This window comes from Monodon monoceros, unplaced genomic scaffold, assembly GCF_005190385.1.
Source record: "Monodon monoceros isolate NGI ecotype Baffin Bay Population unplaced genomic scaffold, NGI_Narwhal_1 Super_Scaffold_21, whole genome shotgun sequence".
NCBI lineage: Eukaryota > Metazoa > Chordata > Mammalia > Artiodactyla > Monodontidae > Monodon > Monodon monoceros.
Window position 1 is genome coordinate 71,385,184 of NW_021703778.1, and position 72,089 is coordinate 71,457,272.

Here is a 72,089-nt window from a genome sequence, read left to right on the forward strand (position 1 = left end):
GGCTTTCTTTTGATTTCCATTTTTGTAAAATACCTTTTTCCATCCCCTCACTTTCAGCCCGTGTGTATCTCTAGATCTGAAGTGAGTCTCTTGTAGGCAGCATATATATGAGTCTTTGTTTTGTATCCATTTAACCAGTCTGTGTCTTTTGGTTGGAGCATTTAGTCCATTTATGGACTAAATTTAAGGTAATTATCAATATATATGTTCTTATTGCCATTTTGTTAATTGTTTTTGATTTGTTTTTGTAGGCCTTTTTTTTTTTTTTCCTTTTGTTCTCCTCTCGTATGATTTGATGAGCTTCTTTAGTGTGGCTTCCTTTTTCTTTTCTGTGTGTCTATCTATTATAGGTTTTTGGGTTGCAGTTACCATGAGGTTTCTGTGTAGTAGTCTCTATATATACATGATTGTTTTAAGTTGCTGACCTTTTAATTTCAAATACATTTTAAATACCCTGCTTTTGTACTACCTTCCCCCTCATGATTACTGGTTTTTTGTTGTTGTTGTTGTTGTTGTTGTTTTTGCGGTACGCGGGCCTCTCACTGTTGTGGCCTCTCCCGTTGCGGAGCACAGGCTCCGGACGCGCAGGCTCAGCGGCCATGGCTCGCTGGCCCAGCCGCTCCGCGGCATGTGGGATCTTCCCGGACCGGGGCACGAACCCGTGTCCCCTGCATTGGCAGGCGGACTCTCAACCACTGCACCACCAGGGAAGCCCTGATTACTGTTTTTGATATCATATTTTACAACTCACTGTTTTGTGTATCCCTTAACTGCTTATTGTGGATACAAATGATTTTACTACTTTTGTCTTTTAATCTCCCTGCTAGCTTTGTTTTGAATGATTTCCTACCTTTACTGTATGTTTGTCTTTACTGGTAAGCTTTTCTATTTTGTAATCTTCTTGTTTCTAATGTGGCCTTTTCTTTTTTGCCTAGAGAAGTTCCTTCAACATTTGTTGGAAACCTGGCTTGGTGGTGCTGAATTCTTTTAGTTTCTGCTTGTCTGTAAAGCTTATGATTTCTCCATCAAATCTGACTGAGAGCCTTGCTGGGTAGAGTATTCTTGGTTGTAGGCTTTTTTCTTTCGTGATTTTAAACATATCATGGCATTCTCTTTTGGCCTGCAGAGTTTCTGCTGAAAAATCAGCTGATAGCCTTATGGGAGTTCCCTTGTATGTTATTTGTTGCTTTTCCCTTGCTGTTTTTAGTATTCTCTCTTTGTCTTTAATTTTTCTCATTTTGATTACGGTGTGTCTTGGTGTGTTCCTCTTTCAGTGAATCCTGTATGGGACTCTCTGTGCCCAGGCAGCTCTTTCTACACAGTCCTTAGGGCTTATAAATTACAGCTGGAGCCCCCACAGCCAGACGAATGAAGCAGGGGTTGGTGTCCAGGCCAGAACCTGACCAATAAGTGAGGTTCCCTACTGCCCATGACTAAGCAGCTCAGGCAGCTTATTTTTGCCTGGGGAGAGGAACGTGGGGTGTGCAGAGAGCAGCAGAATCTACTGAATGACTGAGGCCCCAGAGCTGCCATTATATCTGAGTGACAAAGGAGCCTTTGCTGCAATTCTCCAATATGCCTGTTGTATACTCTGTGAGGGGCTAGGACCCAGAGGGGCAGGCCATGGTGGTGTTTCCTGCTTTCCTCCCTACCATCTGAACCCCACTGATAAAGTTGGAACACTGGCCAAAGGTGTGCAAGTAAGAGGGGACATCTGGCTTAGACATTTGGCCAATGGATTGCATATCTGGATGCTCAATCAGCCAGCATCTTGCCAGGGTGGGTGGGGCTAAGTCAACAGACAGAGATCACCACCTCTATCCGGCTAGAACAGAGATGTCAGGGGTGTGGGGTCACAGGGAGTTGGCAGCCCCTGAGAGGAGAAGCCAGCGAGCTCCAAAGAATCTGAGACAACGAACAACACAAGACAGCCAGCTCCTCTGTGGACTCCCACAAGCACCAGAATGGAAAAGACCCAGCCTTCTCTCCTGCCTTAGCCCTGCCCCCCCCACCAACCTGAAAGTACGTGGAGGTTGTGTCAGGGAGAGCCAGGGCTGTTTCCCACGCTCTTCCCCTCCTCAGTCTTTCTGGAAGCGTGTATGGTCCGTCAGAAAGCAGCTGATGGGCCTCGTCTCTTATCCTAACTGAAGCCTAATGACGCCACTTCCCCTGCAGTCTTCTCAGGAGGAGGCCACAGGGCAGGCTGGCCCCCTCCTCATGGAACTGGAGAATTATTCTCGTTCCCCATCACCGCTTCCATTTCTCCTCCTGCCTCTTTTAGAGTCACGTCCACCTCTTTGTTGCTGTCATCTGCCTCCTCATTAGTGAGGGCTCTAGCAGTTGGTTTATCATCTTTTTTCCTATTATTGTTCCTGTTGTCATTCTTGGCAACTTCAATAACCTCCCTGGTGGTCCAGTGGTTAGAAGTCTGCGCTTCCACTGCAGGGGGCACAGGTTTGATCCCTGGTCAGGGAATTACGATCCCGCATGCCTCGTGGTGTGGCAGAAAAAACAAAAAACAAACAAAAAAAAAGCTAACAGTTAAAAAAATAAAAAAGAGCCATCTAATACCTTGGGCTCTCAGTTCTGCAGACTCCTCACTTCCACACCTCCAATGAAGACATGCTTCTCCATCCTACCTACATGGTCATTTCTTTGACCTTCTCACCAATAAGTGCACCACCTTGGACACCTCCACTCTCTGACCACTGCCTCTTCTTCTTGCCACTCACCTACCTTGGTGCTCCCATCCCAACAATCCTTCAGCTCCAGCCATTCTCCAATCTACCGACCGTCTCCTGATTTCTCACTCACTCTCCGTCATGACTCACTTCCCTCTTTAGCCAATTTAGGACACACGGTCCACTCTTACAACTTTCTAAACACCCCGTCTTCTTTGCCTCACGCTGTGTGCCTTACAATCGTCTGGCTAGTTAAACACAACTGTCTGCCACCTTGATGCCTGCACTCTAGCAGCTGAGCCATGCTGACAGGTCCTCCTTTAAAGTCGGGGTCATCTGTTGCAGGTAAATAGGCGTTCACCCACCCCCCCCACCAGGCTTCCCAGGGGTGGTGGTTTACCTAGCCCCCAGAACAACGTCTCATACCTTCTTGTCTCTCTTCAAACAACTACTCCCTTTCTGCCCCTCTCTGACCCCATACCCCACTGGTGACCTTGGCTCGTATGTCCTTCAAAAGCCGATGGAACTCTACCTTCGTCCCTACACCAAAGCTACCCACCCACCTGCACCCATAACCTTTCTCTCCCTTCTTTCCTGTCGCAAAGGAAGAAGTGTCCTTTCCTCTACCAAAGGCTAAGCTTCTGTTACAGGATCCCAGGCCTCTGATTTTCTCCCAGATTCTGTCTCTTCTACATCATTGATGCCTCCCTCTCCACTGGACCAGTTCTATCATCTCTGTATCTCCTTACACTTCTGGGAGGTACACACTCCAGGGAGGTGGCTCGTCCCCAGTCACACAGGCCTCCCAGCTCTAGCCCAGGATGGTACCACCAGCCTTGCTGTCTCTTCCATTTTTCAAGCATTAGAAGGAGGTGCTGTTGATCCTTCAAAACATCTAGGGTCCCTCTCTCCAGAGGTAGCGATCCATCCTCCTTGTTCCTGAGGTTCAGATCATTCTTGTCGTAAGACATCTGTTCCCAGGGACCATGGCGAGGCTGATTTTGTCAGATGTAGAAGTCTGGAGAACTGCAGAGATGAGTGGGAGGAGTGTGCTAGGCCTGACAGCTAGATTCTTGAGAAAAGGTATGAAATTAGTCCACCAAGATCTGGAGGAGATGAATCTCCCTGCACTTCATTGTAGGCTTCACAGGACCTGAGGATTGAGGAAACACTTCCGTATTTCGGGCCAGGAAGCTAGGGGTTCTGATGCAGCTCATGCCTTCCTGGGCTGTATATGTTTAGCAGATGACGTAATGTCTCTGAACCTCAGCGTATTCATCTGGAAAGTGGGGAGAATAATAAATACCTCAAGGGAGATTCTACAACAAGAATGAAATGAGAGCACCCGTGTCGAGCTCTGGGCACCCAGTTCAGATTAGTTTTCTCTCTGCTTCCTTATTGGCCGAGCTGGATGACCCAGGCAATTGTGGGTGGGTATAGACTGGGCTGTCTACTCGTTGGGACCTTAGAAAGTCATCAGAGAGCTCCTGCCTCAGCAGGAAGGCTGTTTCTCCCACATTAACCCTTCTGTCACCTCGAAGTTTTTACCAGGGAATGCCTTTCCTAAACTGCACATTCAACAAAGCCCTAAGTAGAGCCTCAGGGCAGGGAGGGAAAGAATGTAACAAACTATCGACTGAGGCTGTCAGAGTCATGCAGTCTGCATCACTCTTCTCACAGGATGTAAAGGTGGCCTGTCTGCAATTACCCAGCTGTTAGTCTCAGAGCAAAGATGAGAGTCTAGGTCTTGCGAGCCTTGGCCAAAACTTGTAACACCTTCAAAAGGCCATCAGCGAGACTTAGGATACCCCCCGGAGTGCAAATCCATTTCTTTTTACAACTAAGATATTCTACAAACTAAGATCTAGCATGACTGTGGTGGTTGATACAAAGAGTGAATCTTCTTACCATGTAAATTTTAAAGGGAGGGAAAAGAACTTCCACGTAGATTATCTTAATTACCAAGTGGCTTTTAGGACTTCTGTTTTTCCCTGGATAGAGAAAATATTTGAGTTGCTTGGGCTTCTTTTTCATAAACAGCCATTTCTCTCTCTCCGTAGTGGTTTTCACTTTCCACTTTGCCATGTTCTTTCAACCTTTTGCATCATCTCACAATCTGTGAGATACACAGGCAGTCATTATCATCCCTTTTCCCCAAGGAGTGTGAACGTCACGTAGACCCAGGTTCAAACCCCAGCTCTGTCACTCACCACCTGTGTCAGCTTGGGCAGGTTATAAACCTCTCTTGAGCCTCACTTTCCTCAACTTTAAATAAAAATGGCTGTAATACCTTCCTCAGTAGGCTGTGGTGGGGGTTGAGTGGAATACATTTCCCAGATGTCCTCGATGATGAGAATCCTCTGGGCACTTGTTAAAACACAGATTCCTGGGCACCGCCTCAGAGCCACTGAAGCAGAATTCCCAGGAGTGAGACCTGGCAGTCTGACAAGCCCCAGGGATTCTTATCAGGGAAATTTGGGAAACACTAGGCTGATTTTTATAAAGTGTTTATTGTGTGCCTGTCACCGAGCAGCTAATATTTATCAAGTACTTATATATGTGCTCAATCTTCGAAATGGGGATAATAATGACTACCAGATAGGACATTATGAGAAACGAGCAAAATAATGTACAATGCCCAGCAAACAATAAGTTCTAAATGTGTGCTGATGTCCTCACTTCACTGTGTTAGTCAGGACTCTCTCAGGCTGAAATGGAAACATCTAGAGGTTCTCTCCAAGGGATGTGCCTCCATCCTCCCAGCCCCGTACCCCCAGTAGGAGGTTTCTCATTTTCCAAATCCCAGGGACCAAGCCTCATTTAACCAGTTTGGGTTCCAGGCTCCTCCTTGTACCAGTCACTATGGTCAAAGTTTGGGAATATCCTGACTGGCCAGGACAGTGTCACCTGCTCACCCCAAGAGCCAGAGCGGTGGGTAAGCCCCATCTGAGCTTCAGGAACGGGAGTGGTCCATATCCATGTGAGTCCTTCCAGCGGCCCCTGTAGTGTTGTTGCCAGACCAAGAGCAACTGACGCTTGGCCGGCAACTACACTGATGTCTCCTTCATCAGCTCCTAAAGTCAGAGACAGTTAGCAGTCTACAGATGCCCCATCAGGTTTGAATCTTTCTCCAGTCTCTCCCCTTGCTGGCATATTCGTGGCTATCTTGAGGGCCTCAGGCCGATTCAGCCTCAGACCTGCCCTCATCTGTCCCACCATCTCTAGCCCTCTCCTTGGCCCCGCTCACCCCTGGGTCCAGCCGGCCACAGGGGCCTGTCCAAGGGCTGGTCCAGGGACTCAGGTCAGCCATTATCCAAAGCCGCTTTATTAGGGATCCACTGGGAATCCTTCCAACCAAGAACAATGAGTTTCTGAATCAGGATAAAAACAGCCTTTTCAAGTCAGCAAATGAGACAAACTGAATTGCTCATCCCCTCTTCCCTCATCTGCCTGGCTCTTTCAACACAGTGGATGAGAACAAGGTCTCTTGCATCAGAAAGACATAGGTTTGAGGCTAGTTGTCTCATCTCTCTGAGCCTTGGTTACATCTATGAAATCTGTACGAGGATGAGGGAGGCAATGGATATAGCACATGACACAGAGTAGGAACTCATGATCAAGAATCATCGCATTACCAAGAAATGCACACCCTTTTCAGGGATTATCAATCTCAGATACTACCCACTGTGAATAGTTAAAAACATAGGATGCACTCCAAAGCCACATGAGACAGAGAGATGTGCCATGCATTCACTACACCCTGTCCCCCCAAGGCTTGGTTGTTTTCTGGAAGACACTACACTGTGTGCCTTCTGCATCTCATGACAGCTGGCTTCCCTGCAGCCACACGGTGCAGCTGCGAGAGATGTGGTGCTTCAGAAGCCCAGGAATGGGAGTCCTGGGCTCCAGCTGGGCTCTGGCACTGCCTTGCGGGGTGACCTTGGGCACGTCACTTACGCTCCCTGGGTTTTGGTTTCCTCTTTCATCAAATGAGAGGGCTGGTTGATGACTAGGTGGTTTCTAAGGGCCCTTCCATTTCAGGGGTCCATCCTATGGCATTCGCTAGACCCGGTGGGGAAACCTGTCACCGGGGCTGTGCTGGGCAGGGGGTGAGGAACTGCTTCAACACAGCTGGCCCACACAGGTGGTTGCAGCTGGGGGAGGAGTCGACAGGAGGCACTCTAGTAGAAGGCAAGAGGGCTGGTGCTGGAACCACACACCCCTAGTTTATTACTGATGCTGCTCTTTTCGGGCTGCAGGACCTTGGGCCAATCACATTCTGAGCCACCTGTATAACAAGGGCGATGGCACCCACCTAAGGAGGTTGTGAGGATTCATCTCAAATGAATGAGATGCTGCACGTAAAGCATGATACCCGGCACACAACAAGAACTCAATAAAGGTCAGCTCTTACTGCCTCTCCTCCTCTGGATGAGCTTCCCCCTCCTCCTTGCCATTCGTGACTAAGTTCGATGAAATGGAAATAGCCCAAACAGGTTTAACCCTGCCTCCCCCTCTTCTTACCTCCAAGTCACTGGACCTAGGTTTTCCTCCTCAGTAAAATGGGCACAAGACCGTATCTCAGGTGCTGATGTAACTGCTTGATATGACTGACATAGATAGGGTTTTCCTCCCTTGGTCCCATCAGCATGAACCCATCCCTCATCACCCATTTTACCTTACATTTTATAGCATTTATCTCCATATCTACGTGAAGTTAACCAATCCTTAAAGTCCCCATGGAGTCAGGGCCAGAAAACCTGAGTCCAGGCTTGAGTGCCTCTGGATTTCACTCCACTGCCATGTTCCTTCACCAGCTCTGGGAGGGTCAGAGCATGCCTGGCCAGTTCGTCCTCATAGTCCTGATGCCTAGCATAGGACCTGGCCTCAAGGCCACCTCCCAAGCCTACACCTGGAGCCAGAGGGTGTCTGTCTGCTCCAAAGAAGAGGGCAGTAGGTGTCAGGGTGCCACCCAGGGGGTGGGGTGGGTCAGTCTCTCCTGAGAACACTTCATTCTGCTGGAATTACACAGGATCTAGGGCTTGCTGTCGGGTTCAAGGCCATACGGCTGAGAATGAATATATGGGTATAAATTACCACGGTATATTGGTATAACCCTTCTGGAAAACATGGAACCTTGCACATGAGCCTTATAAATGTCACCTTTTGGTGTAGTGACTCTGCAAAGTATAACAGAATGTCTAGTGGTAAGTTGGAAATAACCCAAACATCTTACCGTTTGGTTAGAATTAAGCAAATCAGAATAGTTAATGGACTACTACATAGCCATTTCAGATACATGCTTGTGAAGACTCTTTAGAGGTAGAGAAATTATAATTAACGTTAAGTGAAAAAAGGAACAAATTTGTTTTGTACATTCCTCAGGTTTTCCTGTATTCTTTTTAGTCTGAACAACAAAACGATGGAAGATATTCAAAGTACGGTCCCAAGGCTGGCCTTCCTGGTGAGTGTTTTTTAATAACTCTTTTTATATCTTTCTCTCTTTACATCACCACCCCCACTTCCCCACCCAAATGAAGTTTTTAATGAAGATAGCACACCACTGAGTCTCAAGTTGAGACCCGAAGTATCCAAACTTAGTGTATCAGGTTATATATCCTGTAAGAAAGACGATTTTGTCAGGTAACCAATGTGAAGCTCACCCCTCCACCCCCATCAGCTAGCAGGTTATCTGGAATTCATCCTAGATCAGTGACCTGTTGGACTCAAAGAAGCCACCCCCAAAAAAATTGTATAAAAAGATTTATTGAAATTTATCAATGACAAACAGACATAAAACTCAAAGTTTGGCTCTTCTGAGGGGGAGGAAAACCGGTGCAGATGTTCTTTTATACAGATGAAACACGGGCTAAGGAATCACACGTCACTTCAAAAGCAATCCAGAAGAGGGACAGGAAAGCAAACCTGTACATTCGCTAGGAATTTGCAGTCATTTCAGATTTCCACTAGGTAAGAAAATACAATTTTGCGTTAGTTTTTCCGTGCTCGGGTGTATGAAAAAAAAACCCAGCCGACATGCAGCAGCGTCTCCTGTGCTTAGGTTTGTAAAAATGGTCTAAGCACAGAAGGACATGTAGAAGAATTCTCTTGTCATTTTGTAAAACAAAGCGTTCTAATATTTTACAGAACAAGATAGGACAGTTTTGTTTTTAATCTTTGAAAGAGGTTGAAGTTTGAGGGTTTGCTTCTTCTCTTTTAATTAGAATTACCAAATCCATTTTACTCCTAACTCAGAAGCCTGCTGCTCTCAGCTCTCTGGCTCATCACAAGAGCGACACCAGAGTCTTCTTCGGACAGTGGAGCCCACCGCCATCTGTGAAGAGGGAAAGGGGACGGGAGACGGGGAAGATCCCCCGACCAGTGCCAAAATACGCCTTTAGGTTGCTATTTACAAACCAGGGCGCTGGCTGCCTCTAGCAGGCCCAAGAAATGCGGAAATCACGAGAACCAGAACAAGAGGTAAGATGCGGCTGGTGCTCAGCCCCTCCTGGGCTTTGAGAAACCAAACTGAGGCCAGCCATGGCCTTCCAACCAACTCAAGAGACTCGGGAAATACCAGGAAATGTCAGAGATCTCCAAACCGTCCTCTTTGAGGGTAAGGAACAAACGCTCACTTGTGTGTGTACTCAGCTATCGCAAATTTATCAGGGACAAAACAGACACAAAGAAAAAGTAGGGGAAAAAAATAAAGAGTGGCAGTAAAAATAGTATTTTATTCCACCCCCTCCCCCCTCCCTCCCCCCACAACCCCAAGTACACTTTTCCCCTCTCGTTCCCACAGCAACGTTACAATCAGAAAAAAATAAGTTTCGGGGAGCGGGATTTGGGGGGGTACGGGTAAAAACAGTCAAATCACAATAGGAATTTTTCAAAATAGGTTATTCCACTTAGTCATCGTCTTCTCCCTCATCTTCAGGTTCTCGTTTTCGCTTCTGACCCCTTTCTTCTTCTGGAAGAGTAAGGAAAAGGCATTCAGATTAAACACGGATCCCGCCTCCTACTCAACCCCCCCCCCCCCCCCGCTGGGAAAGCAGGGGACCGTATGTCTAGGACACTTTGCCAACCCTGGCAAACCAAGGCCAGGTCCTCAGGACCCAGGCCATCTACTGTCAACTGAGGGGGCCAGCCTGCTACCCGCGGAGAGTAAAAACGCTGCCGTACCACCAAGCTCCTCTTCATCTTCCTCATCGTCTACTTCCCCATCGTTATAACCTTCCTCATCCTCCTAGGAGAGAAGATGGACACCGGACATTAGGAACGCCCCGACCGTGGGACACGTGGAGGATGCCACTTTCCCTGACACCGAGCTCAGAAAGGTAGGGGCCGCCCCCAGCCCCTCAGAGCTCCCACGGACCGGCTTCGCACCGGTGAACCTAAAGCAGAAGTTCTTTTGTATCAAGGACCCCCCTCTTTAGGAATCTGTAGAAAGTTCTGAACCCCTTCCCTAGAAAATACCCACATTACACACCATATCTGCACACAATGTCAGCAGAGGGGGGTGGATTCTATCCCCCGTTAAGAATTCCTGACCTGAAGTCCCTATAACTCAGGCAGCTCCGCAGTGTGCCCTCCTAGGGGAACAAGTTTCCCAGCCGACTCTCCATCGTGTGAAGTAGGCCGAGCTTTCATCTGTCCTCACTCTAGTTTTGGCTTCAAGAGAAGACCCCAGTCCAGACCCCAGTCTGTGGGTGAGTGCAGCCCCTTCACCGTCTTGCAAACTTGGGTCACTTGGAGGGAGGAAAAATACAATTCTCACCCCCTGCCCAGGACATCACTCCCAGCTCCGTGAGATTCAGCAAGGGGTGTGAATTCACCCTCAACACAGGACCACGCTTCACGCTGGTCCGGTAGATCCAGGCTAGTTGAATCTCTGCATGAACACTGTTCCTAAAGTACCAGGCAGCCCACTGTTTAATAAGAACTTGGCAATAGACTTCTTTTTGTCAAGGGAAATATCCTTTCATAATGTCACCAAATAGTTCCTTAATCAGTCTGTTTGCTAAGAGTGTGTGTGTGTGCGTGTGTGTGTGTGTGTGTGCGTGTGCGAGCGCTCCTTTACTGGAAGCTGGAAATTTGCAGATACTCAGTGAGATTACTAAAACCACCACCACAACAAAAAACCAACCCCAAACCAAAAACAACCTCTACATGTTGGCGGCTCCTGACAGGAAGAGCAAGACGAAAAATCCATTAGCCAGCATGACTTACTTGCCCTGTCCTAGGGGGGGCCTATTCTGCTAGGTCTCTATTTTTAAAACACACAATATTCTTCAGAGGTGAGCCTAGCAGCCTACACCTGGGTAGAAGAGACACCCAGCAGCACAACTTGACGGGAACCAAGCCTATCTCACCAGTTTTCTCACTAACCCCGACCTGCCTCTCCCCAGCTTGTGGGGGGCTGGCTGGGAGATCCCGCCTGAGCAGGTCTGTGTGGCAGACAGGTATCTGTGCCCTTGATGGAGGGAGACAGGGAACTGGGGGAGAAGGCAGGTACCTTGTCCATGCTGTCATCATTTTAAACCTCTCTCGGTCTAAGTTTTGCAATTAGCAAGAGTTGATTTAGAAATCTGAAAAGCCAGGGAAAATGACTCTGCTATAGAAAGACTCAGAACGTCCAAACACAAAACCCAGCACACAGAGCCAGGACCTGGGAGAAGGGTGTGAAAGCCTAAAATAGTAAGTGGGCAAACACTCCCTTGTCCTTAAACATTTTACTTACAAATTACTTTATCCTCTTAAGCCAGTGAGTTGATCCCTATTTACAACCCAGCTGTAAAATGACACCTATTGTACAGATGAGGAAATAGGTTCAGAAGGTCAAGGAACTTGTCCAGGGACACCCAGCTAGCAAGTGGTAGAAGCTGGGATCCACCCCGTCACAGACACATCCCAGACCTTGTTAAAAAATGATGCCAGACAGTGTTTGGATAATGGCACTATCCACTGTGTACAGGGGACCCTTGTCACCCTCTGATGTGGAATCCAGCAGTGTCTTATCCTATTACCCACCAGTTCAAGGCAGTCTTTGATTTTCCCTAGCACACTGTCAGTGCTCACTGAATATCTGAATTAACATACTAATGCAAAGAGGTAGAAAAAGGGGATGTGGATTCTACAGGAACTAATTTTCATGTGGAAACAAGTGCCAGGCTTGCCCCAGCAGATGAATCCCCTCCCTCTTTCTTTTCCAGGGCCAGCTGCAAGGCTTGCCTCTCCCAGACCAACCCAGTAACAGGCCCTGAAGTGGGTTCAATTCCCAGCCAGGGCTCCCGGCTGCCGAGGCGGATCACTGAGGCAGTTAGTGGGACTGACTCAGAGGCAGCAGGGTAAGTGAGGGGGGCTCTGAGAGACGGTTCCCTGCCCAGCCCAACCTCTCACCTCTTCCTCTCCACTCACATCCTCCTCTTCACCTTCCTCCTCCTCCTCCTCGTCCTCCTCATCTTCCACTACCTGAGCATCTTCATCGTACTCTTCCTCTGTGCAGTGGGAATGGGGACAAGAACAAACTGGTGGTGAGCTGGCCCTTCCCTCCCACAGCACAGGCCCAGGGCCTGGCACCAGAGGTGTGGGGCCCACGACTCTCCCACGCCCGTCCAGGCCCACAGCCTGGATGCTCTAATGTGACTGAACGCATCCTAAAGTAAGCCCTCCTCCCAAGTATTACGAAAGCAAAAGATCTCTCGTGGAGGCTGAGATGGGAGAGAAAATGCCGGATCAGAGAACCAAGTTACAGGCCTGGGACAGCGAGAAGTCAATTCATTCACAAAGAGCATCTAGCCAAACGCGCTGCCCTGAAGGTGAGGAAACTGAGTCCCAGAGGGGGAGAAGTGAGTTGTTCAAGGTCACACCTGGAGTTAGCGGCAGATCTGGGCCTAGAAGCCTGGTCTCAGGGCTCCAGTCCTGGGACCTTTCTGTCCCATCACAAGATGGAACAAACTAAGGCAAACAGGGTGTCTGAATCCCTTGTAAAATACTCCCACCTAACAAGGGAAAAGCACTCTTACATCTGAATTATTCAGGCAAGGTCTCAACCCTCAACTTTACTCTGGCCACAAAGACCTGCAGGGAAGCCACACTGAGCTGGCAGTGTGGGAAGGAAATGCGAGGCTCTCCTTCCTTTTCCTTCTTTCCTTCCTGTGGTCCCTGACTGCTCACCACACCACCAGGGAGCCCAACGTGCTGCCTGCAGCCTCCTCTGCTTCCTGGGCCCCTGGGGCTCCTGAGTCCTCATCCCCCAGGTCCTACCATGTGGTCCCGTGGGCGGCAGTCAGCTGGGGGCCCCACGACCTCTCCAGCCGTGACCTCATCTCCACTACCGGACCCTAGATGGAGAGAGGGGACCCTCAGGCCACACCCCACCTTCCTCCATCCGCTCATCCCCTCCCTGGAAGAGTATCTTGAGTCCAGCACCACACTATAGAGAGACACACTGTAGGATCTCATTTTCAGGGGGACTTTGGAAAAGGGAAAAAAATTGAAGGAAGACTCAGATGGTTTTTACGGAGTTATTATGCAGTTGGAGAACCTCAGGATGTTTCTCTGGGGCTCAGGCCCTGTTTTAGGGGCATCAATCAATGAGACAGACCAGGGACAACAGTAAACAGACAGCCCACTCCCCTCCACAGTTCTAGAAAGAGGTCGATAGCCCTCGGGGGCCGGTGGGGGCCCCCTGACACCCAGCCCGCCCCCCCATAAAGCCTGGCCTGGCCTCTCCCTGGCGCCACTCACCATCCTCATCCTCCTCGTCATCCTCCAGGCCCTCCACGTAGCCCTCGGCGTCCGAGTCGGGGGCCTCCTTGTCGTCCCGATCGTAGCCATCGAGATACGTGAGCTGAGGAAGGAGCTTGAACACGTTTTCTCGGTAGTCGTTCAGGTTGGTCACCTCGCAATTGAAAAGGTCTAAGCTCTTGAGGTTTTCTAACTTTTTCTGCAAGCAAACAACAAAGCTGACAGTGAGCGGCGTGGGAGGCGGGGTGGGGAGACAGATGGGGGTGAGGTGAGACGGCGTGCAGAGCTCCAGGCTCACAGGTGATGAGCACACTCTGGTTTGGCCCTGCCCGGCCGTCTCAGCCCTGGTCGGGGGGCCTCATGTTCATTCACGTGGAAGATGGGAAGTTGGACTTGAGGATCTTCGAAGCCTCATCCGATGCCAACACTTTTATTCTGCAATTACAGCTCTTGCCGTAACAGTGACGCGCACCTGAAATTAACCCGGGGCTCTCTTGGTGCATAAGCCGGGAGCTTTGCTGCCTGCCCCTGTGACTAAGGAGCCAGAGAGGAACTGAAAAGGCCACAGGAACTAACAAACTACCTCCTTCTATGAATAATAATAATAATGGCAATTAACATAGCACTTTATGGATTAACTCAATTTATCCTCATGACCCCGATAAGGCAGAAATAATTATTCGTTCATTTTACAGACAAGGAAGTAGAGGGCAGAGAATTGGGATTTGATCAGGCAGCCCAACTTCAGACCTGGGCTCTTACTCTTTGCCTGTCAAAAAGGACAAGAGAAAAACCAGTGAAGCATCCAGATTTTGTCCATAGTACTTAACACAATTGGCTTTATCAAAGCTTTATGTATCGATGGGTTCTAGGCCTATATTATACCCACTTGGTGGCTGGAATCTGAGGCCCAGGAAGCAAAATGGTCATACATCTAGCAAGAAACAGCTGCCTCCTGACTTCCTACCTCACACGTCTTCAAGGCGCAGGAACCCCACCCCGGGCCAAGTCCCTGTTCCAGTGGGGCCAGGCATAACTGCTGATTAAGGCTACTGTCCCTCAGGGTCAATGTCAGGAATGAGGCTGCTCTCTTGAGATTTCGTGACTGAGACCCGGTCATTCTCAGCAGAGGGTCAAGGGCAGGGAAGGAGTCCGAGCTGCGGACTGGGTGGGTGAGGCCAGCATCTCCCAACCAAAGGCAGTTCCCCCACCCTCAGAAGTGAGTAAAACACATTAATCACACTGATAATCAGGGAAGAAGGTACAAAACCATGTGTGGTCTGGGCAAGGGGTGGGGGAGAGAGAGAGAGAGAGAGAGAGATAATGGTACCCAAATCACAACTAAAACACACATTTACAGAACTTCAAAGATATTTTCCTTTTACAATGAAATGATGAAATCAAGCCTTCCAGGTAGATCAAAATAGCTTTGCTTTCCCCAAGGAAATTGGTGGAAGACCTGAAAGAAAGTTCAATGGGAAGCACAGTCTAGTAGCTGACCCCAGGCCACAGGTGAGCAGGTAAAGTCTGAGTTGGGACGAGAAATGCCAGCTTCCCGTTCTGCCACGCTGGCCCATCAAGCTGCCCTTCAAGCATCCACGAAGGGCAAGGAACGCGTTTTGGACAAGAACACAAACTGAGAGATGTCCCAACTGCCACTCTATATACCCAGAAAAGGGAGACGTGGCACACTTGGCCAAATATCCCCATGGCCTTTCCCTGATCCTAAGGTGCATGGCTTAGGAAGTAATTCTTACGTATATATTTACAATAAGTGTTAATTTAATGCGGTAGTTATTTCTACATTTCAAAAAAGCTATCATGAATCAGTGATACATCTTACAGTTGACTTCTTTGAAGTCAAGGGAATACAGTCATTCAGGTCTGGGTAATGTAGAAACTGTTATTCTAACCATGAACCATGGCCTGCCCCTTTCTGACTAGTGAATCGTGAGGTTTGGGGTGTGCTCAGCTCTATGTGGACCAGCGGAGGAGGAAATGCGGCCCAGATCTCTGAGTCCCTGGTCACCATCACACCCAGGACCGGTGACCAGGGTCCCTCTTCTCTACGCCCCACAGGGGAAGGCCTGCATGGGGCTCCCGTGCCACACGGCTCTCTGTCATCCCAGGGGGCCTGTGTCAGGACCAACCCACCTTCCACGGTTCAGAGGTGCTAGCCTCTGGCCAGTGACCCAAGGAGAAAGCAGGTGACCACCTCCAGGGTCAGCTTAATTCCCGGATGGCTCCTCTCTCCCCAGAGAAGGGCACAAGCCATGCTCTAAGCCTAAAGAAATGACAGCTCGGGTTTCCAAAGCTGAGCAGAAACTATAAGAAGAAAAGCACTAGACCAGAAATTGAGACCTGGGTCCTACAGCATCCTTCACCCTGATGCCCATTCCAACTGTGCGACCCTGGTCAAGCTCTTTAACTTCTCTAGGCCTCAGTTTCTCTACGGACGGACCAGAAGTAGGAGCCCCAACTCTATCTCATGGCACACGATTAGAGTAAAAACAAAAAAGCATGTTATACAAATGCAAAAGTAGTATTCCCTGATATCAATCCCTCCCACCCCAGTGGAGAGGGGAGGACCCCAATGACTCACCAGTGGCTCTATTGTGCTGAGGTCTTTAATTTTGTTGCCACTTAAATTTAGATGCGTGAGGTTCGGACACTTTTCTGCCAATACTTCCAGGCCCCCTGAGATTCTGTTATCGCTTAGTTCAAGCTAAAGAGGCAGGGAGAGAAAAAGCAGAAACGGCTTTTAAAATGAAGGCTCTGGGCTCAGGCGGCCGGCTCCCCGCAGACAGGCCAGGAAGGGAGTTGGCTAAGGACCTGGCAGGCGTGCTGGGGCTCGCACCTGGCCTCCCCCCTTCAGTTACGCTCCCTCAGTGTGGAACAATGACCCTTATCCTCCTCCCCAGCCCGGCCTCCCAAGCACACACGCTCCTCCGCTCTATTTACCTTCTTAAGTTTGTTTAACTTTGGTAAGTTTGCGACTGAGGTGAGGCCTACGTTGATTGTACTCAAGAACTCCAGTTCTTCAAATTCATCTGTGAGGCCTTCGATTTTGCCTTCATTTGACCGACAGTTGTCCAGGACAAGCTCTTTCACCTGGAAGGGGAAGGAGGGCGTGAACCAACTGGGCGAGGAATCGGGGCCGAGGCCGGGGTAGGGGGAGGGCAGGAGGCAGGCCAGGAAGCATCGCAGCACCAGCGCCCACCCTGATCTTTCTGCCTTTACCAATGCTGGGGGGATCTAGGGGAGCGCTGCGGTGAACGGAGCTGCAGAACCAGGGGGCCCCTCCGGACAGGAGCCTTGGCTGGACTGGAGAAGACAAACGCAATAAGCCCCGCTGCTGTCGGCAAGGCTGGGGGCGGTGTCTCGTTCCAACCCTACCGCCACACCTCAGCCCCCAGCTCCCCACTGTACCAGCCATAACACTGTTGGCAACCTCTCGGCCTTGCCATTCCATCAGAGCCCCTCTCCCAGCGCCCACCACGGCCCCGCCTGACCGTCTTACTGAGGCCAGCTACCTACGACTTCGCCTCCTCAGCCCCCCACGGGCCTTTCACCTCCATGTGTCCGTGGACGGCTCCCAGGACGTCCCCGTCTGCCTGCACTCGTACCTGCCCCTGCCACCACGGTCAGAGCCTGCCCATCCGGCCTGGCATTCACCACTTGGCCCCACTGTAAGGGTCACAGACCAGGGACCCCTCCAACTCTCCATCCTCTAGACCAGCGCTGTCCACCAGAACCAACAGAACTTCCTGTGACGATGGAAACCCAACTAAGAGAAGAGCCACTAGCCACATGTGGCCGCCGAGGTGAGGCTGAGGAACTAAGTTTTACATTTTATTTACTTGGTTTCTTTTTTTGGCCACACCGCACAGCACGTGGGATCTTAGTTCCCCAACCAGGGGTCAAACCAGTGGAAGCGCAGAGTCTTAACCACTGACTGGACTGCCAGAGAGTCCCAAATTTTATTTAGTTTTAATCAATATAAGTGTAAAGAGACACATGTAAATTACCATATGGAATATCATGGCTCTAGACTTTGCTCTTCAGGGTCCTGGGAGTAGATATGGAAGGAGAGAATGGATATCCACAAACCCAGGATGGACCCATATAGAAACGCTGAGGTTGGCAAAGTCCAAAAGTTAGTCTTTGGAGGCACCTCTGTGGCCCTGCCTGCCCCCGCCAACTCCCTGGAGGTGGTTTTGCCCTATTAGAGTTCTTAGATTCCCCTCTCTTCTCTTCTTACTCAAAATTTGGGCCCTAAATCCTTATTTCAAATGAGATAGAAAGAGGTGATAAAGAGCTACCGTCTCACTGTGTTGTTAAAAGGCAGACCTGGCTGCAGGTTCCAGCGCAGATGGCAGGGAGACAGGCTGAGGAAGAGTCCTCAGGTCTCAGGCCTGAAATGACCCAGGGGAGTCAGCAAGGGACGCCAGGCTGCCTGGCCCTCCAGAGAGATGCCCAGAGTTATCCACTCCTGTCCTGAGCTGACAGAGGGCTGCTCCCTGGCCTTCCAGGGCTGGCAGGCACCTTAAAGGTGATCCCTCCTGGCTGCACCTGGTGCTTGACACAGCATCTCCACGTGCCCCCTCCCTGCAGCCTCCAGGAAACATGTACTGACGTCACCTGGATATGATGCCTCCCTGGGACTTCCACCCACAGGTTCGGATTTCTCACCCATGGGTCACTCGGTACAGGCCCGTCCTTCTCCATAGCAGCCCTGCATTGTCATTTCCTGCTGAGAGGCAGGGAGCAGGCTTTTCTCCTCCTAGATAAGCAGACAGGCCTATTCTAAGCAGTCCCTGTCCAGGGCTGCTCCCTGCCTCTCAGCAGGCCCATTTGCCCAGCTTCTTCCTGCACGGCCCAGGATGACCGTCTGTCTCAGTGGTCCTCCTACTCGGGCATCCCTGGGCCAACCCGGGGGAACAGAACCCACAGCAGGCTGCTGTGCCCCTCCTCAGTCCACCCTTGCCAGTGGTCAGACCAGGAGCGCTCGGGGCACGTCTGGGCCACAGCACCCTATAGCTGCCCTGCCTTCTTCCCTGGTGGAGAGAGAGAGCCTGCTCAGTCTAGGACTGCAGCAATTTGCCAGGAGGGGCAAAGCCAGGAGAGGCAGCTCTCACCCAGAGCTAGCAAGCTCTCGGCTCAAGCACCAGCGCCAGGGCCCACCTTTCCCTTGGATCTGGGATGGGGGAAGTTAAGTTCTTTCCCACTCTCTCAGTCCCCAGGGGAGGGGATGTCCAGGTCAAGCCACCTTTCTCAAGGTCACTGCAAGTGTGCCTGGGAATAAATCCCATGAGGCCTTCTGCCCTAGGGCAGGAAATCAGTGTAGAGCCAGGAAACCAGGCCTTACTTAGGGGAGCAGTGGAGGGAGATCAACTTTCCCGGGGGGAGGGAGAGTCACCTCCCCTTCGTTTGCAGTTACTGCTGGGGTCACACAGCCACTGGAGTGGCTCCTTCAGTCACTCCTTTCCTTGGAAGGCCCTGGGAATTGTTTAAGCTCCACCAAAGAAAGACAAGTATGAGAAGGGTTTCCAGTCCACCCTCAAAGATTTCAGACATGTGGTTTTTCTAGGTGGGTCAAGGGCTTCTCCTCTTACGGCCATCAGCCAAGGAGGAGGCCTCAGTAACAGGGGGAGATGGTGCTGTGGAGTCAAGGGAATTCCTCCTGGAAGTCAGCCTCTGTCCCGGAGAGGCACAATGCTGCCTGGGAATTCTACAGACAGACCCAAGGTTCCAGCCCCAGCTCCCAGCACCATGCCCAAACTGGTGGCCATTCCTCTCGGGGACAATATGCAAGCCACCACTACTAATGCTTTTATTAACAACAATCATGGGCTCTTTCCAGAGCCCTTAGCAGGCACACTCTTCAAAGGCACTGTCTCATTTAACCCTCACAATCGCTCCACAGGGTGTTCCTGGGGTATTCTCCCATTTTACAGCCACATCTGAACCACAGATCCTAAAGCCCCAGGAATGGGCATAGGAGGGTATATCTAATGGACCCCGATGGTCAGTGTTGCCGCAAGATAAGGAGGGTTTCCCTGCTATTCCCAAGTGCAGGGCACAGGCTCTTGCAGACCCCCAACTGAGCCTACAAGCTACCCTGACAGCACCTACACCCCCTTCGGCCCCTCTTCTAACTGTTCCACCGGCGAGTGGGGGCCACTCCCAGCGGTCCCGCCCTGGTTACACTTCCTCGGTAACCAAAGCACAAAACTTAACCCAGCCCCCGTTCCAATGACACTGCAGTCAGTGGGGGAGGATCTGGAGAGGGGCCCGGGGGCCTGAGACCCCGCTCTTCCCCAAGGAGAAAGAGGCTGCTTCCCATCACTCGGGAGGGAAAGCCTGTGGTGTCTGGAAGTCCAGGTGGCTGCTCCAGGTCTGTGGGGCCTCCGGGATCCCCACGGTTTCTGCACTTCCTTCCTGGCGGGGTTTCAGCACAGTTTGGGGAGAGATCAAAGAGGGGAGGGGTGGTCTGAGGCCGAACCACATCGGGGGAAACCCACTGCCTCTCTGTGAGGTGATGAGTCACATCGGGTATGGCAAGTAAGCAGCCTGTGAAGCGTCTGTAATGCACCAAACAGGAAACAACAAAAACTCCAGCCCAAAAGCTGACCTGTGGAAGGTATGCCGTCCACCCCCTGTTCCACCTGCTTCCACACAAGCCCACGCTTTCTTACAGCTCCCGGGCAGGCTAACGTGTTTCAAAACGTCAAACCCACCCCAACCTTCCTTAAACTGACTTTGAAACCCTGCTGCAATTCCAGCCCGCTTCCTCCCATCTCTGCTCGCTGCTGCTGCTGCAAACCCTTCCATGTGAAGAGAACGTCCCTTTTACATCCAGGGTGTATTCTGCTTAAAAAAGAAAAAAAAAAAAGTGAGGCCCATTCTCCCCGCCAAACCATGGGTGTGAGCTAAGTGCAAAGTTAAAATTAAACCGAAAATTTGTACTTTGGGTTTAGACTCTCTCCCAACTCCACTGGCCGTTTAAAAATATCCGAATGCGGTTACTCTCTCCAGAACCCAAAACTGGAATTACTCTGCTTGTATCGGGAACTTTTCAATCACCCCAAAAACCCTCCACAGGATCCTTTGCTTCATTCCTCCAGCGTTAACACCCAAGAAGTGTCTGCATATTCATACTCAGCGCCCACCCCCCATCCCCCCCCGGAGATAGTAGTGGGGAGGCACTGAGGTTCCCAAGAAATCAGACTGCGCGGCTCCGGCATTTCCTGAAAAACTTGTCCCCAAAGCAAGGACGCAGCAGTCACTTCTCACCAAGGGGAGCTGAACTGTCTGTGATAAACACGAACACATTATTACTCTAAGGAACAACCCGTTGCTTGTTTCAAAACTGTGAAATCTTGTCTTTACAGATCTCTCACATTTGACCATTCCTCTCTACTGCCGGCACTGCAGTCCTGGTCACGGTCATCTAAGTCACTCTAAGTCTGCTTCTGCTTCCAAATGGGGTCCACGTAACAGTGGGAATGCTGGACTACTGGGAATAGGCCCCCACCCGGAGGCCAAGGCCTGGCTGGCTGAATGACTCTGATTCGATCCCTGAGGTCTCAGGCTCTGCCTCGAAGAAAGTGGAGGATGATATCTGTTTAACCTATAAAGTGCAAACTCTGGCCTAGAAAACATTCCTGGCTTCCCGCTGCCTCTGGGAAAAAATTCAAGGTCCTAAACTGACCCAAGGAGGCCCTCCACTCTCGACGTCTCCCCACTTCCTCCAATCTCATCGCCCCCTGCCCACCTCTGACACTCGCCTACAGATCTAGTTAAGCCCGCCTCCCCAGGAAGCCTTCTGCACCCAGCTCTGAGCATCCCGGCGCACCGAGGGCAGCTGCCGCGTGGATCGTTTAATCGTGTAGTAAGCATCCGATCCTCCTGGAGGTCAGGAACTGTCCTTCTCCGTAATCAGCCTAGCAGGGAGCGGACACCGGAGCAACTGCCTAACCAATGCTCCTGCTTATCGTGCCAGCCACAGCACTAGGTGCTGGGGCATAGAGGGAGACAAAGCGTCGTGACACAGTGCAACCGGTCCGATACACGTTGAACAAGCCCTCCCTTATTATAAACAATAACAACAACGTGTTCTCGTGTGTTTTGTGTCCCCCCAGGTAAGCATAAGCCCCAAGAGGAGGTAGGTCAATGGTGCACCCTCTTCTTGACCCGACCCAAGGGTCTGCACTCAGGTCTCTTGCCCGTAAGAAACCCCTCTCTCCACCCAGCAAGCTCCTGTGACACTGTCCATCTGAGCAGCTGAGGGGACACGGAGGTGACGGAGAGCCACAGCTGGGGGTCCCTGCCAGCAAGAGGTGTGGTGGCGGGCTAGGAGGAGACAGACCCCTGGTAAACAACTATAGTCCACTGTGCCACGTAGCAGGCCCGAGGCTGGGAACAGGGTGCATGCTTCGCATGCCTCCACCCCGAGAGGATGGGCACACTAAGGACAGGCAGGAGGGACCCAGAAAGACCAAGAAAGGGGATGCACTATAGCAAAGCCAGGGCCAGCCAGATAATTTGCAGGGCCCAGTGTAAAATGAAAACGGGAGACCCCTTGCTCAAAATTTTTTAAGGATTCCCAGACAGTGACAGGAGCGCATTAAACCCAAGAGCAGGGAGGGACCTTCTAAGCATGGAGCCTGTGTGACCACACAGGTCACATGCCCATGAAGTTGGCCCTGATTTAAATGGACAGCTTGGGCCTAAAGCAGAGCCCTCTGAAGGCCAGAACCAGAGAGAAGGAAGCTCGAGAGGGCGCTGCTCTTTATTTTTCCAGCACTTCCTGAGGCAATGTGGACAGGTGGGCAGAAGGCAGGCTCCGGAGTCGGACGCGCCTGGCTCGAGTTCAAATGCCCCACTGCAAGCTCATCATCTCACCTCTCCTGAGCTCGTTTCCTCCAATGACAATAGTGCCCACCACTTAGGGTTGGATTAGATGAAACAATGCACTTAGAGCATCCCCAGCTTGGAAAAAGCCACCTGCCTATTCCCCAATCCACGGCCTGCGGACCGAGTCAAGGCACAAGAATGGGAATCAAGGCAGGCCCGCAGCTCTGAGTCACCCCTGCTGCCCTCAAGGCTTCCTCATGGAACAGAAGCCTCTCCACGTTCTGGATGGCTAAGATGCTGTGCCCAGAAGACACCCCCTGCTGGATTTTATACCTACACCTTGTTTTGTTTAGTTTGTCCCACGAAACTCGAAGCCTGATCTTCTTTTCTTTCACCAAACAAGAATGTAATAAATATTTGTAGCTTTGGTTTCAACCTTGTCAGTCCCTGACCAATTTAGTTTTCAGGTCCCAGGCTTCCAACAGAAGACTTAAATCAGATTGACCCCGTGTTTTTTTGGTGCTCATGGGTTTTAAATAGGTCAGCTTTTAAATGGGCCATCCCCTGTTGCAGATCCCGTTTCTAGCTCGAAGACCAACTGTTTGAGACACCGAGGCTGAGGGGAAATGGGCTTCTTCTCAGAGGTGATCGATAGCAGTGATAGACACTTGTGCTTCTGTCCCTAAAATCTCTAGTTCTGCTTAACAGTCAGTGTGGCAAAAGATGCAAAAATCAGTCGGGTTCCATGGGGGAAAAGTCAGGCTCTGGGGGAAAAGTTGGACATTTCGAAAGCTTAGAAAGGCCTTCAGGATCATCTAGGTCAGTGGCTTTCTGACCACAACCCACAATAAAAAATACATTAACACCTTGGCTCAGCACACATATGTTTTTGTGTGTGTATAGGAATACACACTGAAACAAAACTTACCCTGTTACAATTACTCTTTTCTATTACGTTAAAAAATAATTAAAAAAAAAATGTGACCCACAGTTTGCAAAATGCTGGTCTAGTTTAGCTCTCTTTTTCTAGAGGAAGAAGCAAGGTCCAGAGTTGGCCAAGAGCCCAGGAACCCCAAGCTGCGTGATTCTCCTGCCACACCACACCACACCACGCCGCTGCTCTAATCGGAAATCAGTCCCCAGTGGAAGACCGGGGAATCAACCACGTAGCTTTCGTGTTTCTGCTAATAGGAGGCTGTTCTGCAGCCTCAGTGGTAGCTAAGACTCAGGTCTCCACGCCTCTTAAAGATCTTTTAAAATCTTAACTAAGGGGCAGAGTCCCACCTTACTTTAAAACAAACAAACAAAAACAAACAAAAAAATCTCTCTAAGAAAAAAGCATCTGGGTCTCTGGATTTTGTTTGTTTCCTACAATAGAGCTCTGAAGGCACGGGTGGGAGCACATGGCGCGGGAAGTCGGTGACGCCATCCTTATTATTTTAGGGAACCATGGAAGGCAGGCCGAGGCTCGCTGCGGCGGTAATTAAGCTGTCGGCAGGGCCTGGGTAATAGGCTAAGCGCCGGCTGGGGGAGGGCCCACATTAACATAAACCCTGTGACTGGCTCCCTCGCGGCCTGGAACCTGCTTCCTACCTCCTGCCCCAAGCTTGGGGAGGACTTGGTTTCTGCCTCGCCAAAGACAGAAGAGCTGGTGCCACTGCAGATGCTTCTCCGGCCAGAAGAACAGACTCAGGGCAGTAACCCCAGGACTGGCACAACTGGTATAGGAGCTGGGCTCTGGGCTTATCAGATGGACCTGCTTAGCTAGTGAAGCCTGGCAGAGCTGGAAAGCAAATGTTATGCCTTTGCTTTCCTCCCCTTGAACCTCACTCCTCTCTTCCAGCCAGTCTAGATTCTACTCCACTTCAAGGACTTGTCAGTTCCATCTCCTGCAGGAAGCCTTCCCTGATTGCTCAGCCCTGCCCTAGCCCTGCCTGACTTAACAGCAGGTGAACAATTCCCAGAGCCGGAGAAAATAGGCCCGGAATGCTGTCTGCGGGAAAGGAAGTGTGTGTGTGTGTGTGTGTGTGTGTGTGTGTGTGTGTTGGGGGTGACAGTGCAGTGGGGACAGGGAGAGATGAGGGTTTTGGAACTGGTGAATGACATGATCAAGCGAAAATCTAGCAGGCTGCATCTTCTAACTGGCTGTGTCCCTTGCTACCTTCAGCGGGTACTGGAAGGTGTGAGAAGCAGGAGTTGGAAGCAGAGCCCAGGGAAGGAAGGTGCAGTCCCAGCAGGCAGCGTTTGAATGGTGACCAGGGGAAGGAAGAGGGACAAGAAGCACGGAGGTTTGGTGCAAAGGATGCTCGTCAGGCAGTCTGATGACCTGGACTCTGGGCCCACTTTGCCACTAACTTGAGATGTGCCCCGGGGGGGGGGAGTCACATCTACACTCTCTGGGCTTCTACAGTCCCCGAATCCGCACACTGGACAGACAGACACGAGATCCCTTCTAGTTTCAAAATTCTGTGGGTCCACCCACTTTTAGCCCTGCCCCACATCCAAACTCAATCATTGTTCCCCAAAAGGAGGTGGGAGATTTTATGGGCCAGAGGAGCCCAGGATTCATCGCGTTGAGGGATGCCAAAAAGGAAATCTGGGCCGCCGGGCAATTATCCCGGATAATTACTGAAATGCGAAAATCAATCATGTAGTCTCTTAAAACACACCGGGATCATAAAAACAGCCCCCAGGGCTCAAGGTTTTGGGTTCCGAAGGATGGAGTCTAGCAGCGCCCCATCTGATGCCTGCCACCTTACAGGACAGCTTGGAGCAGGTATCTCAACACATGGGGTCCTACTGCCTGCTGTGCAATCCTGTGGTTCATAAAAAACCACACCATCCATGATGATCCAAGAGCCACAGCGCTGGCCCCATGCGACAGAAGAGCCCTGAGGAGAGTGAAGAGGAAGGCCCAGAGAGCAGAGGGGGTACATCCTGGGCAACCTTCCCAAAATGCTGTTTTGATAATGCCACGTCACGGCCCATCACTCCTTGTCCAGAAGCCTCTAATGGCCAAGGGAGTCAAGTGCCAAATCCAGGGGAGAATTCCCAGCCCCCCGACCATCAATGTCCCCTGACTAAAACCCTGTGCCTCTTTTCAAGTTTGTCCCTGCCTCACCCCTCTGCCAGCCTCCCTGATTGGCAGCAAACACAGTGACACCACCTGGCATTTCTTCCCCACGTTACAGTTTACGAAGTGCTTCCCCAGGCATCACCTCATTGAATCCACAGACAACTGGATCCCACCCCCTGGAAACCGTCCCTGTCCACCTATACCAGGGCCCTCAGAGAACCATGGCTCGGTCACAGGATGCCTGGCAGTCTTTCGTCCTGTGGTCTCCCCTCCAAACACAGCCTTGCTATGGTCTGAGGTCTTGGTGTCCCCTGCTGGTGCCCTGCCCAGAGGGGCTGGCTAAGTGGTCAAACTGGACCAGGTCACTCAAGAGGAAAGGATGGAGCGGGGGAAGGCAATGGCTCTGACCCCTTACTCACTTTTGGAAGCAAAGCACTCCACTAACTCCACTCGCGGGCAAATCAACAAAACGATACAAAAATGGCTTCCTGGGCCCCCTGTACCAGCTGCACTGATGTGGCTAATTTGGGTTCCTGAAATCAATTTCAGGGATTTGAGCCCAGCTGGGCTGGGACCACTTGTGGAAATCCCACCAGAGTCCTCGAGTCAGCAGGGTCTGAAAAGAGGACACAGCCCAGCGTCTCTGCCGTGGGTCTGGTGTGGGTGGTGACAGCTACCCACTCGCCAGGGACCAAGTGGAAGAATGGTCTGCAAAACAGAAGTTAATTCATTTCCTCAGCTTCACCACACAAGAGATCCACAGGCCAGCGGTTCATAGCCCCTACCCAGCCCAGGCGAACAGCACAGCCCATCTAAGAAGACACCATGCCTTCAGACTCGGGCTGAGACACTTCCCACAGCCCTCGTATGCGCCCCTGCCAAATTTCCAGTTGGCTTTAGAAAAGTGCTTCAGAGAACTAAAGGATTCCCTCATCGTAACTCTAGGGAACCACTGGATCCAGTCCAGCTCCTCAGGCAACTAACAAGGCCAGGTGGAAACCAACACCGTGACTCACCCAAGGTCACACAGCCCTTTATGGAACCAAACCGTGGGCCATTTCTTAATCCTCTTAGGGCCCGCACCCCAAAGACACAGGCCTCTCCATGGTGAACTCCTTGAAGCAAGAGGAAACGGAGTAGGAGAAAGAAAACAGCTGTTAGGAAAAGAGCCCCAGGCCTGGACCCAGCCCTCCTCCCCGACCCCTGCCTGCCTCTCCATGTACCCCAGGAGGGCTGGCAGGGCAGAAGGGGCCAGGGAGGGCTAAGTGGACTCAGAGAAGAAACCCTCGACCTTGGCCTCCTTCCCTGCCACCTCTACCAAAATGACAGCCACATGGGCAATGACAGAAGCCGAGCAAACACCGTGGCACTGAAGCCCTCGTGTCCAACCACCAATCGGAAACCGCTGATGTGGGCAGAAAAGGGAACCAATCATGCAAAAGAACATAAAGCTGGGGACTGAAAGTTTTTTCTCTCCAAGACCGCAAAACAAATTAGCCGAGGGTCACACGTACGAAGGAATTTAATCTCTTCCTCCCTTAGAGAAATGTGACATGTGCAGCCTGCCTTCGTCTGGAAATTAAGTGCTTATGGTAAGTAAAAGTATTGGTGATGGAAGTGCAGGAAATGCTAAGGAGTACTGTTAGTTCCATATGCTACTAGCTAGAAGGGGTAAAACAGGAGGCAATGGAAGGAGAGCAAGGAAGGAAGCGGAGGTGAGGGGCTGCTGGAAGGAGGGGGAGGGATGGAACACGGAGGGCGGGGGGGGGGGACAGATGGACACTGGGAAAAGGACACAGGCAGTCAAAAAGAGGGCAGAAAGGAGAAACTTAAAGGCTCTGTGGGTTTTTCATTACTTCCATAGTTCCACCCTCTTCACCTAGATCTTGGTGACAGAGCTTTACGTATATTTACTGTTTTTTAAAATATAGTACAGGTTGAATTCATTGCTGTTCACAGATTTACAGCTGCTTTAATCTTAAAATGCTAAAAACGAAGACAAAACAAAAGCCTTCATGATTCTTGAAGAGTCAGCGAGGGGCTAGATAAATAGAGACGATGTAAAAAAAAAAAAGAGCCTAGAGATTTTAGTCTTCATCAGAAGCTCATAAAGGAGGTCCCCGCCAAGGTGGCCAACACAGACAAGGCCGTCCCAGAACACTCTGCTCTGATGGGACCAAACCAGAAACTCCAACACCTGAAGCAGAGCAAACTTGAAGAGGGTGACAAGGGTGGGAAGGCTTCTGAAAACCGTGACACTAGAACAATGGAAGGAACTAGTAATGTTTAGGCCAGAGGTGGCGGTGACTCATGATAGCTCTCTCTCTCCAACTATTTGAAGGAGAGTCGTATGCAAATAAAAGTACATTTATTCTGTGCTCTCCAGCAGCCCAAGAGCTAAGATCAGTGTGCAGGAATTACAAATAGGTAGTTTTTGGCCCAACGTAAAACATAAGAGGGTGCTTAAATCTTTACAGCAAATCTTTACAGCTGTCCCACGAAAGAATAGGCTGTTCTAAGAAAATCAGTGATCCCCCCGTCCCAGTAAGCATACGCACTGGAGACTGCTCAGTGACCGTCTGCAAAGAACCGTACATATAAACAGCACTGAACAATTATTAAATGAATTAATAATATTGTATGATGAAGTCCCGCATAAGAGATGAGCCTCGGGTCTTTTCACCTCTTAAAACGCTATGATTGATTCTTTCCTCTTTAAAGAAGCATTACGTGTTTAGGCCACAGGCCCGATTTACTCATTCAACAATATCAACAGAGTATCTGTCAGATGCTGGGCACCTGTGCTAGGCAGTGACCAAACAGCAGAGACCAAAACTGGGTGCCTAGCCCACGGGTTTACAATCTAGTGGAGGAGTGAGATAATAAGCCAATAAGTGTATATGTCTATATACAACCTATATAATTGCTACAAAGGGAAAAAGGGGAAAGAAAAGAGATCATGACGAGAGAGGACTTTACAAAGCGTACCAGGGAAGGCCGATCCAAGCTGAGCTTTCAGTGGGGACTTGAAGCCAAGTGAAGAGGGCAGAGGGCACAGCCAGGGCAAAGACCCTGAGCAGGGAACATGCTTGGTCCTTTTGGGGGAACCGCTAGGATGACAGGTGGTGGTAACGGAATTTGTGGAAGGGAAGGAAAGGAAGTGGTGGAGTGAGAAAGGGGTGGGGAGAAGGCGCTGTCTGTCACACGCACTCGTGCACACCCATGGGACATTCTGCACCTAACTGGTGGCAGGGTGATGGGTTTCACAAGCAGTGGAAGTCAGAATTGTTTGGACCACAGCAAAGGGGGTAAGACCCAAGACCTGACCATAAGCCTGAGATTTCTCTTGCCTGTCCTTAGAGGAAAAAAGGAGCTTTACTCAGGACTGTGCTCACCCAATGTTTCCCAGTAGAAACGGCCCTCGGCTACACCCCTGGGGAATAGCCTATGGCAGAAGGTTTTGCTTATGAGCGTTTGGGTGCATGAGAAGTAGTCAGAAAATGTGGTTTGGTTCCAGCCTTTACCACTTAGGAACTGTGTGGCTTTGGGCAAGACTTCACTGAGACTTAATTTCCTCATCTGTAAAATGGAGAGAAGAATCCCTACCGATCCCACAAATCTCTGTGGGACTGGACGAGGTAAACCGTGCTGTCCTGGAGGGTACAGGGAGGAATTTTACAAGCAAGTTTTGTACCCAAAACTTGGCACCCCAGAGAGCAGAGAGGAGGTGTTATGCAGCTGATTCCCCCATACCGCCTTGCACTTAGCTCACAATAAATGTTTGCTGAACTGAAAAGCATTAAAAATAACCTGGGAAAACATGCTGCCATTTTTCTTTCTTCCTATTAAACTGGAGCACTTTGCCAGAATGCTCCGGAACAGTCTCTCTTCTCTGTAATCCTTCACTTAGGGGAAGAACCAACTGAGTCACATCAGGGCAGGGTGTTCAGAGGATAAAGTCCCAGGAATGGGGACAGGAACTGGGCCCGACCCCTCTGCAGAAGGCTCCTGGCTCTCTGCATCACCCCAGTCTTTCTCCAGCAGCCTGAGCTGATCCAAGTCCAGGCCACCAACGAAAGAAGGGTCCGCAGACCATCCTAGGACAGGGTCAGCAGCTCCTGGAAAAGCCCATGAAAACCAGAGATACACAATATATACACCATGCCATCCACATGAAGCCTTGATCTAATCCAATCACCTCACTACAGATGGGGAGACTGAAGCCCAGATACATAGACTAGCTAGTCCAAAGCCACTTCATTCTCAACATATACAGTTAATTCTCCTTCTCGTCCTCTCCAGTAACTATTCCACCCATTAAAAATCCTTCCAGAGTTTGTTTATACATACACCAACAAATTCAGAATCTTATTTTTCGGGCTTCCCTGGTGGCGCAGTGGTTAAGAATCCGCCTGCCAATGCAGGGGACACGGGTTCGAGCCCTGGTCTGGGAAGATGCCACAGAGCAACTAAGCCCGTGTGCCACAACAACTGAGCCTGCGTGCCACAACTACTGAAGCCCACGCGCCTTAGAGCCCCTGCTCTGCAACAAGAGAAGCCACCGCAACGAGAAGCCTGCGCACTGCAAGGAAGAGTAGCCCCCGCTCACTGCAACTAGAGAAAGCCCGCGCACAGCAGCGAAGACCCAACACACAGCCAAAAAAAAAAGAAGAATCTTATTTTTCTCTCTTTTATACCAAATTAACATATTATACATTGATCTTTGCCTTGCCTTTTTTCATGAAGTTTGTGTAATATACAGTATGCAAAAAACCGTCCTTGTTTCTTATTTGCATTGTGTTCCGTTGTGTGGATGTGCCATCATTTTTCTTAACCAGTCCCTTATTTGATGAGTATTTGAGTTACTTCCAGTCTTTTGCTATAATGTTGCAATACAGATAAGCTGGCACATATGTCATTTTGCATTCACCCAGCTTATTAACCAAAGAGCTGGAATGAGACACCACTTCTGACCTGCAGGGCAGCAGTCGTAGAGGCTGGGAGTTCTAGAATCTAATGGGCTCACCACTGTACCTGTGTGAACAAGTTACCTCGCCTCCATCCGTTCAATAATACTACTTAGAACCTACCAAATGCTAGGCACTGCACCAGGCTCCAACGATAAAGGTATCCTTGCCTTCTGCCCCCAGAGTGTTCAGTCTGGGATAGACAAGCAGAAGGGACTGCTACAGCACACGGGCAAGTTCAGTGTGCCTTGAAGGCCACCTGACCTCTGTGGGCTTGTTTCCCTGTCTGGTAACAGGGTGGCCAGACCTGCACTGCAGGGGGCGTTCTAAAGGATCAAAACGTAATGCTTGCTAAGTACCTAACACGAAGCAAGGCTCGGAGCAGGTACTCAACAAGGGATAAGCCTAACTCCTGTCCCAGAAGGGGTCTTACTGATGGCAAGGGCAGCAAGGTGTTCTAGGCAAAACACATGACGCTCACTGCCATGCCCGTTCACAACACTTTCCTTACAGAAGGCTGGAATGCACTATTAGTTTCTGAGGCAGCACCCAAGCCCCTAATTATGTCTTAGCCCACTTTTATTGGAGAATGATTTGGCCTTCTCCCACCTTCCAAACCCTCTTTCGTACTGTGAGGTATCCTGGGTATATTTCTCATTTGTGTGCACAAGCCCTCATGTTTGAAGTACATCTGAGCTGTCAGTGGAAACCCAGACACATATTTATTAAAGACCCTGGCACAGAAGGGCAAGGATAAAGTTGATTTTGTTGGGATTTCCCTGACAGTGTAAAATAATCATTTAAAGGAAAAAAAAAAAAACCTGAAGGAGAAAAATCACTGAACCTCACATTTGTTTTGTTTACTTTTAAATGTGCTCTATTTCACAATAATACACTTTAAAAAATCTGAAATTCTGGCATCATCTGTTTTGCTTTCCTGGGGGAACAAATGCAGCAGAGAAAAGAAAGAAATGGAAGTCAGGAGTGTAGAGTCTTTCCATATTAACAGCAGCCCCAAAAGTGGCTGAGAGGAGGCAAGAGGTCAAAGTTAAGACGCAAGGTTCCACGCATTGCTCTGAAGCCAACGACCTGGCTTTGCACCCAGCACAGCTCCTCAGTACTATGTGACCTTGAGCTAGTTCACTAGCTTTCTGAGCCTCACTTCCCTCATCTGCTAAAGTGGGAATAATCCCATTCATTTGTAGTGTTTCTGTATAGATGAAATAAGAACAAATGAGTACCCATGTGCCAGACACCACAACAGTTAAAAACAAACAAAACACATACAAAAGATACTACTTTCTCTCAATACTTAGCAAAGAGATGAAAATCTAGTGCCTTTCCTTTAAAAGCTCAGAGCAGAACAGGAGGCATCAAATTACCCAGCCCCCATCATACTGGGAAGCCAGGCTCCTAGCAGGCTGATTAATGAAGTCTTACTTCACCAGCAGCTCCTTTCATATTCATGCAAGACGCCTGCTTCCAGATGAAAACTATCAGCCAATTAAGGCTCATCCCGGTCCTCGGGAGAGGGTGGGTCATGGCTGGATTTGTGATCTGACCTAACTGTGGGTTTCTCTCCCTAAAATAAGCTCCGGGGCCTCTGAGTTCTGCCTTACTATCCTTCATCAGAGGCTCTGGCAGGGTCCCCCTTGCCCACTCAAAGGCGCTTGGCCCCCCAAACCAGGTGGGGAGGGCCTGAAAGATCCAGATGGAATCCAAAGAGTACCAATAGGGGTCCTTCAAGAAACTCTGCTGTTTCAGAAGGATGGATAGAAATCCCACCGTGAAAAGAAGCAAGAGCCTGTCGTTACCCAAACCGGGCCGCATCTCTGCCGAGACAGGAGCATAACCAGCTCCCGGCGGCGAGGCCATGCCTGGGGGGCTGACTGGCAGTTACAGATGTGTTCCTGCTCCCCAACCCCCAACACACCAGCCACAAAAGAGAAGATAAATCTACTATTGTTAACGAACGCAATTTGGAAGTACCAATCTTTTAAAGTGCGAGCCTCAAGAGGGTGATAAAAGACATTATGGGACGAAAAGGCAGAGGGTCAGCTGGTCTGGGGAGAGGCATAAGGTTGAGAGCAGAGAGTACTGGCCAGTTATAGTTTGTCACTCTTTTGTATCATGTCATTAGCTCATGAATTCTCATCTTAACCTCGCTGGGCCTCAGCTTTCTCCTCAGCAAGATGATTCGTAGGTGCTTCCAAATCAGACATTCTAAGTTGTTGGCTCAGGGGGGCCACAAGTCCAGTGTAGGCTACTTGAGCCTCTGCTCAAATGCCACCGTGTCAGAGAAGCCTTCCTGGGTCACCTATCCCCTTTAACACAGCTTTATCTGTCTTCGTGGGACCTATCACACCAGCAGTCATGCCTTTGCTTAACTTATTGATGGGCTCCCTCGACGGAATGGAAGCCCCACATGGGCAGCCCAGATAACGTCCATGTCCTGTTCACTGCTGTATCCGGAATGTTCAGGAAAGGACCTGGCACAGGGCGGGCATTCAATCAATATGTGGAAACGAATGACCCTCCACAGTATTTTCTATCTTCAGAAATCACCCTCACAACTCTGGCTACCATCAGGCACTAGCTGGCCAGCGCTGCTCATCATCAGGGACATCTATGGACATAATAAGCCACCTGGGGCTGGCAAGCCATGTGCCCAATACGAGTCTGGTTTCCAGCACAGTGGACACCTCAAACAGGGATTCAGACCTCGCTGGAGTCTAAGGCCACAGGTCAAGTTCAGAGGTGCTTTTTCACTCTCACATCTGACCTTCCTGGGTGTCTACTCCTGACAATGACCACACTGGCCACAGGATCTGAGGGAAGATTCCTGAGTGTCTACAGAGGCCAACTGTCTGCCCTGAACCAAGTCCCCCTCGCTTTTAAGAAGCCAGCATTCCATTTCTCCTCCCAGATTGGCTGCTCTACCTCACCCCACACAGCAGCCCCCGGAGGGCCCTACCCTAGAAGCCTCCCCAGACTCCCAGACCACACACACCTCAACGTACAGACACACCAGCTCTCTTAACCGAGACTCACAAAGGTATGTCTGCAACGGAGTTGCAAACTAGATGGGGGCTCAGAGGAGAACCACTCATCATGGCAGCAGGCCAACCTCTGCAGAGGCTTCTTCAGGCCTCCCAGACAGCTGGGGAGCTTTACTCAAGTCCACGCCTGCCCACTCTCCCTGGGCTGCACCGGGGTACACCCGAATCTCCATGGGGAAAGGGAGACGTGCAGCAGTGCAAGGAACGCCCCGAGTGACTGCAATGGCCTGTTCCTGGCCCTCCATATGGAACAGGCCCCTGTGCCAGAACAGACAGATCCTTCCCACTGGCAGCCAGGCGGGAGGCTGGAGGCCACATGACATCATCACAGCGCCTTCCTGATGCACCCAGCTACAGGGGAGCTGTGCTGGGCTCTGCAAACCGTCAGCGCTGCCCTCCGGCAGGGGGGAATAAAGGGACACTGACTAATCCAAGGAGAGAGGGGCCACCACGCACACCCTAAGGAGGTGATCCCAGAATTAGTGGAGAGAACACTGCTGCATGACCTAGAAATCCTGGGGACTTTACATCTTGACATCACCTGGGATGGACATAATTTGCTCCCCTTCCTCCAGTGAGTCAAGGAAGACTTCCTGGAGGAGACCTCTCAGGAGCTGTTTGGATGAAAGATAAAGGCCTGAGCGGGGCAGACCCAGAATTCTGTAGCCAGGAGGGGAGTTGAGAGGAAGGAGGGGCTGCTGGCACAGAGCATGCCTGGTAGAGAGCCTCTAACCCCTACCCCACGATGGGAAGGGAGGCCTTGGGGCAGGGGATGTCTGCAGCTTGGCTGACATAGCTCCAGCCCCACCTCAACAAGAAACTGGGGGCTCTGTCCCTTGCTTGGGACCCGTCCTGCCCTCGCCCACCTGCTTGAGCAGCTCCAAGTGAGGCCTCCTTCTGAGGCAGGCAAAGACAGCTCTCCCAAGAAGTATTCCCACCACACACAAGCTCAGACACTGAGCAAGGGCCTTCTTTAGCCGGGCTGGCTCCCCCTCATTCCAGCAGCTCAATCAAGCCCAGGCTGGTTAGAATCTACTAATCTTCAGGGGCTGTCCACAACACACACCTGGCATGAACCTTATTTCTTTCAGTCCTGACAACAGCCCCTGGGAAGCAGGTGTTAGTGTTAGTCACCATTTTACAGATGAGGCAACTGAGGCTTAAAAACGTAACCTACTAGATATCCTCCACCCACAGGGCTCAGCAGTCCCTGGCACAGCCCAGTACATCTGACTGCTTGGCCCTTTGGTCCCCTCCTTTTCACAAAATGCCCACTGGCCTCAGTCCCCTGGAGATCAAGGATGGGCCAAGTCCAGCCTTGCTCAATAAATCCCACTTAGCACTCAGCAGCCTCATGAGATACAAGTAAATGAAAACTCACAAGTGTGATGAGCAGGAATCTGGGCACGTGTGAAATGTGTGTGGCCATGGCGGGTGGGGCTGGCGGGGGGATACAGTGAGCAGGCCAAGGACCGGGTCGCAGCACCTCAGCAGCTTAAATCCTGCATCCTTTCCAATCTCCTGTTTTCCTTGCTCCATTTTCCTCTCTCTTACATCCGCTTAGCTTACTTCTTCCTACCCGCTGTGAAGTTCTGCACCCCGCCTCAATGTGGCGGCTTCCAACTTTGCTTTAGAGAACCCCTTTAGAGCATTCTAAAAATACACAGACTGGGCACCACCCTGGGAGACTGACTCGGGAGTTGGGTAGAGCCTGGGAATTTCTCAAAATGCTCCCCTGGTGGTTCTGATACACAGCTGGGCTTGAAATCTGCCTTGCCAACCACACACCTTTCCTCCTGCCTATGTGCTGTGTTTACATATATATGCCTCCCCAGCTCCGCCACAGAAACGGGCAGTAAGTACCAGCTTTCTGTAACCCGCTCCCCCATGTTCATATCCCTTGCCCCCAGCCCAGGACATAAGTAACTAGATTCAATGAACTCTACCTGCTACACGGATACTTACAGAGCGTTCCTAAAGCCCCGTGCATCATCCTGGAGGCTGTGCACACAACCCATGTCAGTGAAAGTGAGCTCCCCTCACCCTCCCCTCCACAGCCACACCATTTGGGCCTGTTGGTGAGGCCAACGGCTCAGGGGAAAGCTGGTTACATTACGTGGGATGGGTCTCTCCTCATGATGCACGCCCCTGAAGAAATCTACAATTAATCCCTTTAAATTTACTGTAAGGGCTGTGCTTCCCCGCAGCCCCCACTCACTCAGGAATCTCCCTCATTCACTCACGCCTTCTGCAAGAGGCGGCAGAATCCACCGATCCAGACCTTCTGGGCACTTCTGACTGCAGAGTCCTGGCACAACCTTGCTGATGGTGCCCCACAAAAACACACGGGAACACCGGCAGGCTTCTCTCCTCCAGGTTTCCCTCTGGCCCACACAGATCCTGCCTTTGACTTATCTCCAGCCTGAGGGATAAGCAGGAGAAAGCCTCCTCCCCCCTACTTCAATGACCAGCTGAAGTCTATGGCTGATGGAATCCTCTCATCTCAGGTGCTTCTGGGCTATTCCAAGCATCTTCAGGAGCAGCCCAGGAGTTGGCTTTACTGGACCCCAAGGGACGACCTGAGGGAACTTAGGAGGGTCTGTGCACACAGCCTGACCAGGCAGCACCCAACTGACATGGGGCAACAGACGCTTGATTTGCTGGGGAGCTCAGGCAGACCACTGGATCTTCTCTGCTTATCAAAGAAGGGCTAAGAATGCTCTCCACTCCTACCCATCAACACCAGGGCGAGGAAGATCTTAATAAGGAAAGGGCACTTAATAAGACACAGGCATTTCTTGTATGCCGTGAACTTTCGTAACCAAATTAAAAATAAAATAAGCAACTGACTGGCTCAATATTAAAGAAACAAACAACCCAATCCAAAAATGGGCAGAAGACCTAAATAGACATTTCTCCAAAGAAGACATACAGATGGCCAAGAAGCACATGAAAAGCTGCTCAACATCACTAATTATTAGAGAAATGCAAATCAAAACTACAATGAGGTATCACCTCACACCAGTTAGAATGGGCATCATCAGAAAATCTACAAACAACAAATGCTGGAGAGGGTGTGGAGAAAAGGGAACCCTCTTGCACTGTTGGTGGGAATGTAAATTGATACAGGCACTATGGAGAACAGTATGGAGGTTCCTTAAAGAGCTAAAAATAGAATTACCACATGACCCAGCAATCCCACTACTGGGCATATACCCAGAGGAAACCATAATTCAAAAAGACACATGCACCCCAATGTTCACTGCAGTACTATTCACAATAGCCAGGTCACGGAAGCAACCTAAATGCCCAACGACAGACAAATGGATAAAGAAGATGTGGTATGTATATATATATACATACATATATATATATATGTACACACACACACACACACACACACACACACACACACAATGGAATATTACTCAGCCATAAAAAGGAACGAAACTGGGTCATTTTTAGAGATGTGGATGGATCTAGAGACTGTCATACAGAGCAAAGTCAGAAAGAGAAAAACAAATATCGTATATTAACGCATATATGTGGAACCTAGAAAAATGGTACCGACAAACCAGTTTGCAGGGCAGAAACAGAGACACAGATGTAGAGAACAAACGTATGGACTCCAAGCGGGGGAAGTGGCGGCGGTGGTGGTGGTGGTGGGAGACTGGGATTGACATATATACACTAATATGTATAAAATAGATAACTAATAAGGACCTGCTGTATAAAAAATAAGTAAAATAAAATTTAAAAATTCAAAAAAAAAAAAAAGCAACTGACTGGAGGAGTGGTCCCCTAAGTGGATCATCCCCAGACAATCCACGGGGCTGCAGGAAGTAAACCCTCGGACTTTTAATATTTTTTAACTTAACCTCTTAAATTTTAATTTTTTGGTGGTTTTACAATGTACATATTTATAGGCAGTGTATGTGAATAATTCCTAACTAAAGGGAGACACACCGGGGCCAGGGCTCAGGTTCAAATTTTTTACCGACACGGGATATAAAACCCAGAAAAACGTGAAGACCACTAGGCTGAGAAGGTGTGAATCAGCCATCCAGAGGCAGGAGCTCACACTGACCCTGGGAAAGCTGAGGACACCAAACCACAGTGGTGTGTCGGATGCTTTGTTTCAGTGGCTTCGTGCTTGGCTCACCAGACCGTGGGTGATGAAAATGACAAGAACGTACAAGGACCATGGCTCCTTCACTCAACCAATACTTCTACAATGCCTGGCACGTGCCAAGTGCACTGCTGAGCCCAAACAGGTCCCATCAATCATGCAGCCTACCGGCTACATGGGGACAGAGATGCCATTTCAAACACACGCAGGAATGTCTAATTACAAACTGAAGCTCTTTGAAGGAAATTTCTATAAGAGTTTTAGAACAAAAGAAGACCTAGAGCAGAGGAGGGATATCGGATGAAGGAGATCATAAAGATGATTAGATGCTAGGGAAGTAACGGTGGCAGTTCCAGAGTGGAGTAGATTTGAGAGCGTAAACGGTAGTGAGGCCAGCGCAGTGAGAAAGGGGGGTGAGGGAAAAGATGAGAGTAAGAGGCAGACCACGCAGGACTCTTGTTGGTCTTATTAAGGCTTTTGGGCTTTATCCTAAGGACAATGGTGTATTTTAAGTACAGGGTGACACGATTACACTTGCATTTTGGTAAGATCATTCTAACAAGGCTGAAGCATGGCTTCAAGGGGGCTTTGTGCAGGGGAAATCGGCTGGATGATATTTTCAACTGACAGGATTTGTGATGGAAAGATCACATGTGTGCATGTGGGGAGGATGGAGGAGGTTGCAGAGGCCATGGGTTCCCAATGGACATGCTGAATGTGGGGTGCTCTGGGGACACTCGGGGGGAGACACTAGGTGCGTCCTGAGCTCAGTCAAGAGGTCAGGCCGGAGATGTTAACAGTAAACGTCAGACCCCAAGCACCACAAAGTACCTGCAGCTGTCAGTGAGGAAGAACAAGATTTTGTGGGGAGGGAATACAGAACAAGAGAGAGCTCAGGGCCTGGGCTTGACTGAGTCCGATACTTCACGGCTGCAGAGAGGAGGGCCAAAGAACCGCAGAAACTGAGGAGTGGCCACAGCCGTAGGGGAAATACTGGAGAAAGGGGGAGGTAATGGGGAACATATCTCATGAAGGTCAAGGATGGGGATACAGTACTCCTGCTGAGGAGTCATGTAAAAGACAGTAAGGGCTGCTGGGACTGGGGGAGCTGTTTAGGAAGCTGCGGAGGCTGAGGTGTGAGAGAAGTGAGGGAAGGGAGAAGGTGGTTAGACAATTCAGGAAGTTTGAATGTAAAAGGGGAGAGATGGCCAGTTGCTAGAGTGAGATAGGAGATCAAGGGACATTTCCTGTCTGCTTTAAGATGGGAGAAACACCCCAAGCTTGAGAAGGATCCAAAGGAGAGTAGCTAGGTGCCCAGGAGGAAAAAGGTAACTGAAAGGCAGGCACAGGTAAGACCCAAAGGACAGCTGAGCTGGGTACAGGTTTGGTCTAGGAATTTCTTAGGAAACCAGGAAGTTTCCATTTTCTCTGTGAGGGGAAGGTCGTTGGCTGGGAGGGAGGGGGTGGAGGGTTGGTAGGCAGTTTGAGGAGTAGAGTCTGAATTACTCGCTTTAGGTAGTGACCAGGTGTTGCCCAGGAAAAGGGAGAGTCATGTTATTACCCTCAGCAGAAACTACCTATTTAGAATCCAGTGCTGGGGCTGTTCCATGATGTTTAGATGCTAGAGCTACACTCATTAGATGGAGAAACAACACATTTACTGTTGAACTGCTTGTGGGGAAAAACAACTGGCAAGTTTGAATCTCTAGCTTCTAACCTCTTTCCCCACTGAAACAAATGTTACTTTTTGATATAATGTGTCTGTTGATAATGTAAACTTTTTTTTTTAAGTGAATGCCAACTGTGGTGTCTAGAAACAGACCATAATAACAATGACATCTAATGTTTATCGAGCCCGTACTTTGTGCCAGACCGTGTGGTAGGCACTATTACATTGTCATTTTACAAAGACAAAGGGGGGGGCAGTGAGGGTAGAGAGAAGGGGGTGGAGGAACATGCTTGGCGGAGGGCTGCTGGCACAACCAGGAGACTTGGAAGGCATCCATCCAGGCAGGAATTTAGGATAATGATTCCATAATGCTGTGAGAAGGTCTGGGCTGGGAAAGGGCTAGGAGAGCAGCTTGAGAACATAGGACCCAAGATGAGATGGCTTCAAAGCAGGAGGAATCACTACTGACCCTCGGCGGAGAGATTTCACAAAGCTGCAAATGGCATTCCCGCACTCCTCCAAATCAAACCACAAAACATTTGAGTGTGAAGGAACGAGCATTAATATTCATCTTTTAATATCTTTCCAACATTAACAAGTAATGAAATCAATTTATGGGTCAAAGCCAGCATTTTTTTTTAATGAATATAAGTGTTTTATTCCCAGTAAGGGAGCATACTGTCAGCTTTTCAGATAACCTCTGTATGTATCAATATATACATACTGGGTAGTGTTTTCAAACATATTTCTTAGTATAGGAACAAAAAGTTTAAAAGTCACTGATCTCACTCAACACTCCCATTTTAGAGTGGAGAAAACAGAGGCCCAAAGAGGCCAAACAACTGTCCAAGTTAGTTAATAGCAAGGCTGGGAAGAGCACCCAAGTCTCTAATAGCTCTCTGGTAATTTCCTCACCAAACCAGAATCTCCAAACGCAAATCCCTCTGGGAAAGATAACCCAGACTTTAATCCACATTAGAGTAAGTGATCGTGGGGTTAAGTAAACTCATCTTTTAGATCTGCCACCTGGAGCAAGTTTTGGTAAAAGGCGGCAACAGATGTGTGCACCAGGGCATCTGTGAAGCTGAAACAAAATAAATTTGAGTGAAAACACAGGGGTTTCAGGGTGTGGCCCAGGAGGCACTCGATGGGGCCCAGTGCCAGTGAACAAAGACATCTTATCTCGTTTTATAGGCTTCGTGTTAACAAATGTCATCAGGACAACTGGTTCTACTATGCAGGGAGGCTGCTTCCATGTCTGGGAAGGGGGCCCAGGCCAACGGCAGCTTTGTTCATCTAGCTTCAACCCATTTTATTAAATGAGAAGTTCGGAATAACAGATGCCTTCACAAGTCTCCATCCCTGCCAGACTCCATCTCTTTAATGAAAACATCATTGTTGGGTTATTTATCATTTGTCATATAATTATATTACAATGTAATATAAGATTCAGACTCAGGTCACTATTTCTCTACTTTGCTTGTGGGAGGAAGGAAGTGGTGATGGGGGACTGGGAGAGGGTACTTCCTAGGAGACTAGAGCACTAGCTAGAGGTGGTGGACAGGTCAAAATGTGTGTGTTGCCTGGGAGGGCATGGTAGCGAACATCTGTAAGGGAGTACCCCCTCTGGACACCAGAGTAATGAGCCTCCTCTTCACCAAGTCATAATTCAGGCTCAACAACTCAGCCAAGCTCATTCGACCAGGGCTCATGACCACTCAGCAACAAGCTCTCTCTGCTCCTTTCCTAAGTGATACACCAGAGTAGAGGGCAGGCACCGTGGTAACGAGACATCTGATGAGCATCCTACACAATCTCCATAAAAGATCCCCAACAGCCCTGAGGTTTTTTATTTCAATGTGGTAAAATTAATATAAAATGAAGCTCTAGACGACCAGCCCCCAAAGCTCAATCAAGGTGCCTGTATTACCTTGAGAGGCTGGTGGTGCAGCAGCGGCCCAGAGAGGGAACTGGGTCTGCAGTTTGCTGTCCTTAAAGTACAGGCCACAGTTATGGGGACTGGGATTCACCCTCCTGGATTTATCGCCTCCTCTCGCGGCCTGGCCAATTTTCTATCCATTCCTTCTGCTTATTAGCTCAGGCACAAGAGGCTAGAGAGGTAGAAAGAAGGGCTCTGGAACTCAAAGCCACTTTGCTGCTAGTACGTTCCCCAGGCAACATGCACGGCGGAAGAGCAGCAGGCCCAAACTAGAGATTCTAGGATTATCTGTGCTTTCCAGTGATCTGTGCTCTGAAGTTCTGATGTCAGCCACCAGGTACACAGCTGCTGCACCTTCCAGACCTCAAAGCTCAAACCATTGCAGTTCAAAGCTCCTTTTCTCTAGCTCTGAGAAGACATCTAAAACTTAAGGGTAACCATTTAACTACAAGGTATGCAAAAACCTTTTGAAATATCCTGAATATGCAAGATGAAGAATTTCGGTTGGTTACACAGAATAACTTCTGGATAGAAGGGATGCTCAATTTTACACCAGCAACAAGTACGATTTCTCTTCTTATGGATGTTCATGGATTGAGGCTGATTTCCACCAGACATCAACTAGATAAAAGGCACAGGGCTTCCCTGGTGGTGCAGTGGTTGAGAGTCCGCCTGCTGATGCAGGGGACACGGGTTCGTGCTCCGGTCCGGGAAGATCCCACATGCCGCGGAGCGGCTGGGCCCACGAGCCATGGCCGCTGAGCCTGCACGTCCGGAGCCTGTGCTCCGCAACGGGAGAGGCCACAACAGTGAGAGGCCCGTGTACCACAAAAACAAAAACAAACAAAAAAGGCACATGTCAAAGGACTTGGAAAGACCCCTAAGGTACCACCCAGAAGAAAGGCTTCTTACACACTTAATAAAAAATTTAATAATTAAAAAAATTTAAAAACTGAGATCCCAAGGTCCTTCTCCACAATCTATTAAACTAGGGATTACCGAACTTTTTCTGTAAGGGGCAAGATAGTAAACTTTACCTAAAGGCAAAACTGACAATACTACATAGGCACTTTTATAATGAAAGAAAACAAGTTTCCACAATTCTTTTATTGATAAAATTCAAAACATATAATGAGCACAATTTTTTTCCTAATAAAGGTCCAAGGAGACAAGTATAATTCCTTGCAGGGGGGAAAGGGAGACAACATTTCCCTTAACTGGGATTCAGTGTTCCACATCATCAAACTGATTGCAGTGTTTACATGTACAAATCATTCTTAGCTCGTGATACAAAAACAGGCAGTTCACCCAAAATTTGGCAATGCCTGTGCTAAACCAATGTCCAGGGGTGGAGCCAGGAATCTGCATTCTACATGCGCCGGGATGATTCTGGTGATGGGCCACGTTTGGGACCCAACAGACTACACAATTTTCAAAGTCCTTACTGTCTAACTAAGGGCCTCTGGTTTTACAGTGGGAGGAAAACCCAACTCTGCTGCTTACCAGCTGTTTGACCTACTCTCCCAGCCTGGATGATTCACCCTCACAACAGAGGATGTCACCCTGCTTGGCCTATCCTTAAGGAGTTGTTGGGGGACTAAGTGAGATGATCCATGAAGTGTTATTAGTAAACTAGGTCCTGGAAACCAAGGACATGCCAATTCTGTTCAGCTTTTTGTCTGATAATAAAAGTGGGAAATGCATTACACGCACGATCCCACACACACCACTGCCTGAGTGGCTCCTGCTTATCTTCTCATTCCTCAAAATGCATCCCCCAACACCTAAAAGGCCAGATTCTAACCAGATGTGATGTGCTAACCCAAACTAGGGAAGTGAATGTATGGCCTCCCCCTTAAAACCGACAAGCCAGAGAGCCTCTGATCCTGACCACCCACCTCAGTATCTTCAACCAGGAGGCTGTCCAGTCTTCTCTCTCATAAGGTGGCAATATTTCAAAGCCAAGGAAGAAAAAGCTCTTCCCCACAGTCTCTTACAAGTGAGGGTACTTCAGGGGAGGGAGTATAGAGGTTGAGTACGCAGATTGGCTGTGATAACATCTTTATGCCTCGATTTCCTGTGTTAATATAAGGATTATAATAGTACCTGCCTCCTAGTGCTGCTGTAGGGACTAAATTAACTGATATGTGTAATCCACTTAAAACTGTACCAGGCGTAGCATGGGTGCTATACAAGCGTCAGCTATTATTATTGTTGTTCTCTAAACCCTAGAAATGCCCAAAGTTGTGCTGCATCACACCCCCCTATCTCTCTGAGAATAACACTACCACATACTGAGCACCTGAGGGCCCGATCCAGCCAGTTTTGTCACTGACTCATTAAATAGGATTATTCCCATTTTACAGGTGAGGAAACCAAGGATCAAAGAGGTAGGTTAAGTTAACCGGCCTGAGATCACAGGGGCAGGGCAGGTTAATTTATCTTACCTCTGTGACACGAGGAATTTACACTTAGGCCTGTGTGGTTCTACTACCCAGCTCCCCCGTGAAGCCCTCAGGCTCAAAACTACCATGAGCAGCAGCAATCCAGTACCAAAACATAACTGACCATGTCCATGTGTAACTCATGCTCAATTTTCTGCCTCTGGATCCCTGGTAGGCTTGCATAAACTGGAGTTAATATCAGCCTACTTGAACCCAATTAGGCAGTAAGTCAGTCTGGAAAACATGATGTGATGTATTCCAAAGGTCAAAGTTAAACCTGGCTTCCTGGGCAGTCTTGGCAGGGCACTGCCATGAAAGCTAGTCTCCATGCAGACGTCTACCAGAGCTTAACCTGTGAGGTGCTTAACCAGCATGGATATCAGCTTTTAAAAAGTCTCAGACAGATGCCGGCGACGCGATGCCTTGCCTGGCTCACAGTCAACAGCCAGAGAAAGGCAGTTAGAAAAAAAAAGACATTATTTACTTTTTAAAAAGCAACGCCTTATTCCCTAATCTTTTCGGTTTAGGGTTACATTTACTACTGTGGCTGCCTTCCCCTGGGCAAAAATAAAAGGGGGAGGGGCAGAGAGAGAGCAAGGGGGCCTCCCCTAGCAGCCAGCAGGGCGCTGCAACACCCACCTGAAACACCGAGCGCGACCTACCTTCCCGGAGAGCCCAGCCCCGGAGGGCGTTTCCCCAACGCATCAACTCGTCCCTGCCGGCTAAGCGGCTGCTGTCCTCGGCTTCAGTCAGGGCCGCTAGAGTCGCGTGCGCCCCCCCCCAAAAGAAACCTCATGTTTAATTTCTCCCCCCACCCTCCTATCAGTTCCGCAGAAAGAGCAAACACCAGGGCGATCCGTTCGTCTTTAGGGCCACATTGAACTACGTCTAAAACGCCTGCAGGAGGAAGGACGAAATACTGGCGAGAAGAGGGGCGGGGGAGGCAGGGAGCGCGCTGGGGGGTGGGGGGAGCACTCGCCGGGAGGATCGTCGCCCTCCCGGAGCAACGGCCGCCGCAACGCTCCAGCAGAGCCTCAGGCCGTTGACAAGGGGCGGGGACCCCCATTGGGGCCCAGAGCACAACTGGGGGTCCCCGGAGCCCGCTCCCCCTGCTGCCTCCACGTCCGGGGCCGTCGGGGCGATGGCGCAAGTCTGCGCCCCCCCCCCACCCAGGGACAACAGCCACGGTGACAAAATGGCAGCCCGGCGCCCGGCAGTCGTGCCACAGGCGAGCAGGGCCCCGGCGGCCGCCCCTGCCCCCCAGTAACGCCTCGGCGCCCTTCGGGCTCGGCCTCCGGCAGGCCTGGCCGTTACAAAAACAATAATAATAAATAAAACACCTCGAGCTCCAAACCAGCTCGGGAAGCCAAAAGGCCCGCCCTGGGGCCAGTCCGGCGCGCCCGCGCCCCGACCCGCGCGCGCGAGGCCCGGCCGCCGGGCCGCCCGACCGCCGGCCCGCGCCCTGCGCCGCATGGAGCCTGGCGCCCGCATTAGGAGCCCCGCGCTCGGCGCCGGCCGCGCCATGGGGGAGGGGAGGGGCGGGCCGCGCGAGACCCGGGAAACATGGCTGCTTGTCCTATTTCGGCGTCGCGGCGTGGCCACCAGCCCCCGGATCAGAGTTGGGAGAGGCTCCGAAGGTGGGTGTGTGGGGGCCCTGGGGGGAGCACGGCAGGGAGGGGTGCAGGGGGCGCTCTCTGGGAGCTATTTGTCTTAAGAACGTTTAAAAAACCGAGTTTCTCCTCCCTCACCCCTTTTGTCCCTCATTAGCTAGCTTTCTCCCCCTCCTCCGCAAACGGACAGAAAGTGCCCCCTCCACCCCCACCCGCGCCCCACCCCGCCTCAAGGTAGGGGGCAGGCGTGTGGGCCGGGAGACTCGAAGGCGAGGGGGCGTAAGCGTGAGAAATCGCTCCCAGTTCGGCGCGGCGCGCTCCCCTCCCCCAGCACACACTCGGGAAGTTTAAAGAGCCGGTTCGACCCGCTTTCGATCTCGCTCCCAGTTGGCCAGCAGCGGCGATAGGGTTGGCCGGGCGAACCGCGCCTCCGCACCCTCCCTCCGCGACCCCGGCCCCCTACTTGGCGCCCTTCCCCCTCCGCACGGGGGGCTTCCGGAAAGTACGCGGGAAGCCCGCGGCTCCGGCCCCCTCCCCCATCACCACACCCAGCCCCCCAATCCTCTGGCTCGGGGTCCAAGCTGGGATGAAACCGGCCAGAGAAAGGCAAACCGCCGGCAAATTGTTCGCGGAAACTCCAGCGTCCTCCGGCGGGCAACCCCTCCCCTCCCTCCGCCACCCCCTCCCCGCCCTGCGCGCCATAAGGCATTGCACGTCTACAGTCCACAGCTGCGTTATGATGGGGGGGGCACAAAAAGGATCTTGTTTTCAAAAGTCTCACTCAGGTTTGGGGGAGGAAGTAGAGAAAAGAGGAAGCAAGGCCTGCCTGCGCCAGGAATTAGGGTTTTAACGGGCTGGAGGGGCGACAGGTCAGCGCACAGTGCTACCCCAAACTCCCAACTCTGTGGAACCCTGGCCACGGGGCTGGGGTGAGGGGTCCTCCCGCCCGCGCTCCGCTGGTCCCCGGAGGGGCCACGAGAGAAGTCAGCCAGCGTCTCCGCCCCAGACCCGGGGTCTCCTCCGCTGAGCCTCCAACTCACATAAAACAGTGTTTGAAAGCGAGAGGGAGACAAAAACGGGCGTTCGAGTAACCCACCCTCACCTTTCCCCTCCTCGGGGGTAGGCTTTTGCCCGAGCCTCCCAGTTCCCATCGGTTTAAGTTTCCTCCGGCCGTACTCCCGCTACTGCCCAATCAATAACGGCGACGGGAAGGCAAACTCCCATCCCGGAGCTGCGTGTCTGCTAAGCCCGCATAAATCTGGACCCAGCCAATATCCACCACAGGCACCAGCTCTGGGCAGCTCGCGTCCTGACAAAGTTTCCCGGGCCCATTTATTAACTGGGCGCCGAATGGCTGCCAAGGAGCCCACCCCAGAGAAAGACGGGCCGGGGGTCGGGGCCGGGGGGGGGGGCGGCCAGGGCTCAAAGCCTAGCATCTTAGGGAGGCCAGAAGGAGCAAGGGCGAGGGGGGACCGGGACATAGCCTTTGGGTAACTTGCAGTAGCGATCGCGCGAGGTGGGGAGGCGCGGGGATTATCTGTGCCTTTGCACGTTCGAAAATCCCTCCCCCCGTCTTCCAATTTATCCTCCCTTCGGAAGGAAAGGAAGAAACATCAGCATCTGGCCCGAAGGTGGGGTGGAAAGAGTGAGGGAGAAAGAGGAGGAGAGGAAGGGAGGCAGAGAAAGGGAGGGAGGGAGAGAAAGGGCGCGTTCACGAACACTACAAAGTTACAAATATGGCTCCCCCGTCTCTCGCCTCATCACTGCAAAGAAATGAAGACGCACTTTAAACTCGAGCCATTCCCAACTCCACTGCAGCCCCCTCCCCACGCGCTCTCCCCAGGGGCCTCGGCCCACATTTATCAGAAACTAAACCGGACTCGCGAAGCCCAAAACTTATTGTGTGTGTGCGAGCGAGCGAGCGAGCGAGAGAGAAAGGGAGGGGGAAGGCGCGGGAGGGGGGCGGAAGGGGGGATTCATTTATAAAATATAAAACCCCCTTTTTTTTGTTGTTAAATCCAGGAGGCAGCCCCTCTCCTCCTCCTCTCTTGTTAATCTTTCCCTCAGACGGAGTCACGGGAGCAGCGAGCTCAGAGGGTTATTTTGCCTCATTCTCTCCGACCCAAACGCGTGCGCCCGCCGGCCCCCGATGGGTGCACACTCTCGCACCCACACTCGCACACGCGGGAGCACACGCACAGGTAGTCACACACCAAGGGCAGCGGCGGCGGCAGCCAGAACATGCTCGGATGGCACTGCAACCCCCCAACCTTGCAATTCATTTGCAGTCCGACCCCCAAACCCACATCTCCCGGGCGCCCCCCTCAAAAAAAAGTGCCTCCCCCCAACGCACACACACACACACACACACACACAAAGTAGGAGAATGGACCGACAGAGATATTTTTGGCAAATGCTCACATCAGAGGGCGTCCTGTTCCGCAGCTCTAAATGAATCCGTTTGTCCATGTCCATCTCTCGCGCTCTCTCTCTGCAGAGGCTCCCGCGCCGGCGGAATTCAATCAATAAACCCCGAACCCACGGCCGCGCGTTTTAGGACTTTGAAGGCTCAACCAGCTCCGCTCGGTTCTCGAGCCCCCAGCACCCGCGGCGCACACTAACCTGATCACCGTGGAGGCGGGATTGGCAGCCCGGAAGAGTGGCAGCAGCCTTAGCCAATCGCCGCCGAGGGTCTCCGGGCAACAGCGAATGGTGGCGGAGGCGGGGGGGGAAGGGACCAATGGGTGGGCTGCGCAGCCGGCCAGGGAGGCTCAGCCATTTGGTTGTGGTGCCGGAGACGGACCCCTTTAGATTTCGGGGCGGCTGAGGAGCGCGGCGGCAGCTCGGCGGCTGAGCAAGGGGGGTGGGCGGAATGTAGGGGGAAGGGAAGGTGACTGTGCCTGGAGGGCCGAGCCGCCCGGCCTCGCCAGCCCGCCGCCGCCTCAGCGTTTGGCCGGGGGCGGGGCCGCAGGTGCGTTATACGAAAGGGGGGGGCGCGGCGGGGGGGGCGGGGGGTCGGGGTCCGCGCCGGGCCAAGGGCTCTGTGGGGTTGCCCCGGGCCTGACCGCGCCGCACGACCGGGTTGTGGAAAGAGGCAGACGGCGAGAGGTCTGGGGGCCGCGGACTGCCTGGCGGGCGGGCAGATGAAAGGCCTGGAAAGAGGGGAGGGGTCAAGGGTGTGGTGGGGGGAGGGGCTGGTCATTTTCTGGGTCCAGCGGGCAGAGCTAGTGGAGCGTGGCTGCTGCCCCCCATCTCCTCTGCGGGTTCCCACCCCCGGGCTGCGGCTCACAGCCCGCGCGCCCCTTCGCCTCCCGCCTCGTCGTAGTCCAGCCGTGGGCATCGCAGCCCCTTGAATACATAAGTAAATAAAAAGCAGGATGCGTCCACTTCTGGATGACTTGCCTTGCGGTCTCGACCCTCTCCATGGAGAGGCATTTCAGTTTGCATGTCAGCTTGGAAGGAGTGATCACCAAGAGGCACCCGGGGTTTTGTTTAATCAATAAATGAGTGAAGACCATGGACTAAGAATTGATGCTGAATACTTTGAATATTTTAAAAAATGGAAAGGGAAGGTGCTAGTAACTCCTGGTTTTCTGGACCGAACATAATTTATGGGCTTTATAGACCTAGTGAAAGAAAACGGCGCACAGTTTAATTGTCCACCTGAGTCATTTGGTTCAATCTGGGCTGGCAAAGAGGCTCTATTTGGAGCACTTTCTCCAAGTTTTACGGTTTGCTTGCTTTCGATTTTTTGAATCACATTAGTTGTAAGAGACCTTAAAGCCTTAATTCCCACTTGGTTAACAACTTATGGCCAGTTCTAGGACAGTGTTGTGTACTGCGTTGGCTGCCTATGTCTGTTAACAAATCACGGGGATTGTTGTCAACAGGACAGATACATCTCCACACAACTGTTTTTCGATTCTTTTATTTCTGCACGTCTACACTCTTCCTCATGCACTCCAAGGTAGTTCTTTTACATACATTGTGTTTATTTTTCAGGGACATGGGTTCAAGGGAGATAAACCAATATGTATGTTGCAAGTTTGAAATATTGTTACATAACACCAATACAGTTTCATTCTTGAGCATACAAAGTTTAGGAGGAAATAAAAAGTGACAGTGTAAATAAAAGGCACATATAGAATGCTTACACTGGGGAAGAAACTGTAGTAACTTTAATATTGTAACCCGATGGATTGCAAATGTGAAATCCTGCAACTAAGCATTTTACTCAGTAAATTCTTCTTTCAGACAAAATATTAAGTGGAATTGGAAAAGTGATCATGTATACTCTGAGTAGCTGTGAAATGCAAAATAAAAATGGAAAGCTATTGTTTTATTTCATCTGCATATAAATAGTATGGGGTAATTTATTTGACTTGTTGCCTTAGCTGACATCAGTCTTCCTCAGTTTTGTTAATCTTATTGAGGTCAATTTGTGGAGCTGGAATTTATTCTTTTTAAAATTGGCTTCGTTATAAAACATACAGGGACCCGAAAGTTCCTCTCTTTACCAGAGTCAGCTGTTACTTCTGGATATGGTGTTTAAGGTTGTTTCAAAACAGAGCTCTTCATCAATCACATTTAGCCAATATGATGTCTAGAATCTATATAGCACAGGAGTCCTGAAGTTTATGTTCTCTCTGGTGGTAAATGCTCATCTTCAATTAAAAATTTTAACCACAACTAAGTCCACGCCGCTAGCAATGTGATATGGCGCGGTACCTGTCCAGAGAAGTAAGCCTTTAAAAGCCAGCCAATCAAGTGCAGAGATAGCCCCCATCCAGCTCTGCTAAAGGGAAGCAAATAGCTCATTTTATCGTACAAAGACTGGAGAGGATGACTTGGAAGCCCAAACCCCCCGTTAAAAAATGTACAGGAACAAATTAGAATGGAAAAAGTCATGACTTGATTACTACTCAAAATGTTAAACTTAACGGTTGTTTTTAGATAACAGCTTTTGTACTGGTTTTAGAAAATCGAAAGAAGGCTTCACTGGATGTCAATCATTACAGAAGCTGAAATATTCAAAAAGTGTATTTAGCCAATTGAATACTTAACTTCCCATCTTTCCAACATACTTTGAAAGGAGAGATTTTTCTCTCACTTTCACAAATAGATTTCTTTGTAGTTTATTTCTCAGAAAATTTTAGTGATTTTGATTTTTGTTATTATCAAAAGGAAATAGGAATATAGCTCAGCCAAAGCTGAGCCATTTGCCCCAGGCTATTTAACCAAACATCCAAACAAACAACAACAACAAACACTGCCCTTACAGTCCCTATTCTACAGAGTTGTTTCTTAAATTGCACTTCATTGCATATTACAGGAAATAAATGCCCTTGAATGGCTCTGAATATCAGACATATAGTAAGAAAAGAAGCCCCATATCAAGGAATATGGGCTGAATTTTGAGGTGGAGTGGGAAGAGGATGAGTTCCTAACTCCTGAGAGATTCTACAATGGGAGTTAGGTTATGAAAGATGTCGAGTCTGTAACTTGCAGAACTGGATTTGATTCACACTGAGAAGAATAAATGAGATGCAGTTCAAAGGTTTGAGCCCCTAGGGAGAAATGGCCTTCAAGTAAGGAGAGAGATCTGCCTGCCTTACATAATATTTTCCTTCAAGAACCATTCCAAACAAATGAGCAGCCCATCTTTAAGAGGTATAAGCAATGGGTGTCCTTAGCCTCTTGATACATTTTGGAAAACACTGTTTTATAAATAACTCACATTGATGTTGCTGCCATTTTAACTCATTTGCCCTTGTTTGGCCTCTAAAGGTGGAGACCCTCTGGTTAGCATCCTTTTATGAGTCAAGTTAATGTATTCACAAGTTCAACTTTTTGTTCTTCAGCTTGAATCACATACACTGGAACCTGGCCATAGTACTTTTTCACCTACATCATGGTTCTGCTGCCTGGACCCCAAAAGACAAAGATATGGAAAGACTCCAGCTTAATTATGTTCTCTTTTGTGTTTCTATATAAATAGCTTTTAGAAATGTAGATTATTCTCTTTTTCCTCTTGTTTTTTAAAACTGTAGACTGTTCTTTTGAAATTCATGGTAACAAATGTGAAGACTACTGCATTTTGATTTGAATAGCAAAGGCATGTTGAGGTCCAGGATTTAAAAAGTTAACCATTCTTAATTCTTTTGCTTAATAAAGCATTGGATGATTTTATCTTTCAAATTATTGAATAGTTACCTTATCAATGCATTGGTCATGGAGAAAAAGCAGTCATTATGAAATATATAATGAAAATAGTCATTATATGTGATTTTAAAAATAGTAAAAATCATAAAAGGAGCTTAAAGATAACTTATAGATAGAAAAATACCTATCATCTACACACTTGTTAGAAACTCACTAGAAATATTGTGAGTCTGTTTCTTAAATATATTTATTAAGGGTAATTTGGGGGTAGCAATAAGAGGAAAGTTTGTATACCACTCACCAGGAAGAAAGCCATAGCTATAATCTCTTATTTTTAGTAGTAATTATGGCTATAAAGGAAAAAAAATAGATGCCTTAAAGACAAATAATGGGATAAGGAGCCATAGAATAAGACTGAGGACAACCTAGGTTGAAAAAATAGAAATACAATTCATTTAGAATCTACGAATTCATTTTAATCTATCTGGGGTTGAAGTTTACCTCTATGAAGAAAAGAGTACTAAAGTCTATTAAGATGGAAGAGGTAGAGAACAGATTTTCTAAGAGCTTTTAATATTTTTACTATCCGCAACTAGTGTTTATAAGTTTAAGCATGCCTGGTAAAACTGTCCTCTCAGATTACCTACTTTGTAATGGCAGTTAATATTTGTACATATAATTACTTATATGTAATTCTTCTTAGAGATGAATTTAATGCATTCTGAGAAATTAGTAATTTAAAAATTATTTCTAGTGGAAATATTAGGTCCTCAGGAGAGTATACCTATAACCTGAACTTCCTCTGAAAATTCTGAATTCTAGCAACTTGAATATAAAAATTACACCCAATGCACTTGACCAAATGAGTCATATGACGACTCTTAGCCAGCAAAGGAACACTGTCCTCTGAAATAATTTTGTATGCCTTATTGTATAAGAGAATTATATCACTTATACGTATGTTTATTCAAAGGCAACTTGAGTAAGGGTGACAAATACTTTTCACTAGGCTGAACCAACTCATTACGTCTATATTCACGTTCATGAGCAGAAGCAAAGCTATAGATGAGGCAGAATAGCAGGTAAATAGCAAGCACGTTGATCACAATGTGGTAGCACTTTTTATAACAGCTAAAGAAAGAAACAAAGAATATATTCATATACCCAGGAAAAAAGTCTAGGAGAGTATGCACCAGAAAATGTTAAAAAATTTTTTTACAAAGGTTCTCTGTGGGTGATGAGGTTACACTGTTTTTTGTTTTTGTCTATATTTTCTAAGTTTTTCAGTTGATAAATAATTTTTGCAATAAGAAAAAGTTATTTTAATGGAAAATACAGGTATAACAGATTTGGGGGATGCTTGTGCTAGTAGAATTTCTTAGTTGCAGACAATGGAAACTTTCCCTGACCGATACAAACAGTAGGCAATTTCTTATAATCCTGTCACAAACCAAAGAACAAGGTACAGGAAAAGAGCAGGAAGTGGGAAGCTGGGCAGCCTGGAGCAGCCAAGATGGTACTCCAGGCATAGTCTACAGAAGACCCCCATACCTTGGAAGTCACCTCTAGGCTGTGGACTCTGCACCCCTCCATTGCCGCGAATGATCTTTCAGGAGCCTTCATTTTTGTGTCACTCCCTCAAGCTTCAGAGCCCTTGGCAGGAATATTTGCAGATGCCCCAGCTGTCAGGGGAAAAGATTATCTGACCCCTTTAGCTCCTACAGTGGGGTGTGTGACCCTGCCTCCCATCTATTTTAGGATTCTGCCCAAAGAGTATTCTGATGCTAGGTGACCAAAAGCAAAATCCACTGAAGTGTTCTGATTAAACCATACTCTGAAGGTTTCCTAATGATCCAAATTAGCCTTGTCTGAGCTCCTCCCCTGCTCACTGCTGTTTACGAGGAAGAGACTTGCTATAGTCTGAATGTTTGTGTACCTCCCCCTACAGTTCATATGTTGAAATCCTAATCCCCAAAGTGTTGGGTTTAGGAGGCGGGGCCTTCTCCTTCAGGAAGTGACTAAATCTTTATCCCTCATGATTGAGATTTGTGCCCTTATTAAAGAGGCCCCACAGAGCTCCCTAGCCTTTCTGCCATGTGAGGACACAGTGAGAAATCTACAACCTGGAAGACAGCCTTCACCCAACCATGCTGGCACCTGACCTCGGACTCCCAGCCTCCAGAACTGTGAGAAATAAATGTTTCTTTTAATTTGTAAACCACCCAACCTGTGGTATTTTGTTGTAGGAACCCAAACATACTAAAACAAGACTGCATCACCTATCTAGGATCAACCTAAAACAGAGCTAATATCTGAACTCTTTGATTTCCTTTCAAATGCTTCCCTCTCCAGACCCTAGGCCAGAAGAAACAATGTACTATTGTTGATGTCAATGAAATACTTAACAAATCCGAGCTGGCAATAACTCTAAGACTTTGAGAAGAAGGATGCCCAGTAGAGATAATTGATTTTACATTACAAGGAATTTAGTCCTAAGGGTTATGCTAAAGATGAGAATAACCTACAAGTCATTTGTCATGAATAAATGCAAAGATCTCTGGATATCTTGTGGTATAAGATCTTGAGTAGTGATATATTACTGCTGATGGGTTTCTATCTGCTGCTGTGAGCGTATTTTCAGGCTCAGGTGCAGAACTAAGCTGAGGGGTATGAGATTTGTAGTAAAAAATTATTGGAAGTAGGCAAGTGGTCATAGACTAAGGGTTCACAATAGGATGCAGTCACTTTAAGGACAATTTTGAAGAAAAAATGCTGATGGTGAAAGAAATGCAAAAACCACAAACACATCAAAGAGGTTCATATTCCTGGGAACAAAAAGGAAGGTCGGAAAGGATCTGCTTATAGAAAACATATTAATCTTGGGACGCTGTCCTTTTGCGTCTTGCCCCCCATCATTTCAGGTCACTTAGCTTAGACTGCCTTTCAGCTGAAAAAAGCAAATGATACCCTTGCAAGGACTCTGCACAACATTATAGGAATTCAGCTGTTTTATTTTTACAACTATTAAAGCATGGTTTAACGGTTACATGAATAGAAGTTCCTTATAAATGGCAGTAACTTCTCTCCAGAGATGCAGTGCTCAAGATTCTGTTCATTGACATACAAAATGCTCTTCATGATCAAGTGTTTTACTTATTAGAATTTAACTCTTTCTCAGACGATTTAATACAAACCGTGGCAGACAGCTGATTATTCGACAAAATCCATTTCCTCTTCTTCCCAGACACAAAGCTTGACTATGCTTTCCAGCTGCCCTTGTCATTAAATTGGGCCATATGACTGAGTTCTAGCCAGGGGAGTGTGAGTAGAAGTAATGTTTGCCACTTGGAGGGCTGAAATCTTGAATGCATGCTGACTGAGATGGAAGTGACAGAGTGACCTTAGATGCCATGTGTTGTTCACGAAGGTGGAACCCCCATCTGCCTGGGCCTCTATGGAGAGCTGTTCTACCAACCTATTCACTTGCTCATCAGGAGACAGAGTGTGACCAAGATAGAAACTTTTAGATGCTGTACCGTTACATGTTTGTTTATTTGTTACTGCAGCCTAGGCTAACCAATACACTAATAAAACTTTTTTCAGTCTTAGTTTTTGATTCATTTATGATTTTGTAGGTCAATTGTAAATTTTAAATATTTATCATTGTATTTGCAATATATCTTTGAATTAGAGGTTCTAAAGCACCATTAAACAGAAATAAAAGAGTTATACTGTTGACTCTTGAACAACATGGGTTTGGACTGTGCGGGTCCACTAATATGTGGATTCAAAAAAATAAATACAGTAGAATACAATACCACGTTGGTTGAATCAATGGATGCAGACTGAAAGTTACAGAGGGCTGACTATGGGCCTTGAGCATCCACAGATTTTGGTATCCACAGTGGGTCTTGGAACCAATCCCCCATTGATACCGAGGGATGACTGTATTAAGTAACAAGTACTTAATGAAAAGATCATTGTAAGGGAGTCTATATAAATGACATGCAAATATATCTTTCCCCCCAAATTTAGTGCTTGTCATAGTCGGTATAAAATAAATATCTTTTCTCAACAGTAAATGAACCTCCCTCCCAAGCTCCAGACTGATTTCAGTTGCCCAAGGGACATTTTTCAATAGTTTCCTACAGGAACATCCGCAGAACATTTCCACAACTAAAATGATCTTCCCTGTCAACCTCTGCCTACTCTGCCTCTACCAAAATACCATCATGCTCCCCACTCTCCTGTTTTTATCAAGGGCACCCTTCGAATTGTCCTCTGTTGACTCACATAGCCAAATGGTTGCTTCATCTTCTAAGTTTTATTTCCCAAATATCTTTCCTCCTTCAGCACACTTTCTCCACTCTATCCGAGTACTCAACCAGCTCTAATTGTCCCTATGTAACAGTAGCTCCCAGGCTTCTAGTTTTCTGGCCAATAACATTGCAAAAAAAAAAAAAAAAAAGTGTTTTAGGGACCAACATATGATTGCAAACTTTTAATTTGGCCAAATAAGAACATTATTTAAAAAAATTTTTTATGGCTGAATAACATTCATATAAAAATATATATCACATTTATATATCACATTTTATTTATCCATTCATCCATTGACAGTTAGTTTGTTTCCATGTCTATGTAAATAATGCTGCAATGAACATATGCATTTATCATATATTATCTATAGACTATTTTTAAAATAGTAAGGTAGAGAGGGCTCATTTCAGAATATAGGAAAGCCTTTTACCTTAAATAAATTAAATTTTATGCAAATCATGACATTCTCCAAGATTTTCTACTCAGGTAGTTAGAAACTCTTCCGTGGACCAGCATTGGTCCTGAGGTCCTGATATCCTCTCATAGCTAGATGAATATTTCTGAGCTCCAGTCACGATGCTCCTTTGATCAACAGTAGCCTCTTTGGTTCCAGGTGGCCTACCCCCCAACAAACTGGCGTTTAATCTCCCAAAAAGAAGAACCCACACTACCTTCCCATTATTATCTCTAATTTCCAGACAAATCAGACCGTCTGCTATTCCCTTCTTTTCTATCTTTGATGTGATTCTCCCAGCTTATATATCCTTTTCTTTTTATCCTCATCAGTCAAAGTTCTACCCAAAATTTAAGATCAATTTTGATGGCACTGTATCACGAAACCTTTTATGATCCACCTAAACAAATAAGGTCTTTCCTCTCCTTGAACTTTCATAACACTGTAAAGGGTATCAAGGGACCACTTACTTCCATGTACTATGTTTATTTACCCCTCCCACAATAAATTCTTGAAGGTAAGAATAATATTTGACACATTTTTGTTACCCCCGCATTATATATACATATATATAAAATGTATACACATGTGTGTATATATATATATATACTAAATAAATGCTTTGAGCATAGTGGGCACTCTACTTTTAAAAGTTCCTTTGTCCAGCAATCCCACTCCTGGGCATATAACCACAAAAAACTATAATTTGGAAAGATACATATGCACTCCAATGTTCATTGCAGCAATATTTACAATAGCCAAGACATGGAAGCAGCCTAAATGTCCACCAACAGATGAATGGATAAAGAAGATGTGGTACATATATACAATGGAATACTACTCAGCCATAAAAAAGAATGAAACAATGCCATTTGCAGCAACATGGATGGACCTAGAGATTATCATACTAAGTGAAGTAAGTCAGAGAAAGACAAATATCATATGATATCACTTATATGTGGAATCTTAAAAAAGTGATACAAATGAACTTATTTACACAACAGAAACAGACTCACAGACACAGAAAACATACTTATAGTTACCAATGGGGAAATGGTGGGGGGAAATAGTTCCTCTGAAACATTTAAGTAACTTTGATCTTCAATGTCACATAAATAGCAATAGGGTATTGGGGAAACAGGGATTGCTAAGTAACTTCTTTATTCTTTCCAACATGAGGGAAACAAAAATAAATTCATGTTTCTATGACCATAACACAGAAGGTTGTCTACTATAAAAATTTTATTTTAGACTCCTACTCAGGAATTGTCTTTTATTTTAGGCTCCTACCCAGGGATTGAACTGTCTTAAAAGACAACTTGTTGTAGAGATGGGAATTACAGAGCTCCCTAACTCTAATTTTGTGTCTATGCCAGTTTTAGTGAAGGTACACAATATTTATTCCTTTGGGTTTTACATTCATCAAAAAGCAAGACAACAAAGCTCAAAGATCTGAAACCATAAAATTTCTAGAAGAAAACATAGGGGGTAAACTCCTTGACATTGGTCTTGGCAGTGATTTTTGAATATGATATCAAAAGCGAAGGCAACAAAATTAAAAGTAAACAGTTGAGACTACATCAAATTAAAAAGCTTCTGCACAGCAATGGAAACTATCAACAAAAGGAAAAAGCAACGTATAGAATGGGAGAAAATATCTGCAAATCATGTATCTGATAAGGTTAATATTCAAAATATGTAAACAGCAACTCCACAACAACAACAACAAAAAGAACCCAATTAAAAAATGGATGGAGGAACTGAACAGATATTTTTCCCAAAGAAGACATACAAATGGCCAACAGGTACCTGAAAAGGTGCTCAACATCACTAATCCGTCAGGGAAATGCAAATCAAAACCTCAATGACCTATCACTTCACACCTGTTAGAATGTCTTTTATCAGAAATACAAGAGATAACAGGTGTTGTCAAGGATTTGGAGAAGAGGGAACCCTTGTGCACTGCTGGTGGGGATGTACATTGGTGTACCCACTATGGAAAACAGTATGGAGTTTCCTTAAAAGATTAAAAATAGAACTATCATATGATCCAGCAATTCCACTTCTGGGTATACAGCTGAAGGGAAAAAAAAATCACTATCTGGAGAAGATATCTGCACCTTCATGTTCACTGCAGTGTTATTTACAATAGCCAAGATATGGAAACAACCTAAGTATGCATTGATGGATGAATGAATAAAGAAAATGTGAGATATAAAAAGAGAAGGAGGGCTTCTCTGGTGGCGCAGTGGTTGAGAGTCCGCCTGCCGATGCAGGGGACACGAGTTCGTGTCCCGGTCCGGGAAGATCCAACATGCCGCGGAGCAGCTGGGCCCGTGAGCCATGGCCGCTGAGCCTGCGCTTCCGGAGCCTGTGCTCCGCAACAGGAGAGGCCACAACAGTGAGAGGCCCGCAAACCAAAAAAAAAAAAAGGAAATTTTGCCATTTGCAACAACATGGATCGACCTTGAGGGCATTATCCTGAATGAGAAGTCAGAGAAATACAAATACTTTATGATCTCACTTATATGTGGAATCTTAAAAAACTGAACTCATAGGTACAGAAAACAGATTGATGTTGCCATAGGTGGGGGATGGGGGGAGGGGAAAATGGGTAAAGGTAGTTAAAAGGTACAAACTTCCAGTTATAAGATAAATAAGTTCTGGGGATGTAATGTACAGCATGGTGACTAAAGTTGATAATACTGTATTGTACATTTGAAAGTTGCTAAGCGAGTAGGTCTTAAAAGTTCTCATAACAGGAAAAAAAATAACTATTTGTGGTGATGGATGTTAGCTAACCTTATTGTGGTAATCATTTTGCAATATATACATATATCAAAGCATCATGTTCTATACCTAAAACTAAGGAAATCTGAGCACTTATACTACTGTGTCCTATCTTTGAGCTAAGAAATCTAACTTTTTGTCTGTAATGCTCTATAAATATGAAAATCAATATGCAAATGCTTTAGTTTCACTCCAATAATATGAATAGAAAATTTAGCAAAGATTAGAATGAGTATATTTTATTAAGCTCTTAATTGTTTTAAGGGAGGCATGAAAATAAAGGACAGAACTCTATAAAAACATAGGACTTTCAATTTGGAATTTAAATTTGAGTGGGAGAATTTGATAAGAGGATCTTTATGCTTAGCCTTTCTCTACAGCTAGAGATGAGAAAAACATAATGGTTCCTTAAATTCATTCCTTTTAAAAAATGAATCTCTTGATTTCCAGCTCTGGTTGTGATTGAGTACCGGACATTGGACTCACCTTCCTGCTGTAAACAACAATAAAAGCTAGATAAATTGTGTAAAACAATGATCGAAGGCACCGGACAGCAACCAAGGCAGAAAAGGGAAGCACATGAGGTCAGCTTCATGTTCATTCCAGTATAGGGATATACAGCCCAAGCAGAGAATAGGAGTGTCTCTGGGCAGAGGAAACAGAGATCAAAGTAAAGACCTGCTAACCCAGCTGGGTTTGAAGGGCAAGGTGCCTTAGAGAAGGGAGCTGCAGAGAAGAAGCCCTCCAAAACTGCATAAAAATTTCCCTCAGGTACTTGTCCCATTGTTGAGATGTGAATGAGCAGGGCAAGACTCCAGGAGACCTAGCAGAGGACAATTTCTGGGAGGCTGAGTGCTGAACAGAGATTTCAGAGGTTTCACAATATGGGGAGACATGAGAGGTTAGGTCCAGCCTAACGTAGAATGTATAAACCTTCACAAATACTTACGCATTAATGGAGACCCCAGAAAGACCACATTCTAGGGTTAAGGACCATGAACTAGCAGTGTTACCAATAGGAGTAAGGACTAGATTTAAATAGACACTTGTTGCCAGAACAAGATTCAAACTCAGAGCCTCTTCACTGTATTAACCACTGTACCACTGGATACACACACACACACACACACACACACACACACACACAAACAAACACACAACCAGCCACTGGACATGCAGAGGAAAAAGAAAAAAACAACCAAATCATCATGAGATAAAGTAGTAAAAGAAGCAGACTCAGAGATGATTCATATATTAGAGTTATCACTTAAAAACTTCAAAATAACTATACTTAGTATGTTAAAGAAATTGGAGGAAAATGGAGATAAAATGGATAAAAAGAGTACTTCAGTAGAGAATTTAAATCTAGAATAGGAATCAAATGGGCATTCTAGAAATGCAAGTTGAAATATCTGCAATTAAGAACTAGTTGAATGGTTACAGTATGAGTCTAGATTCAGAGATAGTCATATAAAATATTTAAACCGAACACAGAAGGAAAAAATACTGAAAAAGAACAAAGTATGAGACAGATTTGGGTCACAGGCAAAAGGTTTAACATACATGTAATTGGAGTCCCAAAAGGAGAGGAGAGAGAGACAGGACATATGTGATATTTGAAGATTGATGCCTGAGAATTTTCCTAATCTAAGGAATGATAAATCACACACATTCAAAAAGCTTCACAAACACTGAGCAGGATAATAAAAGAAAACCACACTTAAGGACACCATAGTCAAACTTCTGAAAAGTTAAGTTAAAAAGAAAATCTATAAAGTGGCCAGAAAAAAAGCCACAGTATCTCCTGGGGAAACTGTTATAAAAATAGTAGTTGATATCTTAACAAAAATCTATGGATGCTGAAAGACAATGAAAAAACATCTTTAAACTGCTAAAAGGTAAAACAAACAACAAAAAACACAAAAAAACCCTGTCAAACTAGAATTCCATACCAAAAAGAAAAGGAAAAAAAAAATCTTCAAATATGAGAGTTAAAAAAATGTTCTCAGATAAATAAAAGCTGCAAAATTGTATCCCTAGCAGGCTTACATGACTAAATAAATAAATAAATCTTAAAGGTATTTATTCAGGTTAAAGGGAAATGATCCTACATCAGCATACTCAGTAAATATAAAAGACTATTGACTATTAACAATAATAACGAATAAAATACATAAAATCAATAAAAATATGTGTGTGGGGACAAATGGAGATAAACTGTAGTAAGATTCTTGCATTATTTGTGACAATGATAGATACATTGTAATGAGAATACACTTTTTAAATTCTAGGATTAAGTGCTGAAAGATTGACAGTAAAAGGGAAACAAAAAAGATAAAATGGAATATTAAAATACCTGATTAATAAAAAGAAGGCATGAAGGGAGGAAGAAAAGAACAGATGGGAAAAAATAGAAAACAAATAGCAAGATAGTAGACTTAACCCCAACTTAATTATGTCATAATAGAGCAAGTGTAAGTGTAAAGAACAAAACACCCGATAAAAACATAGGCTGGTGAAGATTTTTTTAAAAAGACCCAATTATATGCTGCTTACACAAGACATGCCAAAATACACGAAAGTATGAAAACACAAATAAGTTTTGTGTGAAAAGACAAATCAAATATATCATTTAAACAACTAACCAAAGAAAATAAGTATGATTACATTAATATAATCATATATAATCAAATAATCAGAGAAAGCAAACTTTAAGCCAAGAAGCTATTACTTGAAATAAAGAAATTCCATACTGATAAGAGTTAATTCAACAAGAAGCAACAACAGTGCACCTAAGAATATAGCTATAAAATGCATAAAGCAGTGATTGACAGAGTAAAAGGATAGACAAATCCACGATCATATTTGGAGAATTCAACACAGAACGATCAGAAAAGTTAAAAATGGAATATCTAAGCAATACTCTCAGCCAAATTTACCTAATTAGTATTTATAGAATACTATACCCCAAAAGTACAGAATACACATTCTTTTCAAGTACAAGTAACACTTACCAAATAAAACATACTTCAGTCCATAAAGCAAGTTTCAACAAATTTCAAAGGCTTAAAATCATGCAGTGTATTATTTCTGACCACAATAGAATTAAATTAGTACACACTAACAGAACTGTAACTTTAAAAATCTCCAAGTATTTAGAAATTAAGGGAAAAACTTCAAAAATAAACTTTGGATCAAAGCAGTCATTATAATGGAAATTATAAAGTAATCTGAGCATTAGCTTAGGTTATAATGGAAATGCAACCTATCAAAATTAGTGAGATGCAGTTAAAACAATATGTTAAAATAAATTTATAAATCAAAATATATATATTAGAAAAGAAGAATAGTTGTAAATCAATGACCTAAGCTCCCAATGCAAGATGTTAGAAAAAGAACTTTTAAAAAATCCAAAGCAGGTAGAAAGAAGGAAATAATAAAAATAAGGGCAGAAATCAAAATAGAATATACACCTATATAGAGTATATCCATATAGCCAAAAATTGTTTTTTAGGGGAAAAAAAAAAAACAACCCTAGCAAGACTGAGTAAGAAAATAGAGAACACACACATACACACAACAGTATCAAGAAAGAGATGATATTATGAATAACTTTATGCCAACAAATATGAATATTTAGATGAATGGACAAATTCCTTGAAAAACACAATTTACCAAAATATAATCAAGAAGAAATAGAAAATCTGAATAGTCCTATATCTATTAAATAAATTGATAGCGGGACTTCCCTGGTGGTCCAGTGGCTAAGACTCCATCCTCCCAATGCAGGGGACCTGGGTTCAATCCTTGGTCAGGGAGCTAGATCCCACACACTACAACTAAGAGTTCTCATGCTGCAACTGAAGATCCCGTGTGCTGCAGCTAAGACCCGATGCAGGCAAATAAATAAATAAATATTTAAAAAAATAAATTGATAGCAAACCTTTCCATGAAGTAAACTCGAAGCACAGATGGCTTCACTGGTGAAATCTATCACATGTTTAGTGAAGCAAAGATGCTAACTTACATAAATTCTTTGAGTAGAGGATGAGAATATTTCCTAATGCATTTATGAGTTCAGCATAACCTGGATATAAAACTTTATAAGGCTATTACAAAAAAGGCAATCACAGCAAAACAATATCTTTCATGAACATAGGTACATATTCCTAAATAAAATTTAGCAAATGAGAACTATTCCAGGGTAGCAAGGGCAATTTAACATGAGAAAACCAGTCATTGAAATTTGTCACAATAATAAGGTGTAGGTAAAAACCCATGTCATACTCTCAGTAGATTCAGAAAAAGCATTCAGTAAAAGGGAGCATCAGTTCACAACTAAAATATCTTAAACTGGCATGGCAGGGAGCTTCTTCAACCTGATAAAGGGCATCTAAGAAAATCCTAGAGCTAACACAGTACGATTATGGTGAAATGTTGAAAAATATTGCCTTAAGGTCAGAAAAAGGCAAGCATTTTCACTGTTATCACTTCTGTTTGACATTGTATTGGAAGTCCTAGCCAATGTGACAAAACAAGAGAAAGACATAGGTATACAGATTGTAAAAGGTTGAAGTAAAACTGTCTTTACTACAGACAATATGATAGTTTACGTTAAAAACTTTTTAAATCTATAAAAAAAATACTAAAACTGAAGTGTGGATTTAAGAACATTATATGATTATTCTTGGTTGTATGTTTTTCTCTTTCATCACTTTAAGTATATCCTGCCACTCCCTTCTGGCCTGCAGAGTTTCTGCTGAAAGATCAGCTGATAGTCTTATGGGAGTTCCCTTGTATGTTATTTGTTGCTTTTCCCTTGTTGCTTTTAATATTCTCTCTTTATCTTTAATTTTTGTCATTTTGATTACAATGTGTCAAGGTATATTCTGTGGGTTAACCGTGAATGGGACTCTCTGCTTCCTGGACTAGGTCGACTGTTTCCTTTCCCAGATTAGGGAAGTTTTCAGCTATTATCTCTTAAAGTATTTCCTCAGGCCCTTTCTCTCTCTTTTCTCCTTCTGGGATGCCTATAATGCAAATATTAGTGTGCTTGATGTTGTCCCAAAGGTCTCTTAAACTGTCCTCATTTCATTTCATTTTTTTTTCTTTTATCTGTTTGGCGGCAGTGATTTCCACTACTCTGTCTTCCGGCTCACTGATCCGTTCTTCTGCCTCATTTAGTCTATTATCGATTCCTTCTAGTATATTTTTCATTTCAGTTATTGTATTCTTTAATTGCATGTGGTTGTTCTTAATATTTTCTAATTTTTTGTTAAAAACTTCTAATTTCTTGTTCTGTGCATCCATTCTTCTCCTGAATTCTTTGATCATCTTTATGATCATTACTCTGAACCCTTTCTCAGGTAGACTGCCTATCACCACATCACTTACTTCTTCTTCTGGGGTTTTATCTTGTCCCTTCAACTAAAACATATTCTTCTGTTGCATCATTTTGTCTAAATTGCTATTGATATTTTTATGTATATGGCAGGTTATATTTTTTCACCTTGGAGAAGTGGCCCTCTGTAGGAGATGTCCTATGCATCCCAGCAGTGCACTCCTCTCTTGTCACCCAAGGGCCAGGGGCCAGATGGTCCCAGGGTAATGATTGGCCTATGTTAGCAGATTTGGTCTGCAGGCTGCAGGACTGTAGTTTTCTTGCTTCTGGTGTCTGCCATCTGGTGGGTGAAGCTGGTCTAGAGGCTTGTGCAGACTTCCTGGTGGGAGGGGCTGGTGCCTGCCCCCTGGTGAGTAGAGCTGGATCTTGGTGCCCTGGTGGGCAAGGCTAGAGGTGTGTCTAGAGGTGCCTGTTGACTCAGGAAGTCTTTAGGCAGCCTGTCTACTGATGGATGGGGCTGTGTCCCTGCCCAGTGTGTTGTTTGGTCTGAGGAATCCCAGCACTGAAGCCTACAGGCTGTTGGGTGGGGCCAGGGCTTGCTGCCAAACTGTCCGCCTCCAGAAGAGCTCACACAGATGAATACTCCCTGATATGTCCATCACCAGTGTCTATGTTCCCAGGTGGGCCACACCCATCCCCTGCCTCCCTAGGAGGCCCTCCAAGACCAACAGGTGGGTCTGGCCCAGGCTCCTATTAAATGACTGCTTTTTCCCTTGGTCCCAGTGCACCTGAGATTTTGTGTGTGCCCTTTAAGAGTGAAGTCTCTAAACAAACGTATGGACACAAAGGGGGGAAAGCGGGTGTGGGGGTGGTGGTGGGATGAATTGGAAGATTGGGATTGACATATATACACTAATATGTATAAAATAGATAACTAATAAGAACCTGATATATAAAAAAATTTTTTTAAAAAGAGTGAAGTCTCTATTTCTCCCTATCTTCTGGAGCTCTTGCAGTCAAGCCCCACTAGCCTTCACAGCCAAGTGGTCTGGGGGCTTCTCTAATCACTTCCAGACCCCTGGGATGGAGGGTCTGACATGGGGCACAGAACTCTTACTCCTGTGGGAGAATCTCTGTAATATAATTATTCTCCAGTTTGTGGGTTGCCTACCCAGGGGGTATGGGGTTTGATTACATTGCAAGTCCACCCCTCCTACCCATCTCCTTGTGGTTCCATCTTTATGACATTAGTTGTAGAGGATCTTTTCTGGTAGGGTTCAGTCTTTTGCAGTGATGGTTGTTCTGCAAACTGTTTTGATTTGGGTGTGCTTGTGAGAGGAGGTGAGCTTAGCTTCCTTCTACTCCATGACTTTGGACGCTTCTCCCCTCCAGGTTTTTCTTAATGCAATTCCTTCACCTTGTATTGTGTAGGTCAGGGGTCCTGGGCAGGCTAAGCTGGGCTCTACTCAGGGTAAATGAAGTTATGGACCAGCTGAACTCTTATCTGGAGGTACTGGAGGAGAATCCACTTTCAAGATTATTCAGGTGGTGGCAGAATTCAGTTCCTTGCAGGTGTAGGATGGAGGTCCTCATTTCCTTGCTGGCCATCAGCCAGGGACTGCTGTTTGCTCTTAGAAGTTGCCCACATTCCTTCTCATGTGGCTCCTTCCATCTTCAAACAAGCAAAAGCATGTCCATGCCTTCTCATGCTTGGAATCCTCTGACTTCCTCTTCTGCCTACAAACAAGAATACTCTACCCAGCAAGGCTCTCATTCAGATTTGATGGACAAAGGAAAAGCTTTACAGTCAAGCAAAAGCTAAAAGAATTCAGCACCACCAAACCAACTTTACAACAATTGCTACAGGAAATGCTCTAGGAAAAGGAAAAGGCCACAACTAGAAACAAGAAAATTACAAAATGGAAAATCTCACCGGTAAAGGTAAGCATACAATAAAGGTAGAAAATCATCCATGCACAAAGCTAGTAGGGAGGTTAAAAGACAAAATTAGTAAAATCATTTGTATCCACAATAAGCAATTAAGGGATGCACAAAACAATTAGATGTAAAATATAATAGCAAAAACAGTAAATGTGAGGGGAGGAGACTACAAATGCAGGGTATCTAAAATGCATTTGAAATTAAGAGATCAGCAACTTAAGCACATAAAAATTTAGACTCCTAAACAAATACCTCATGGTAACTGCAAAACAAAAATCTATAATAGATATATGCACAAAAAAGAAAAAGGAATCTAAACATAACACTAAAGATAGTCATCAAGTCACAAGAGAACAAAAGGAGGGGGAAAAAAGAACTACAAAAACAAATTTAAAAAATTAACAAAATGGCAATAAGAACATATATATTGATTATTACCTTAAATGTAAATGGATTACATTTTCCAACCAAAAGACACAGACTGGCTGAATGGACATAAAAACAAGACCGAAATATTTGCTGCCTACAAGGGACTCACTTCAGATCTAGAGACACATACAGACTGAAAGCGAGACAATGGAAAAACGTATTCCATGCAGATGGAAATCAAAAGAAAGCCATCGTAGCAACACTCATCAGACAAAATGACTTTAAAATAAAGACTGTTACAAGGGACAAAGAAGGACACTACATAATGATCAAAAGATCAATCCAAAAAGAAGATATAACAATTGTAAATATATATGCACCCAACATAGGAGCACCTCAATGTATAAGGCAAATGTTAACAGACTTGTAAGGTGAAATTAATAGTAACACAATAATAGTGGGGGACATTAACACCCCACTTACATCAATGGACACATCATCCAGACAGAAAATCAATATGGAAACCCAGGCCTTAAGTGACACATTAGACCAGATGGACTTAATTGACATGTATAGAGCGTTCCATCCAAAAGCAGCAGGAGGATATACATTTTTTTTCAAGTGCACATGGAACATTCTCCTAGATATATCACATGCTGGGTCACAAAGCAAGCCTCAGTAAATTTAATAAAACTGATATCACATTAAGCATCCTTTCTAACCACAACACTCTGAGGCTTGAAATCAAGTACAATGAAAAAACTGCAAAAACTACAAAAACGTGGAGGCTAAACAATATGCTACTAAACAACCAATGGATCACTGAAGAATCAAAGAGGAAATAACAAAAAATACCTAGAGGCAAATGAAAATAAAAACACAATGATCCAAAACCTTTGGGATGCAGCAGAAGCAATTCTAAGAGGGAAGTTTATAGCGATACAAGCTTACCTTAAGAAATTAGAAAAATGTCAAATAAACAACCTAACCTTACAACTAAAACAAATAGATAAAGAAGAAACAAAACCCAAAGTTAGTAGAAGGAAAGGAATCATAAAGATTAGAGCAGGGCTTCCCTGGTGGCGCAGTGGTTGAGAGTCTGCCTGCCAATGCAGGGGACATGGGTTCGTGCCCCAGTCTGGGAAGATCCTACATGCCGTGGAGCGGCTAGGCCCATGAGCCATGGCCGCTGAGCCTGCGCGTCCGGAGCCTGTGCTCCACAATGGGAGAGGGCACAACAGTGAGAGGCCCACGTACCGCAAAAAAAAAAAAAAAAAAAAGATTAGAGCAGAAATAAATGAAATAGACACTAAAAAAAAAAGAAAAAAGAAAAGATCAATGAAACTGAAAGCTAGTTCTTTGAAAAAATAAGCAAAATCGATAAACCTTTAGCCAGATTCATCAAGAAAAAAGGGATAGGGCCAAAAACAATAAAATTGGAAATGAAAAAGGAGAAGGTACAATCAACACCACAGAAATACAAAGGATCATAACAGTCTACTACAAACAACTATATGCCAGCAAAATGGACATTCTAGAAGAAATGGACAAATTCTTAGAGAGGTACAATCTCCCAAGAATGAAGCAAGAAGAAATAGAAAATATGAACAGGCCAATTACCAGTACTGAAATTATATCAGTAATTTAAAAACTTCCAACAAGCAAAAGTCCAGGACCAGATGGCTTCACAGGTGAATTCTACCATACATTTAGAGAAGAGTTAACACCTATCCTTCTGAAACTATTCCAAAAAATTTTAGAGCAAGGAACACTTTCAAACTCCTTCTATGAGGTCACAGTTACCCTGATACCAAAACCAGACAAAGATATCACAAAAGGAAGAAAATTACAGACCAATACCACTGATGAACATAGATGCAAAAATCCTCAACCAAATACTAGCAAACTGACTCCCACAATACATTAAAATGATCATACACCGGGCTTCCCTAGTGGCACAGTGGTTGAGAGTCCGCCTGCCAATGCAGGGGACATGGGTTCATGTCCCAGTCTGGGAGGATCCCACATGACGCGGAGCAGCTGGGCCCGTAAGCCATGGCTGCTGGGCCTGCGCGTCCGGAGCCTGTGCTCCGCAATGGGAGAGGCCGCAGCAGTGAGAGGCCCGCGTACCACAAAAAAAAAAAAAAAAAATCATACACCATGATAAAATGGGATTTATCCCAGGGAAGCAAGGAGTTTTCAGTATCCACAAATCAATCAATCTGATACACCACATTAACAAATTGAAGAATAAAAACCATATGATCATTTCAATAGATGCAGAAAAAGCTTTGATAAAATTGAACATCCATCCGTGATAAAAACTCTTCAGAAAGTGGGCAGAGAGGGAACATACCTGAACATAATAAAGGCCATATATGACAAACCCACAGCTAACATCATACTTAGTGGTGAAAAGCTGTAAGCATCTCCTCTAAGATCAGGAACAAGAGAAGGATTCCCACTCTCACCACTTTTATTCAACATAGTTTTGGAAGCCCTAGCCACAGCAGTCAGAGAAGAAAAAGAAATAAAAGGAATCTGCATTGGAAAAGAAGAAGTAAAACTGTCACTGTTTGCAGATGACATGATGCTATACGTAGAAAATCCTAAACATGCTACCAGAAAACTACTAGAGCTCATCAATGAATTCCGTAAAGTTGCTTGATATAAAATTAATATACAGAAATCTGTTGCATTTCTATACACTAACAACAAATATCAGAAAGAGAAATTAAGGAAACAATCCCATTACAATCACATCAAAAAGAATAAAATACCTAGGAACAAACTTACCTAAGGGGCAAAGACCTGTACTCCAAAAACTATAAGACACTGATGAAAGAAACTGAAGACAACGCATACAGATGGCAAGATATACCATGTTCTTGAATTGGAAGAATCAACATGGTGAAAATGACTATACTACCCCAAACATTCTACAGATTCAATGCAATCACTATCAAACTACCAATGGTATTTTTCACAGAACTAGAACAAAAAAGTTTTAAATTTGTATGGATACACAAAGGACCCCAAATAGCCAAAACAATATTGAGAAAAGAGAACAGAGCTGGAGGAATCACATCCCTGACTTCAGACTATACCACAAAGCTACAGTAATCAAAACAGTATGGTACTGGCACAAAAACAGAAATATAGATCAATGGAACAAGATAGAGAGTGCAGAAATTAACTCATGCACCTATGGTCAATTAATCTGTGAAAAAGGAGGCAAGAATATACAATGGAGAAAAGACAGTCTCTTCAATAAGTCGTGCTGGGAAAACTGGACAGCTACATGCAAAAGAATGAAACTAGAACACTCCCTAACACCATACACAAAAATAAACTCTAAATGGATTAAAGACCTAAATGTAAGGTTGGATACTATAAAACTCCTAGAGGAAGACATAGGCAGAACACTCTTTAACATAAATCACAGGAATAGTTTTTTGGATCTGTCTCCTAGAGTAATAGAAATAAAAACAAAAATAAACAAATGGGACTTAATTAAATGAAAAAACTTTTGCACAAGAAAGGAAACCATCATCACAACAAAAAGACAACCTATGGGGCTTCCCTGGTGGCGCAGTGGTTGAGAGTCCGCCTGCCGATGCAGGGGACACGGGTTCATGCCCCGGTCCAGGAAGATCCCACATGCTGCGGAGCGGCTGGGCCCATGAGCCATGGCCGCTGAGCCTGTGCGTCTGGAGCCTGTACTCCGCAATGGGAGAGGCCACAACAGTGAGAGGCCTGTGTACAGCAAAAAAAAAAAAAAAAAAAAAAGACAACCTATGGACTGGGAGAAAAGTTTTGCAAATGATGCTACCAACAAGGGATTAATTTCCAAAAGATACAAACAGCTCACACAAATTAATATAAAAAAACCAAACAGCCCAATTTTAAAAAAAGGGCAGGGCCTCCCTGGTGGCACAGTGGTTGACAGACTGCGTGCCGATGCAGGGGACACGGGGTTGTGCCCCGGTCCGGGAAGATCCCACATGCCGTGGAGCAGCTGGGCTCACAAGCCATGGCCGCTGAGCCTGTGCGTCCAGAGCCTGTGCTCCGCAACAGGAGAGGCCACAACAGTGAGAAGCCCGCATACTGCACAAAAAAAAAAAAAAAAAGGGCAGAGGAAATAAATACACATTTCCCCAAAGAAGACATGCAGATAGCCAGCATGAAAAGAAGCTCAATATTGCTAATTATTAGAGAAGTGCAAATCAAGACTACAATGAGGTATCACCTCACACTGGTCAGAATGGCCATTTTTCAAAAAGTCTACAAATAATATATGCTCGAGGGGAGACCTTCAAGATGTCGGAGGAGTAAGACATGGAGATCACCTTCCTCCCCACAAATACATCAAAAACACATCTACATGTGGAACAACTACAGAACATCTCTGAACACTGGCAGAAGACCTCAGACTTCCCAAAAGGCAAGAAAATCCCCATGTACCTGGGTAGGGCAAAAGAAAAACCAGAGACAAAAGAATAGGGATGGGACCTGCACTTCTGGGAGGGAGCTGTGAAGGAGGAAAAGTTTCCACACTCTAGGAAGCCCCTTCACTGGCGGGGACAGGCGGTGGGCAGGGTGGAAGATTCAGAGCCACAGAGGAGAGTGCAGCAACAGGAGTGCAGAGGGCAAAGTGCACTTCCTGCACAGAGGATTGGTGCCAACCAGCACTCAACAACCTGAGATGCTTGTCTGCTCACCTGCTGGGGCAGGTGTGGGCTGGGAGCTGAGGCTTGCACTTTGGAGTTCAGACCCCAGGGAGAGGACTGGGGCTGGCTGCGTGAAGACAGCCTGAAGGGGGCTAATGCGCCACAACAAGCTTGGAGGGAGTCAGGGAAAAAGTCTGGACCTGCCGAAGAGGCAACAGACCATTGTTTGGGGGTGCACAAGGAGAGGGGATTCCTTCCCCCTGTGCCCACAGAAGGCAGAGCACTGAATAAGCGAGATCCAGAGATGCGCGTGAGCTGCAGCTATCAGCTCGGACCCCAGAGAGGGGCAGGAAATGCTAACTCTGCTGCCACTGCCACCAAGAGTCCTCTGTGCAATCACAGGTTACTATCCACACCCTCCCTGGGAGCCTGTGCAGCACACCACTGACAGGGTCCTGAGATCCAGGGACAACTTCCCCAGGGCGAACACACGACATGCCTCAGGCTATCGCAATGTCATGCTGAATTCTGCCGCTGCAGGCTCGCCCTGCATTCCAATTATGACTGCAGTACCCCTCCCTCTCCCTGGCCTGAGTGAGCAAGAGAGCCCTAATAAGCTGTTGCTTTAACCCCCTCCTGTCTGGGCGGGAACAGACGCCTCAGGGTGACCTACACGCAGAGGTGGGGCCAAAACGAAAGCTGAACCCCAGGAGCTGTGCGAACAGAGAAGAGAAAGGGAAAGTTCTCCATGCAGCCTCAGAAGCAATGGATTAAATCCCCACGATCAACTTGATGAACCCTGCATCTATGGAATAACTGAATGGACAAAGAATGTTTCCAAAATTGAGGCAGTGGATTTG

At 46.8% G+C, this 72,089-nt stretch overlaps 1 protein-coding gene across 2 annotated transcripts; it reads right to left on the minus strand.

The window, feature by feature from the left end:
* Window positions 1-8,429: 8,429 nt before the first annotated feature.
* On the minus strand, window positions 8,430-47,808 carry ANP32A (acidic nuclear phosphoprotein 32 family member A). Of its 2 annotated transcripts, none has more exons than XM_029237950.1 (7): window positions 47,604-47,808; window positions 16,392-16,541; window positions 16,033-16,155; window positions 13,431-13,629; window positions 12,081-12,178; window positions 9,864-9,927; window positions 8,430-9,651 (listed from the first exon to the last, which is right to left on the minus strand). In XM_029237950.1, the coding sequence occupies exons 1-7, from the start codon at window positions 47,655-47,657 to the stop codon at window positions 9,590-9,592; spliced, it is 750 nt and encodes a 249-aa protein (XP_029093783.1). In that variant the 5' UTR covers window positions 47,658-47,808; the 3' UTR covers window positions 8,430-9,589. The 2 variants fall into 2 exon arrangements, 1 of the variants encoding a protein (XP_029093783.1); XR_003795913.1 differs by having other exon boundaries at window positions 9,519-9,651; window positions 10,233-12,178; window positions 47,604-47,792.
* Between the last annotated feature and the right edge of the window lie 24,281 nt (window positions 47,809-72,089).

What these genes read in the sequence shown, in the direction of transcription:
- ANP32A (XM_029237950.1), bottom strand. Translation starts at nt 47,657, where the DNA reads ATGGACATGGACAAACGGATTCATTTAGAGCTGCGGAACAGGACGCCC. An exon ending in AGTTAAACAAACTTAAGAAG is followed by an intron (nt 16,156 to 16,391) that starts GTAAATAGAGCG and finishes CTGCCTCTTTAG; the next exon opens with CTTGAACTAAGCGATAACAG. An exon ending in ATGTGAGTGGAGAGGAAGAG is followed by an intron (nt 9,928 to 12,080) that starts GTGAGAGGTTGG and finishes CTTCTCTCCTAG; the next exon opens with GAGGATGAGGAAGGTTATAA.